Source organism: Pelobates fuscus, chromosome 4 (assembly GCF_036172605.1).
Source record: "Pelobates fuscus isolate aPelFus1 chromosome 4, aPelFus1.pri, whole genome shotgun sequence".
Lineage (NCBI taxonomy): Eukaryota > Metazoa > Chordata > Amphibia > Anura > Pelobatidae > Pelobates > Pelobates fuscus.
In genome coordinates, this window is record NC_086320.1 from 372398515 (window position 1) to 372470603 (window position 72089).

A 72089-nucleotide genomic window follows, 5' to 3' on the forward strand; every position below is an offset into this window, starting at 1 on the left:
TCATGTTTCACTGTCAGGAGGTTTAGATCTCAGCACAGTGTGCCCAAGATAGAATTTTATTATATCTATAAATTGTTACAACACAATACGAGTGCCCAAATTATGACCCTCTAGGTGTTGTGGGACCAGATTTTCCAGACTTATTTGCTAGTCATTGACTCTTGTCCAACAACACTATAAATTCTGTAGATTACAAACATGCATGCATCCTATAGATTTCTACAGGATATGATTACTCAGGGCTGATGTCAAGTGAAACAAATTTATATGGTCCATAATTCCCAGGAAAATATTTTTGAATCTCTAAATAATATCTTCACTGTTGACCTACTATTTAATTAACAACCTACCTGCCATCCTATCTAGATAATTATAGTGTAGCTCCAACTATCATGATAGGACACCACCTACTGTTGAGCTCTCTATCCCCTGCCAAACAGCGTATATGATTGTCATGGACCCGAAAAAGAATTGTTATAGGTAAGATTTTCACTAAGGGTCATACCTTCCATTTTTATAGTACATAGTACAGGTGCTGTCAGATATACATAGGTTAAAGTTGATTTTGTCACCCTCCTGTATGGCAGCCTCTGGCCTGTTTGTGTCATGGCTGCCTAGAAGTTGGGTACCACGTGTGTTCAAAATGGATAAAGGGAAGCCGAAGTCTTAGGTGAAGTTACTTGGGCAATGGGCAGTATAGGTTTGGGAGGACCCTGGACCTCTGTAAGGATGAAGATGGATGGGTGAGGGTAGGTATACATGGTCTTGTACAATGGTACATTTGTGGTTCACTATATGAATGTAACTATGAAGGTGATTGTGTATGTACCATCATTTCAGTGGTAAGGAAATATACTACCATTTCACATTATATGTATAAAATTATAGTGTAATAGATCGTAGATAGTCTCTATTTACATGTCAATACATATTTCCATTTGCTTCACAGATCAGGTTGCACACTCTAGCCTTCAAGATTTTTCATGACAATATAATTTCTTTGAGCAATATATTCATATTTTATTTATTTTTTGTTCGGTAATTCACATTGCACTCTGTGAAATCTGATTGAAGATTCATTATTCAACCGAGCGACAAAATTGCTTTACATCTTTTATTTCTGTAGACTGAAACAGAATGTTTGAGGGAAACTGAGGTTACAGAAGATTTATAAACTCACAACCATTTCAATTTTAAACCCTAGACAATGGGATTTCTTCTGGAGAAACCCAATTTCAGCCATTTGCATAGTGAATTAAATGGAAGCTCCAAGCACCATGACCAGTTCAATGATTTGAAGTGGTTATGATGTCTGGTGTCCGTATGTGCGGAATTGCGCTCAGAAACGCTGCTTACAGTGTGTTTATCTATTCTGCTGTCGGATATGTAACTATACTTCTGGACGTTTTATAGGGGCATCATTAGCCAACCTAGAACAAGAGTTCCTGGTCTGGCTAATGTCAATTCTGTGCATATTATATGTCTGTTGGAGGCAGCTGACACTCTTAGTCATTAAATGGCTGGTGGGGTCGATATCAGGTTTCTGAAGAAGCTGGATGTTGTCACTGGCCACAGTAGGACCCTTGACATCCAGAGGGGTCTTAGATAAGAGGGCAGACTGTGGCTAAGAGGTTTACACCATTACTGGGAAATGGGGCCAGGATAGTCTTGATTCTAGTGGTTATGATGTTGGAGTAACCCTTAAACTATATTTATCTGGACCTGTAATGATTTTTCCCAATCCTCACGGGTACTATTCCTGTCACTGGCAAAGAACTTCTGAAGTCAGGCTTAATGCTATTATTAAATTAATAAAATCTCAAACTAGGAATTCCGGACCAGCAAGTCTGACATAGATCGCAAGATATTTACTATGGTTAAAAAGGAGTGGTAGGCACACATACTATCCAATTTAAAGCTATTCAACAATAAGAACAGACGTATGAAAAAAATAATCACATAATATCCAGAGAAGTAAAACATGTTCCTTGACAATAGAGAATGTAACTGCTATAAACAGAATTTGAGGTAACAGAAGATTAAACAAGCATTGCTTATGCTTACTCCCCCACTCCCTTTTTGTTAGTTAAACTACATGCACATACTCACATTTACTTTCAGTTTGCACTTGGGTAGCACTATGCATTTATGAATGTTTGTTTTGAGTGTTCAGGGTTACTGGTTCAGGTAGGCATTAGCTCTGTGCGGTGCCGAGGTATATAGGGACAGTGAGAGATTTTAATTAAGGGGGTATTTCTAGTACCTTTATCTTTTGCAACCTCATGGTTCCCTCTCTGGCATTTTGGGACACAGTGTACAGGGGATGTTTGGATGAGTCTAGTTTAAGGATGCAGACCATCTACCTCTCCAGAGGTGGACACTACCCACCTCTTTTACCCCTGTTTTATTACTGTTTATATATTTTTTTAAGTGGACTATTATTTTTTGTTATCATTGAGAATAAAGTTTAATGTTTTTTTTTTGGCCACTTACAATACTTTGTGCTTCCTCCCAGTGTATCCTACAATTTTGGGTGACACTGGGATTTTTGTTCTCATTATCAGTACATGTGATAAGATATTTATATTTACTCATAGTGACATTCAAATACAGACATACACTCATATACACACACTCATACACACACAACACATAAAAATGCACACATTCATAAACACAGACTTACACGTGCACACACATTCATATAACATACACAAACTTCCACACCCATACACATCCATATACACAAACTCAGACTTACACACGCATACACAGACTTACACTTCCATATAACATACACAGACTTACACACATGTACACATCCATATACACACACACAGACTTACATACACATCCATATACACAAACACAGACTTACACACACATACACATCCATATACACAAACACAGACTTACACACACATACACATCCATATACACAAACACAGACTTACACACACATACAGGGAGTGCAGAATTATTAGGCAAATGAGTATTTTGACCACATCATCCTCTTTATGCATGTTGTCTTACTCCAAGCTGTATAGGCTCGAAAGCCTACTACCAATTAAGCATATTAGGTGATGTGCATCTCTGTAATGAGAAGGGGTGTGGTCTAATGACATCAACACCCTATATCAGGTGTGCATAATTATTAGGCAACTTCCTTTCCTTTGGCAAAATGGGTCAAAAGAAGGACTTGACAGGCTCAGAAAAGTCAAAAATAGTGAGATATCTTGCAGAGGGATGCATCACTCTTAAAATTGCAAAGCTTCTTAAGCGTGATCATCGAACAATCAAGCGTTTCATTCAAAATAGTCAACAGGGTCGCAAGAAGCGTGTGGAGAAACCAAGGCGCAAAATAACTGCCCATGAACTGAGAAAAGTCAAGCGTGCAGCTGCCAAGATGCCACTTGCCACCAGTTTGGCCATATTTCAGAGCTGCAACATCACTGGAGTGCCCAAAAGCACAAGGTGTGCAATACTCAGAGACATGGCCAAGGTAAGAAAGGCTGAAAGACGACCACCACTGAACAAGACACACAAGCTGAAACGTCAAGACTGGGCCAAGAAATATCTCAAGACTGATTTTTCTAAGGTTTTATGGACTGATGAAATGAGAGTGAGTCTTGATGGGCCAGATGGATGCATTGGTAAAGGGCAGAGAGCTCCAGTCCGACTCAGACGCCAGCAAGGTGGAGGTGGAGTACTGGTTTGGGCTGGTATCATCAAAGATGAGCTTGTGGGGCCTTTTCGGGTTGAGGATGGAGTCAAGCTCAACTCCCAGTCCTACTGCCAGTTTCTGGAAGACACCTTCTTCAAGCAGTGGTACAGGAAGAAGTCTGCATCCTTCAAGAAAAACATGATTTTCATGCAGGACAATGCTCCATCACACGCGTCCAAGTACTCCACAGCGTGGCTGGCAAGAAAGGGTATAAAAAAAGAAAATCTAATGACATGGCCTCCTTGTTCACCTGATCTAAACCCCATTGAGAACCTGTGGTCCATCATCAAATGTGAGATTTACAAGGAGGGAAAACAGTACACCTCTCTGAACAGTGTCTGGGAGGCTGTGGTTGCTGCTGCACGCAATGTTGATGGTGAACAGATCAAAACACTGACAGAATCCATGGATGGCAGGCTTTTGAGTGTCCTTGCAAAGAAAGGTGGCTATATTGGTCACTGATTTGTTTTTGTTATGTTTTTGAATGTCAGAAATGTATATTTGTGAATGTTGAGATGTTATATTGGTTTCACTGGTAAAAATAAATAATTGAAATGGGTATATATTTGTTTTTTGTTAAGTTGCCTAATAATTATGCACAGTAATAGTCACCTGCACACACAGATATCCCCCTAAAATAGCTATAACTAAAAACAAACTAAAAACTACTTCCAAAAATATTCAGCTTTGATATTAATGAGTTTTTTGGGTTCATTGAGAACATGGTTGTTGTTCAATAATAAAATTAATCCTCAAAAATACAACTTGCCTAATAATTCTGCACTCCCTGTACACATACACAGACACACACACACACACACACACACAGACTTACACACACATCCATATACACAGATTTACACACTTACACACACATATTCACAGGCTTAATTTTTACTCTATTTATTTATTTTTTAGTTCGACCGTGAGGTCCGCCCATTGAAAGGGAGCTGTAGTGTAGTGGGGGGAAGTGTTTTTTGTTGGTGGGATCGGTCACTATACTGGTTGTCCAGCTTCCTGCAGCTCTGTGTTGATCCTGGGACCGTAGTGACATCACATCCCAGTTTCAGCACCAGTACTGGGCGTGCGAGGGTGCTGGACACTATGTATTGCAATGGCACCTGTGAGGTGCTGGTAGGAGAATGTGCTTTGTCACCTAGGGCAGACTCCCCCACCACCCCTGGTTAGTATTTCATGTGTTCCTAATGTTCCTTGTTGAAATTAAACCATCTAAGCCAAAGTTGCCAAGTTGAAGGCTTGTCTTTAAAGGGACACTGTAGGCACCCAGACCACTTCAGCTCATTGAAGTGGTCTGGGTGCCAACTCCCATCACCCTTTGCCCTGCAAGTGTAATTATTGCAGCAATATTTACCTTGCAGGGTTAAGTCCTCCTCCAGTGGCTGTCTATCAGACAGCCACCAGAGGAACTTCCAGCTTCTTAGACAACTTTTAGTGGTCTAAACTACGCTGGACGTCCTCACGCTATGCACGAGGACCTCCAGCGTCGATGGAATCCCCATAGGAAAGCATTGAATAATGCTTTCCTATGGGGAAGTCTAATGCGCGCGCGGCCATTGTCGTGCATATGCATTAGGTCTCCCCATCCGGCGGATGTCAGCAGGGGAGGAGCGAGGAACATCTGCGCTGAATTCAGGTGGGATGGGGGCTGGAGGGAGGGGGGGGGCACTCCAGGATTCTCTAGTGCAAGGAAAATGGGTCTGTTTTCCTGGAACTGGAGAATCCCTTTAATTCTGCCTTTTTAGTTATATTTTGAAAGTCTGATTTCAAACTCAACCTGGCTATCAAACTTTAAATATATATGGTAATTGTTGAAGCTTATAGCGGTTATGTTTGTTCAGATACCAATTTCCTAAATGAATCAAGGTCTAAGCAATTATTTATCGAATAATGTACCAAGTCATACAAATAGTTCTAAACATATTATATGGCAATCAGGCTGTTTCATTGTGTTTTGCTTTGTATTCCAATGGTTTTACAGTTCATTATTTGTAGTTTATACCAATGGTAGGTGATCAACATTTGTATATTTGTAGAATTGGTAGAATTAGTGGGCTGACAATAAAAGACAACAGGTAGTCCTGTATTGTTTAATCTAAATAGAAGCTTTGAACAAATCCATCTACGTTCTTAACCCTAATAAATAATTATTTTTCTATCTTCAAAAATTCTCTGCTGTCACTTGTCCAGTCTTTCACCCAAATATATGTATAAGAAAACATGAAACAAAATGTAGCCCATGGAACAGCGCAGTCAGGGGAGTGGGCCTTGACAGAGCCAGGAGTAGGCAGGGGAGTAACCAGTTAAAGGGGTGTGGTTATTGGTAAATGGGGGTTGGACTATAGGAGTATATTAAGCGGCCATTTTATGACTAAGGGACATTTTAACTAAACTGACACTTACCTGGTAATTGTTTTTGGCAGGTCTGTGTTGGTTTTTTCTTTTGTCTTGCAGATCATGGCATCAATGGAAGAAATCCTGGAGGGAGTGAGAGCTGCTGTGCGGGATAGAGGATTGGCCTGGCTTCACGAGCAACTGGGGGCTCAGGGTCCCCCCCCTACAACCCCTGCGGCGGCTGCACGGCGTTCCATGAGGAGGGCGAGACCGCCCCAGCGGCTGAGCCCGGGCATGGAGCCCGAAGTCGGCAGACGGAGGAGCCCGTCAGCGGAGTCTGTTGGGGCCCTGGATGAGGTAGCGGGCCCCAGCGGAGTGGATGTACCGCGGCCGGCACCGTCGGTCCGACGCGGTGCTGGCCGGGCGCGGGCAGCAGCTAGGCCGAGGCCTACCACGCGGTGTGCGCCCCGCCGGGAGGCGGCAGGCGGGACGGTTGCGGCTGGAGCCAGGACCCAGAGCAGATCGGATGGTGGAAGCAGTGAGCGGTTGCGGCCCGGTGAGTCAGGGAATGGCGCTGGGGCTGGGCAGCGGGCGGGGGGCAGAGCGGAGGCCTCTAGTGATCAGGCGGTCCCCCTGATGGCAGGGGGAGCCCCTGGGCAAGGGGACACATCGGGGGCGGCCTCTAGTGGGGCCAGGTTCAGCACAAGGGACGCAGACGGCGGGTCCGCTCAGCCAGGTACATTGGGGCCGGCAGGGCCCGCGGCTTTAGCAGACAGGAAACGCCAGGATAGTCAGGCGGAATCCCCAGTTCGCAAGGCGGCCCAAAAGGGGCCAGGTTCAGCAAGTCGGGATAGCTCCCAGGACTCAGCTCAGGGCATGGAGGCAGGACGGGCTGGGAGAGAGCGGGAGGGCCGCAGGGGCGGCTCCCGGGGACCGAGGGGTCTCTCGCGGAGCCCTAGGCCGCATCGCAGCAGGGAGCAGCACGGCGTCAGTGCCAGGCATGACAGGAGGCAGGCTGACGGGTGGAGGGGTAGAGAGAGGAGCAGGTCTGCAAGCAGGTGTAGCAGAAGGAGATCGGCCTCAAGGGACCGGAGGTGGAGGCAGCGGCGCAGTGCGTCTGGGTCATCAGGCAGGAGCTCGCCAGGTCAGCGGCGCAGTGCTTACGGCCGGGAGGGCCAGGCAGGGAGACGGGATATGGTGCGGAACTACAGGCAGGAACATAAGGAGGTTGGGCGGGTATGTGATCATGTGGACACACTACCCAGGTGTCGTTCTCCTTGCAGGTCTCGCAGCAATACACCCGCGGTCCTGAGGCAGGGCCAGGCTGACAGGAGTCGGCGCCAATTGGATGCTCCGGAGCCAAGCATGGCGGACGGACGGGAAACGAACCCACAGCCTTCTGCGGCTTCGGGCTCAGGCGGTGAGTCTACTGTTACACCACACGCAGGAACACTATTGAATTGCTTAAAATCTTTCTTAGATTCATGGGCGGGTGGGGAAATGGCTTCACCTCAGTTTGGGAGAGTGTGGACGTGTGAGAAAGGCCAGGGGTTACAAGGTAGGGCCGTGGGCCCAACGCTGGATAGCGAAGTGGGGTTATCTGTGTCTGAAACTAGTAAGGAGTCGGGGGACAAGGGAGGTATTGGGGGCGAAATTACCGACGCTGCGCGGCAAAACGTGCACGTGTCTTTTTCGGGCCCATTAGGTTGTCATCTGAAAATGGACATCAAGGAGAAAATTTGGAAGGGTGAGTTTGTGGAGGTTTTTTCCTTACTCCCGCTGGAGGAGTTCTTAGACATGAAGGAGGAGGACAAGAAGGACGCAAAGAAGGAGGAGGAGGAGAAAAAGCGTAGGTATCGGAAGATTCCTAAAACGTTTGGGAACTGGCTGCGGGCCTTCTGTATCCTGGCCAGCGTGATAGGGGAAAAGTCGCCGGATAAATGCTCCCAATTGTTTTGCTACCTAGATGGGATTGGGGAAGCGTACCGGACCTATGGCGGGGTCGCCTGGTGGCGGTACGATGAGCAGTTTCGCCAGAGGTTAGCGGCGAATCCCAGCATGCGGTGGGATCAAATGGACCTTCCCCTCTGGATGCGGCTCATGATGGCGCAAAAGGCTGCGCCCTTTCAAGGGACGGCCGGTGCGGCCCCTGGGGGACCTGCATCGGCCGGGCAAAAGAAAGGCTTCTGTTGGCTCTTTAACGAGGGCCAATGTAAGTGGGGTGCGTCGTGCCGGTTTAAGCACGAGTGCTCAGGTTGTGGGGGTGCACACGGAGCCAGCCGGTGTTTTAAGCGAGGTAAGTCTGCACCAGGAGCGGGAGCCGTTGGAGCGTCGGCCCCCTCCGCTGCCGCGGGGGGCAACCCCGGTGAAAGTAGGCGAGATGCTGCCGTGGCTAAAACAGTACGGTAACCGTCAGGACGCTGAATTCTTATGGCACGGCTTTACGGAGGGTTTTTCAATACCGTTTCAGAGTAGGGATGTGGGGAGGTTATGCAGTAACCTCAAGTCGGTGGGTGAACACCCGGGAGTTGTGAGGGACAAGTTGCTGAAGGAGGTGCAACTGGGTAGGATGGCTGGGCCGTTCGAGGCTCCGCCGCTGCCTGACTTGAGGGTATCCCCGCTGGGGGTAGTCCCCAAGAAGGAGGCGGGTAAGTTTAGGTTGATTCATCATTTATCATTCCCAAAAGGGGCGTCAGTAAATGATGATATCGATGAGGCCCTGTGCTCCGTATCGTATGCATCATTCGACCATGCTGTCGAGTTGGTTCGGAGAACAGGGCGAGGGGCTTTGATGGCGAAGGTGGATGTGGAGGCAGCATTCAGGCTCCTTCCTATCCACCCAGATTGTCACCATTTGTTAGGGTGCCTCTTTGAGGGTAAGTTTTTCGTGGACCTGTGCCTACCCATGGGTTGCTCCATTTCATGTGCGTATTTTGAAAAGTTTAGCACGTTCCTGGAGTGGGTAGTGCGCAGGGAATCGGGCGGGGGTACGGTGGTCCATTACTTGGACGACTTTCTGTGTGTGGGCCCGGCTGGGTCCGACAGATGTGCCCAAATACTGCGGGTGTTCCAGAGGTTAGCCCAACAGTTTGGGATTCCTCTGGCCGAGGACAAGACAGTGGGCCCGACCGAGTGTCTGAGTTTTTTGGGGCTGGAAATCGACTCGGTTGTGGGGGAATGTAGGCTGCCGGAGGAGAAGTTGAGGGTGCTCCGCCAGCAGGTGCACGCGATAAAGGGCGCTAGGAAAGTTACGCTGCGGGGACTGCAGTCCTTGCTCGGCAGCCTTAATTTCGCTTGTAAGGTGATCCCTATGGGAAGAGTTTTTTGTAGATTACTGGCTAGGGCTACCTGTGGGGTCCGTCTGCCGAGTCATTACATCAGGGTGTCGGTGGGTATGAGAGAGGACTTGGACATATGGGACCGCTTCCTCACTGAGTTTAACGGACGGGTGTTTTTCAGGGATGTGATGAAGGCATCTGGCGAAGCCGGGCTGTTTACGGACGCCTCGGGGAGCGTTGGCTTTGGGGCTTACCTTGGGGGCAAGTGGTGTGCCGAGGTTTGGCCTGAGGTTTGGTCCGAGAGCCCCTTGATTCGGAACCTCGCCTTTTTGGAGCTTTTTCCAGTTGTGGTAGCGGTGTCACTATGGGGCGAGGAGCTCAGGGACAAGAAAGTTATCTTCCACTCTGATAATATGGCAGTGGTACAGGTAATTAACAGTCTATCGGCTTCGTCCCTGCCAGTGGTTAGGTTGTTGCGGCAGCTAGTGCTCTTGTGTATGTCTTGGAACATTGTCTTCCGGGCACGGCACGTGCCGGGCCTGCTGAATGTGGTCGCTGACGCTCTGTCTCGTTCACAGTGGGTGCGGTTCCGGGAAGCAGCGCCGGACGCACAAGCGACAGGGCAGGCATGCCCGGAGGAGATGTGGCGGCTCGGGACGTTGTGCTTGGGCGATACATAAGGAGCTCACTGGCGCCGGGGACTTGGACCGCTTATACTAAGGTTTGGTGTGAATGGGAGGAAATGTTGTCCCAGGCGGGAGCAGGCGATTCTGCAGCTGGTAGGTTGGACACGCTGTTGTGGCTTCTTTGCAGGTTGGTGGCAGGTGGGTCATCCCCTTCTAGGGTGGAGCGCTACATGTCTGCGTTAGCCTTCCTGCTCAAGTTTAACGGGTGGGAAGACCTGACCAAACATTTCTTGGTAAAGCAAACTTTGAAGGGTTTCAAGAAGGGCAGGAGGTCTGTGGATACGAGGAGGCCTGTGTCCTTTGCCACCCTTCAAGGGTTGGTGGGGTTGTTGAACGAAGTGTGTAGTTCGGCATTTGAAGTAACTGTGTTCTCTGTGGCTTTCGTGTGGGCTTTCTTTGGGGCTTTTCGTATTGGCGAATTGGTGAGCGCCAATAGGTCGGGGGCATCGGGCCTCCAGTATGAGGATGTGGCTATAGAACAGGACAAGGTCGTGATTTGGCTCCGGCGCTCGAAGACGGATGTCTTCGGAAAAGGTAAGAATGTCGTCCTGTCCTCACTACCAGGGTCCCCGGTGTGCCCGGTTGCGTGTGGGGACGAGTTTTTACGGGTTCGCCCGCAGGTTGGTGGTTGCTTCCTGATTCACGAGGATGGGAAGGCGCTGTCGCGCTTTCAGTTCTTGCGAGTCTTCCGCATGGGGTTGACGAGATTGGGCTTGCAGCCCGGACAATTTGGTACGCACTCCTTCCGTATCGGGGCTGCGACTGAGGCGGCGCGGCTCGGGCTGGGGGAGGAGCGGATCAAGCAGATTGGGAGATGGGAATCCATCAGGTTCCGTGCATATGTAAGGCCGGAAAGGTTGGTGTGAATGGAATGTTGTGGATGTGGGAAAAGGGTGCTCTGCCGGTTAACTGAATTTGTTTCCTTTCAGGCTTGGTCGCTTGGCTGGTGGGTCACTCGTTTGTCTACTGGGCGGAGAAGAGGGCCGCAGTTCGGAGACAAGGCACACAACTGGGTTTTCTTCTGGACACAGTGGACCTTCGGTGGTTTGGTTTTAGGGGTTTCAGTTGGCAGAGTATAAGTGGTGAAATTTTTGGGATGTTGTCCAAGGGGTTTGCCCCGGATATACTGTTGATTCACGGTGGGGGCAATGACTTAGGTTTGGTCCCCCAGAAGGTGTTGGTCAGGAGAATGAAGAGGGACCTGGATAGGGTGAGGGCTCTGGTCCCAGGAGTTACAATAGTTTGGTCTGAAATGGTGCCGCGGTTGAACTGGAGGCATGCCAGGGACCCGGCGGCTGTGGCACGTTGCCGTGGTAAAGTAAATAAGGCCATGTCTGTCTTTATTAGGAGACTAGGGGGGGTCCCAGTGAGGCACTTTGAATTGGAGGGCGGGTTGCCCGGTTATTTTAGGCGGGATGGTGTGCACCTGTCTGATGTGGGGTGTGATCTACTAAACTTAGGATTCCAGGAGGGTATTTCAAAAGCCCTATTTATGTGTGGTGGGGGTCGCTCGAGACATTAAGGGGTCAAGTCTCTTGCTATGGCGGGATAGGGCTTGGGTAATTGGAAGGTAGGAGGAGTATAAATTGGTTAGGCTGGATTAAACTGGAGTGTGAAATGGTTTGTGGGTTCGAGCTCATCGGTGGCTCCGAACCAGGTGGTGTAGGGGGGTCTCGGTACACCCCTACAGTTTAAAAAGTTATGGATATGGGGCCTCTTTGGTAGGCCATATGTTATGTGTTATTGGTTATTTATAATGTTATTTATTGTTATTGGCGGGGTCATTGCCGGGGGTAATTTATGTACGGTGGGGGGTGGAGGTATATTTACTTTTGTGGCAATGACCCCAATTTGTTACCTTGTTTATAATAATAAATAAAGCTGTGGACTTTTTTATTCCAACAGAAATACGGTGTCTGTAAGTTATTGGGGGGTTTGGGGTAAACAGCGCACCTGCCGAATAATCGACTGTGCGCATGTCATGTAGCCCATGGAACAGCGCAGTCAGGGGAGTGGGCCTTGACAGAGCCAGGAGTAGGCAGGGGAGTAACCAGTTAAAGGGGTGTGGTTATTGGTAAATGGGGGTTGGACTATAGGAGTATATTAAGCGGCCATTTTATGACTAAGGGACATTTTAACTAAACTGACACTTACCTGGTAATTGTCCCTCCCACCCTCCCTGTTGTTTTGGAGTTCCCGTTTGGTCACAGCGGCGGGATAGGGCTTGGGTAATTGGAAGGTAGGAGGAGTATAAATTGGTTAGGCTGGATTAAACTGGAGTGTGAAATGGTTTGTGGGTTCGAGCTCATCGGTGGCTCCGAACCAGGTGGTGTAGGGGGGTCTCGGTACACCCCTACAGTTTAAAAAGTTATGGATATGGGGCCTCTTTGGTAGGCCATATGTTATGTGTTATTGGTTATTTATAATGTTATTTATTGTTATTGGCGGGGTCATTGCCGGGGGTAATTTATGTACGGTGGGGGGTGGAGGTATATTTACTTTTGTGGCAATGACCCCAATTTGTTACCTTGTTTATAATAATAAATAAAGCTGTGGACTTTTTTATTCCAACAGAAATACGGTGTCTGTAAGTTATTGGGGGGTTTGGGGTAAACAGCGCACCTGCCGAATAATCGACTGTGCGCATGTCATGACTTTACACTATTATATTAGTAACAGTTCTGCTAATTTATTTGGCATATTGGAAGACAGTTACCTAATCTCCATATTGTTTGAAAAGAGATATGGGAAATAGTCAACTGCTAATCGTGGTTCAACATGTCCATTGTCAAGTCCACTTCTGTCTCAATGTCCATTCTCCAACTGGAGCCACAATCTCCATTTTAAAATGCATCTGTCAACAAATGGTACCTTCTCGTTTTTGGAAATTTTATTACATTTAACAAAATATAATGATATTTTTAATGATATAATGCTGTTCACTAGCACATCCTGGGCCAACATAGCCCTTAAAAAAAACAACTTTGACCACATTTTCACTACTCATTTTTTTTTAAAGTTTATCACATTTAATGAAATGTTATGATTTTTATTTTTTTTATTTTTTAATTATGTATATACGTTTTTTGAGAAAACAAATATTTTTTTAAATCTTGTTGAGCAGCCATGTTGGGTCAGACTCTATTGTTATCTGACCAATGGTTGCTCAGCCTAACTTGCCGGCTTCTGCAATTTCACACAGAACAATCGCAGAAAACCCCCAGTCTCCAAGGGGTTAATGAAAGGCCCCTTTATGTATATTCTATTTCTGCTGAAAAAAGAATTACCAAGCTATTGTTTATATAATTATCTAGCAATGCTGTTTGTTGTCCCATTGCATTGTGACTCACCTTCCGAGCTCAGACACTTAGGCAGTCACTGTAGAGATGGCACACTCTGTAATTACTATCACAAAGAATGCTCGCTAATGGCTACAATGCGCAGCCAGGACCAAACGAAAAGATTATAGATAGACAAAAGGTTATTACTGTGACGGACTCCCCGTAGGAAATGTCTTCCTTAAATACAGCTCATCTTCACAAGATTGCTTGTGTGCACAGGCCAGATCAAGCTGAAATGTGAATTACATATTTAAAGGCACTATCTGTCCTGCCATGGGGGAAGAAAATATGTAAACAATGTAGGAATAAATGTGTAGCGAGGTGATGATGGGGACGAGTTTTATACCCACTGGGTTGAATTTAGGAGTCACTGCCTTGAGTATAAAGCAGATTGCTGCTGTTTATTGAGCCTCAGATGGATCTGTGTTGCAAAGTAATCTCCACAGCACTCGATGTAATGTTGGAAAAATTGGAATTCTAAAATTCAGGTTGAAATAGTTAGGATGCCCACGTTTTGCAATTTAGCTCACCATATACAATACTCCCACAGTGACCCTATTTAGGAGGGACAGCCCTCATTTTGGGCCCAAATTCCTCTGTCCCTCTTTTCTAGGAGCTCCATATTGTTGGTGTGTCTGAATGTATAACAGAGCTCCACAGCAATAATACTCCCAGTAATGTGTCTGAGTGTATAACAGAGCTCCACAGCAATAATGCTCCCAGTAATGTGTCTGAGTGTATAACAGAGCTCCACAGCAATAACACTCCCAGTAATGTGTCTGAGTGTATAACAGAGCTCCACAGCAATAATACTACCAGTAATGTGTCTGAGTGTATAACAGAGCTCCACAGCAATAATACCCCCAGTAATGTGTCTGAGTGTATAACAGAGCCCCACAGTAATAATAATCTCAGTAATGTGTCTGCGTGTATAACAGAGCTCCACAGCAATAATACTCCCAGTACTGTGTCTGAGTGTATAAAAGAGCTCCCCAGCAATAATACTCCCAGTAATGTGTCTGAGTGTATAACAGAGCGCCACAGCAATAATACTCCCAGTAACGTGTCTGAGTGTATAACAGAGCGCCACAGCAATGATGCTCCCAGTAATGTGTCTGAGTGTATAACAGAGCTCCACGGCAATGATACTCCCAGTAATGTGTCTTAATGTATAACAGAGCTCCACAGCAATAATACTCCCAGTAATGTGTCTGAGTGTATAACAGAGCTCCACAGTAATAATACTCCCAGTAATGTGTCTAAATGTATAACAGAGCTCCACAGCAATAATACTCCCAGTAATGTGTCTGAGTGTATAACAGAGCTCCACAGTAATAATACTCCCAGTAATGTGTCTGAGTGTATAACAGAGCTCCACAGTAATAATACTCCCAGTAATGTGTCTAAATGTATAACAGAGCTCCACAGCAATAATACTCCCAGTAATGTGTCTGAGTGTATAACATAGCTCCACAGTAATAATACTCCCAGTAATGTGTCTGAGTGTATAACAGAGCTCCACAGTAATAATACTCCCAGTAATGTGTCTGAGTGTATAACAGAGCTCCACAGCAATAATACTCCCAGTAATGTGTCCGAGTGTATAATAGAGCTCCACAGCGATAATACTCCCAGTAATGTGTCTGAGTGTATAACAGAGCTCCACAGTAATAATACTCCCAGTAATGTGTCTGAGTGTATAAGAGAGCTCCACAGTAATAATACTCCCAGTAATGTATCTGAGTGTATAACAGAGCGCCACAGCAATAATACTCCCAGTAACGTGTCTGAGTGTATAACAGAGCTCCACAGCAATAATACCCCCAGTAATGTGTCTGAGTGTATAACAGAGCCCCACAGTAATAATAATCTCAGTAATGTGTCTGCGTGTATAACAGAGCTCCACAGCAATAATACTCCCAGTACTGTGTCTGAGTGTATAAAAGAGCTCCCCAGCAATAATACTCCCAGTAATGTGTCTGAGTGTATAACAGAGCGCCACAGCAATAATACTCCCAGTAACGTGTCTGAGTGTATAACAGAGCGCCACAGCAATGATGCTCCCAGTAATGTGTCTGAGTGTATAACAGAGCTCCACGGCAATGATACTCCCAGTAATGTGTCTTAATGTATAACAGAGCTCCACAGCAATAATACTCCCAGTAATGTGTCTGAGTGTATAACAGAGCTCCACAGTAATAATACTCCCAGTAATGTGTCTAAATGTATAACAGAGCTCCACAGCAATAATACTCCCAGTAATGTGTCTGAGTGTATAACAGAGCTCCACAGTAATAATACTCCCAGTAATGTGTCTGAGTGTATAACAGAGCTCCACAGTAATAATACTCCCAGTAATGTGTCTAAATGTATAACAGAGCTCCACAGCAATAATACTCCCAGTAATGTGTCTGAGTGTATAACATAGCTCCACAGTAATAATACTCCCAGTAATGTGTCTGAGTGTATAACAGAGCTCCACAGTAATAATACTCCCAGTAATGTGTCTGAGTGTATAACAGAGCTCCACAGCAATAATACTCCCAGTAATGTGTCCGAGTGTATAATAGAGCTCCACAGCGATAATACTCCCAGTAATGTGTCTGAGTGTATAACAGAGCTCCACAGTAATAATACTCCCAGTAATGTGTCTGAGTGTATAAGAGAGCTCCACAGTAATAATACTCCCAGTAATGTATCTGAGTGTATAACAGAGCGCCACAGCAATAATACTCCCAGTAACGTGTCTGAGTGTATAACAGAGCTCCACAGTAATAATACTCCCAGTAATGTGTCTGAGTGTATAAGAGAGCTCCACAGTAATAATACTCCCAGTAATGTATCTGAGTGTATAACAGAGCTCCACAGCAATAATACTCCCAGTAATGTGTCTGAGTGTATAACAGAGCTCCACAGCAATAATACTCCCAGTAATGTGTCTGACTGTATAACAGAGCTCCACAGCAATAATACTCCCAGTAATGTGTCTGAGTGTATAACAGAGCTCCACAGCAATAATACTCCCAGTAATGTTTCTGACTGTATAACAGAGCTCCACAGCAATAATACTCCCAGTAATGTGTCTGAGAGTATAACAGAGCTCCACAGCAATAATACTGCCGGTAATGTGTCTGAGTGTATAACAGAGCCCCACAGCAATGATACTCCCAGTAATGTGTCTGAGTGTATAACAGAGCTCCACAGCAATAATACTCCCAGTAATGTGTCTGAGTGTATAACAGAGCCCCACAGCAATAATACTCCCAGTAATGTGTCTGAGTGTATAACAGAGCTTCACAGCAATAATACTCCCAGTAATGTGTCTTTAAAATACATTAGAAATCAGTCTGTGTAAATAAGATCCATTGTTCTTTTGCTAAATTACATTTTAGTTGTATACATTATTATAAGTAAGTCATCTAAAATTTTCACAGCCTTGGCCTGGTCACACCCCCAGTCACACCATTCAAATTAAAGCGTCCCTTTTTGTCCATTTGAAATGTCTAGACTAGAGGTATACTATGTTTTTTTTAGTGAATAAGCCCTATGGATTCCTGCACTAATGTAGTAATTTGTTCTTTAGAATACCTCTGTTACCATGTTAACCTTACAGATACGTAGATTATGCTGGTACCCAGCATCATTTTGCCCATCTAGTGCCTTGTGCTCACATTTCTGTTAGTGACGGAGAATATGGGGTTATTGTTGGCACCGGATGAATAAAGATTAGATTAATGACCCTGGTATGTAATTAGAGCATATTTACTGATTTCCTTGCACAATACCACACACTGCTAACACAACATTGATGGAATGTTATGTTAATCTCATTGTTGCTGTGACAAGTAATACTGATACAAATGCTTACACTCAATTACATGTATTTAGGAAGAAGTTAAAACTACAACTGATACCCTAGCAGCTCATATATTAATTTAAGATATGTTTTTAAATGTAGTTTCACACTGTGTTTTACCACTGATCCTCTCTATATCATTTTCTACGGTGTTATTTCATGTTTTATCCTTATTTTCATACACCAGGAGACCGTACACAGGAGGCCACTCTGCAGATATTCCCATGTGTTGATTTTGCTCCAGACCTCTGTAGAAGGTGTAAATATTTACTGTATTCTTCCTTGTCCGGCAGGATCTGAGCACTGTATACGTATGTGCATTGTTCATAGGGAGAGGACGAGGATTAACGAAGACACACTGTGTAGGATGAAAGGAAGTCTGATGTAGCTGGACTCCCACAGTGAGTGCTTTGGTTTCCAGAATCAGGTACCTCCAGAGGGGGAAGCCTACGAAGACATATTGTCATAATGTGTAGAACCCTGACCAGTTCCTCCCCCTGCCTGTTTTTGCTGAAATGTCATGCAGAGCACTATCCTGGCCATTGGGCAATCAGCTTAGTGTACACTGATGAAGTTCCCACCATTTTTTTGTGTATAGAAAATATATACCAAATCTTTTAAAATTAAATTCAACATATCAACCATCCACAATTGTTGGTGAATTTCTTGTGGTGTGTACAGAGCAAAGCTGTTTTTTTTTTTTTTCAACTCTTTATTTAAATGTCGACTGGCACATTGCATCATGTTTCTTTTGGCCTACGCAGAGGCCCAATCAATAGGATCATCTTAAAAGTTGCAATACAGAAAGGAAGGGTATGTTAGTGCATAGAAAACACTTCTCAATTGGCTTGCGCAGAAGCCTTTCGGTCATATCTTTGTGTTGTGCCGAGTCCACATGTATTTAAATTTAAAGAGCAAAGCTGTTTTAACATAGCCTCAAATACTATGAGCCAAACTACTTTACCAGGGCATCTAGTTTTTGGGAATATCGATGTCCAAGTGGCAAACTGCTGTGGCTCCCAGGGCAGACTGCCACCATCACCTCTGTGTCCCTGTGCTGCCTAGAAGCATGGACCTCTCATGTGTTGCTTGGTGGATGTACTGGCCCTGATTTAAAGGCCCTGCTGTGACAGCTGCATCAATTTTGCGGCATGACCATGACATTGTGTCCCTTTCAGCGCACAATCAGGAAGTTGTGTCAATTTTGCCACATGGCCAGGAAGTTACAGCGGCTGTGTTAATTAACATGCATAATTCATTGCCAAACACAGAAATAATGTCAATGCATCTGATAGCTGCGAATGGGACTAAGGTTCCTCAGCCAAGATAACCCCAGGCAGGGGCAGTGCCGTGTATCACACATGGGCCCTTGGACAATCACTGCCTATAACACTCCTCAGCATCCCTAGCCCAGCAACCAGTCATTCTCTAGCTCAGGTGCTAAAAGTCCAGCGTTCTTTTATTGCTCTATTTGTCTCCTTGCCACATTACAACCTCCATCTGCCAACCTCCCTCTTGTATTGTACCTCTGGGTGTCTAACCCTTGCCAGCATCAATCTATTTATTTGGACTGACTCTGACTTCCTTTTAATCCATATTGGCTTTGGTGTTCTGTTTCCTGGTTCCTAGGATCTCTTTTTTCAATGTTGTGTTATACAGCTCTCATGGTACCGCAGACCTCATGGGAGTCTGTCCCCATGTCCAAGCCTTCATTGGAAGCGGTGATCTGCCTGTAATACGGTTCTAGCTCCACAACCTTGGGAGTAACCACATCGTGCATTACTCAAATCTCATCTTGGGGTGGAAGAGCAAGGGCTTACCAAATATATAGTGAGTAATGTGAGACAGATCCACACTGATGGCTGAACCCATGTCTTGAGTGCTTCAGAGGGCATGACTTCCCACACTCCATAAACAAATCCTGCATTTCTAATCATACCCTCTAATTAAAGGACCACTCCACACCCCAAACAGTTGGTGAAGTTCTATATTGGTGAGGAGTATCCTATTTTAAGCCGGGTTTATAAAAGTGCTGGTTTCTGAACGTCTCTTTCAGGAAAAAAGGGGAGGGCTTTCTAAGGCTGCAGTCATGAGTCTCTTGCAAGCTATTTTAAGGTACACCACCAATGAACATATACATGAAAAATCATCCATGTATTTATTAAGGGAATTTATTAAGGGAATATCTGCTAAACGATTTAAACTTTTTTTGACTATTGGGCAGTGGAATGTTCCTTTAACCCCTTAAGGACACACGACATGTGTGACACGTCATGATTCCCTTTTATTCCAGAAGTTTGGTCCTTAAGGGGTTAAGAAACTTTTGACTTCATGATAACTGAAACATTTTAATTAAGTTTGTGGACGCTGAACCATATTTGGGAAACATTCATTTTATTTAATGGGTTAAACCAAGCCCCGCGACCATTTCATTGATTTAAAGTGGTCATGGTGCCTGAGTTGGTATGTTCTTCGTTTCACTATAAATGCTGAGTTTAACCCCTTTAGCTTGGAACAAGAGTTCCGGGCTGGTTAATGTCATATCTCATATTAGATGTGTTGTCAGCACACACAGCATGCTGGTGGTAGGTATCTAATGGTGGCATGGTCCACCCCTTGGTGCCGTCCATGTCCCTTTCCTCATCCTGTCCTCCCCCTACATCAGCAAGGAGTAATGTCAGCCGGGGAGGTATAGTCAGAGGGGAAAACTTTACCTGCTGGAACAGAGAGAAATTGATATCTTGTTTTTTACGTTTTAGGGGAAGGGACCATGATAGGAAGGGTTACTCTAACGAAAACCACGGTGGCTTGGCTACAATCCCAGAGTGGGGTAAAAATGCAGTCCCATACATTATTATATCATTTAACCAGTGTATCTAGCTAACAGTAATCATTATTGCTGTGCGCTAACGAACCCGTAAGCTCCTTTATAGTTCTAATACTAACTATTTCTTCGCTTGATGTGGATCCTGTAAAGAAATTGCTGAGATTTTTTTTAATTTCCAAATTTCCTCCTTAATATTCACTTAGTGCACGTCTTTATACTTCTCTCTCCGGTGGAACCCAACAGCTTTACTTGACATTAGATAAAGAATAAGTGTTTGATGAAAATTACCGAGAATATTAACACTCTAGCCATACTGTTATACAATTTAATGTTCCTTAATGTAAATGCCAATGGAGAAAGTCTAATTATATTCTTTTATTACTCTAAAGTATTCTCGCTTGGTTACATAACTGGCTGAGCGGGAGTCTCTCCAGGGCCAGCAATTTTCCTTTTAAGCTTAGGAGGAAGAATTCTAATAGTTTAACCCATTTTTCTATTTGTTTGTCAGATATCATCTCATCACTGCAAACGATTGATACATCACTGATTAAAATGAATTCCTCTATTTCTGGACTTTGTACCTCTGGACTTAGCATGAGCCTATATACTGTGGAGTGTAATTTCCCACTGGGGACATTAAGTGAGACTATCATGAAAAAAAATAAAGCACGCAGCAAATATTAATATAAATGAATGTGAAAGGTGTAATGCTCATGGCTCATTAGGGTGAAAGATATAGGTGGTTTTGGTTAATTGCCTCCCTTTTGTGTGAGTTGCTGTGTTCCCCCCAGTGTGAGCTGTTGTGTTCCCCCCAGTGTGAGCTGTTTTGTTCCCCCCAGTGTGAGCTGCTGTGTTACCCCCAGTGTGAGCTGCTGTGTTCCCCCAGTGTCAGATGTTGTGTTTCCCCCACTGTGAGCTGCTGTGTTCCCCCAGTGTGAGCTGCTGTGTTCCCCCCAGTGTGAGCTGCTGTGTTCCCCCAGTGGGAGCTGCTGCGTTCCCCCAGTGTGAGCTGCTGTGTTCCTCCCAGTGTGAGCTGCTGTTTTCCCCCCAGTGTGAGCTGCTGTGTTCCCCCAGTGTGAGCTGCTGTGTTCCTCCCAGTGTGAGCTGCTGTGTTCCCCGCAGTGGGAGCTGCTGTGTTCCCACCAGTGTGAGCTGCTGTGTTCCCCTCCAGTGTGAGCTGCTGTGCTCCCCCCAGTGTGAGCTGTTTTGTTCCCTCCAGTGTGAACAGCTGTGCTCCCCCCAGTGTGAGCTGCTGTGTTCCCCCCAGTGTGAGCTGCTGTGTTCCCCCAGTGTGAGCTGCTGTGTTCCCACCAGTGTGAGCTGCTGTGTTCCCCCAGTGTGAGTTGCTGTGTTCCTCCCAGTGTGAGCTACTGTGTTCCTCCCAGAGTGAGCTGCTGTGTTCCCACCAGTGTGAGCTGCTGTGTTCCCCCCAGTGTGAGCTGCTGTGTTCCCCCCAGTGTGAGCTGCTGTGTTCCCCCCAGTGTGAGCTGCTGTGTTCCTCCCAGTGTGAGCTGCTGTGTTCCCCCCATTGTGAGCTGCTGTGTAACCCCCAGTGTGAGCTGGTGTGTTAGTTGAGTTTTTCTGGAGGGGAGAATAAAATCCCAATATATTTTACCAAAAAGGAAGTATTTTTATTACCATCTATAACTCTTAGTTTTTTCTATATAGGATGGTGGTTTGCTGTATATTTGGCACTTTGCACACATCACTTATTATTTATTATATTATTAATGTTAGCCAGCCCGGAACGCCAGTTCTAAACTGGCTGATGACCCTCCAATGATGCTGCTGGAGGCGGAGTTACAGCAGAGGGGATAGATCCCGTATGTCCAGCGTTTCATGGCAAAACACAGCACATATAGACTCTGGGCAACATGACCACTTGGAGTAACCTTAACCCCTTAAGGACACATGACGTGTGAGACACGTCATGATTCCCTTTTATTCCAGAAGTTTGGTCCTTAAGGGGTTAAACAACTCTATTGCAACATGCAATGCCCCATTTATATAACATCGCCTAAAACCATGACGTGGGTTCCCACAATGTTAATGCCTCTGCATTCAGTATTGACCATTTCATTTGTTCATTAATGAATTAAAATATCAGACGAAACTGATTTAAAAACTAAAGGTTGAGTTAGCTTGCCTCTTATTAGCTCAAATCTCTCAACATTGCAAACTGATTGTTTTACACACACGCACACACTCAAAAAGACGCAAGGCTTAGTGATTTTAATAAAAAATATGTTGAATCAAAATTTGCCATCGTGTTTGTTCCCATGAACAACCCATACACCCCCCCAAAAAACATACATACATCATAGTAAGACTACAACTCCTATAATGCCCTACCATCCACATGCTGGCAGAGAATTATAGGAGTTGTTTCCCACTGATATCACCTTCAGCTCTGTATATCATTAACCCAGGGGTCCCATCCACCACCCCATTTCCTCTTCACTCTGTTTGTTTGTTTTTTAATCCACTTAACTTTCCCTTTTTCCTTTGTTGATGTAAATGTTTCATGCAGCTGACAGAGAAGCATTGTTCTCCGTTATACTACTCCGAACCTCTGAGCTTCAAACATAAACAAATGTAACAAAGAATTCAAGCAAACATGGAAGCAGCAAAGACACACACAGAATCAGAACACACAAAGCTTACAGTAAATAATCTTTTCATGCTAATAAGCTACATGTAGTGCAGAACTGTTTTGTGTGTCCAGTCCTTTGTGTGCAAACTGGGGGAACCAGCCAGGATATTAACCTGTGTACAATGTTAGGAAGCCTTACAGTTAAAAAACACTTCTGAGGGGGCGGAGCCTGACTGGCTTCCTGAGTAGACGCACGATTGCTGAGCTCCTGCAGCCAAAACTGAAAAATCACCCAAAACTCGATGTTAAAGGCTCGCATCTACATGAGCTTGCCATACCTGAGATCAGTGAGCCTCACTGAACCTCTCGATACCTCTCGATTGAGAATCGGTGCACAGCAACCCGAGATGTTTAACCGCGGCCTGCAGGCACTGGATCTGGGGAGAGACGGACGCTTTCCCCGTCCTCTCGCTGGCGGCCCGGGAGACATGATACTTCCCCCCCCCCCATGGACCGGTGGGGGTTATCCCGGTCCAACCATGGGAGAAAGCCCTGCCATACTGCGGGCAGCCGACTGGACCACGCGGTCAGCCCGCAACAACTGGGCAAACTACAATGGCGGACGCCACGTGGATAACAAGCCACGGCACAGAGGAGCCTGATATCCTGAAGCGGCTAGAGCGCACCTTTGCAGCCTTTTGGGAAAAACTAGCTGACAAACTGGAACAGGCACAGCCCTGCAAGCCAAAAGTCGCCTTACCCGACGTAACATCACCCAGCTCCCGCCATCGACAAACTATCCCCAAGCGGAAAAGTGTTGGAAAATGGCGCCAGAGACAACGACTCCCCCAGCCTGCTCGCAACCCTGCTCGCACTCACAGAGCAAAAGGCGGGAACCCTCCTGAGAGACTGCCGTTACATCGGTGGTGATACAACAGAAGGCCCATCACCAAGAAGGCATCAGGTGGAACCCCTCCAACGACAGCTCCCACCTGCCGATCCACTGTGAGCTGGGTAAGCCTGCGGCAAGCATCAGGGCAGCAGGACACTGTACACCCACAGGCAGGCATCGGGTAAAGTGTCTGAACTGTACAAACTCTATGGCCACCCACGATAACTACGGACTATGGCATACACTCATACAAAAACGAATGCTATACTTGTTGTTTTCTTCCTGAGTTAGAAACTACTAATACTGCTTAAAAGTACAGCCTTACCAACATATATATGCTCCACTTGTGCCTATTATGCTCTAGCTAACATGTTGACACACTAGCGGAATGCATAGAAACCTATGGCCTGGGACTAAATCCCGTGTAACTTCACCCTGTCAAATAGAGTGCTAATCATTATTTTATGCAGGCCACGTCTATTACCTCTCTTCTTTGTAAAACGCTAAATGCTATAAACTGAGGAGACCTGCAGCAAACGTGGTATAACAACTTGTCTATCTTTAAAAAAAATTAAAAGTTGTGCCGAGACCAAACTGTCATACAATTGTACAACCGTGTCAAAATATACTTGCATGTGCTGTCGTGGCAGTGTAAGATGCATTGTTATTGTTTGCACAATTAAAAATAAAGACTTCTACTTTTCTTTTTGATATTTTTTTTCCACGTTTAGTTCTTTTTGTACTCACTAAATGTTTGTTGCACAGAAAATCCCACGCAGGAAAATAAATCATTCTCTCAGAACGTAATTATATATTCAGCTGGATACATCGTTATACCAGGAGTTTAGGGTTTCTCCTGACTGAGTAGAGACCAAAACAACATACAAAGGATAAAAATATTTTGTGATATTAAAGTATTAAAGATGAGAATAACTATTTATAATGCTTTTTTCATTTTACATTTTGTAACAGGAGGCTTTTTGTGCTTTCAGGTAGGATGCAATAAAGTGTCGGCTTGTGGGTAAACAAGAAATGGATGGTTACTTAATGAAGGGTGCTCAATGCTCAGATTTATGACATTTATAGCAGGGCCAGGCAACCTTCGGAAACACCAGATGTTGTGGACTACGTATTTCGCCAGCATTATGTCTGTAAAAGCATACTTTGAGATATGTAGACCACAATATCTGGAGCAGTGTTCATTTTGTCGAATAACAACTTTAGTCAAATTTAAGTCGACTAAAATTTTTGAGATTTAGTCGACTAAAACTAGATTAAAACTAAAACAATTCAGATGACTAAAATAAGACTAAAACTAAAATGGCTTTTAAATCAAAAGACTTCGACTAAATCTACATTGAAATTTGCCGCCAAAATTAACACTGCACCGTGGAGCTGTGAAAGGGGGAAAAAAAGACAGACCAGAGCTTGGGAAAGATACATCTAGAGGGGCTGGGGGACACAAAGAGACACAGAGGGGCTGGGGAAGAGGAAAAGGAGACAGATAGAGGCTTTAACTAAACCCATTCGATTTTAGTCGTGTTGAATAAAATCTACTGGAGAGTTAGACAACTAAAACTAGACTAAAACAATTCAAATGATTAAAATACGACTAAAACTAAAATGACTATCACTAAATATACATTGAAATTTGCCGCCAATATTAGCCCTGGACTGAAGTGCCTACGCCAGTCTTTAGAAACTAAACACTATATATCTGCCCAGAGTATGCGCATGCATCCCTGTTATCCTATTGTTCGCGATCATCCCATAATGCCTAGCATAGGATCACATGGCGGGCGTGGGCGGGTGCACGTTAGGTAAAATGGGAGACTTAGTTGAAAAGGATGAAAGCAAATTCATTTTTCCCCTTATTGTGTATGTATTCAGGAGTTCACACTAGCTCTGTCTGTAAATTAAACACTAGTACTTTCCCACTTCCTACAGTTGACCATGTTGTACATGTATTTGTTTTTAATGACAAATTGTCATACCTTTGGTTGGCCCACGTATTTGCCATGCCACTCCTCCTAATTTGGCTGATGGCAAACCTCCACAAACCTACCCTCTTCGTTCAGGTGGCAACAAATGTTGACCAGCCGATTTCCTGGATTCGGTCGATGTTAAATGCACTAGCGCAAAATTGGGTGTGCGCACTGACATGGAATGTACAATGGTGGACTAACAGACACGTATTTGTAACCAGACGAGTTGGACGCACAGGAACAGAGGGGTTGAGGGCCCTGCTCAATGAGCTTACGTTCTTGAGGGAGTGTGTTATAGTGACACTGTAACAGAGGGATTGAGGGCCCTGCTCAGTGAGTTTACATGTTAGAGGGAGTGGGGTATAGTGACACAGTAACAGAGGGATTGAGGGCCTGCTCAGTGAGTTTACATGTTAGAGGGAGTGGGGTATAGTGACACAGTAACAGAGGGATTGAGGGTCCTGCTCAGTGAGCTTACATGTTAGAGGGAGTGGGGTATAGTGACACAGTAACAGAGGGATTGAGGGCCCTGCTCAGCGAGTTTACATGTTAGAGGGAGTGGGGTATAGTGACACAGTAACAGAGGGATTGAGACCCTGCTCAGTGAGCTTACATGCTAGAGGGAGTGGGGTATAGTGACACAGTAACATAGGGATTGAGGGCCTGCTCAGTGAGTTTACATGTTAGAGGGAGTGGGGTATAGTGACACAGTAACAGAGGGATTGAGGGCCCTGCTCAGTGAATTTACATGTTAGAGGGAGTGGGGTATAGTGACACAGTAACAGAGGGATTGAGGGCCTGCTCAGTGAGCTTACATGCTAGAGGGAGTGGGGTATAGTGACACAGTAACAGAGGGGTTGAGGGCCTGCTCAGTGAGCTTACATGTTAGAGGGAGTGGGGTATAGTGACACAGTAACATAGGGATTGAGGCCCTGCTCAGTGAGTTTACATGTTAGAGGGAGTGGGGTATAGTGACACAGTAACAGAGGGATTGAGGGCCTGCTCAGTGAGTTTACATGTTAGAGGGAGTGGGGTATAGTGACACAGTAACAGAGGGATTGAGGGCCTGCTCAGTGAGCTTACATGTTAGAGGGAGTGGGGTATAGTGACAGTAACAGAGGGATTGAGGGCCCTGCTCAGTGAGTTTACATGTTAGAGGGAGTGGGGTATAGTGACAGTAACAGAGGGATTGAGGGCCCTGCTCAGTGAGCTTACATGCTAGAGGGAGTGGGGTATAGTGACACAGTAACAGAGGAGTTGAGGGCCTGCTCAGTGAGTTTACATGCTAGAGGGAGTGGGGTAATGTGACACAAAAGGTAAGTGTAGGGTAGAAAGGTAGGTTGCTAGGATAGTGTTCACTGAGGGCTTAGTGTTTTGTTTTGATGACCGTTTAAGGAGAGGAATCAGGGTGTGGGGAGGGAAAGCTGTTCATAGTTTAATTGATACGCGTTCCTGAAGAAGTGTGTTTTCAAAGATTTTTTGAGGAGTGGAGACTGGGTGAAAGTCTAACAGAGAGGGGAAGGGCGGTCCATATTAATCTCTATTTAAAGCCACAGTAAAGCCCAAAGATATGTGCGCAAAACATCTAACACCAATAAACTATAATTACTCCTTATTTCTCCTCAACCAATCAGTGCATATGTGACTATTTAAACCTTTCTCTGACATCACTTACTTTCCCGGTCATGGTCTTAATAGCCCAAGAGTGCATTATAGTATTCAGTGTCTTTTCTGATTTTGACCCTGTGATTTTAACTACTCTTATCTCTGGAATCCCTGACTTTGTGTTCTTGTTTATCCTACATTCTTTTTTTTTTTTTTTTTTTTATTCTTTATTTTTGTGTGCAGATCTTAATAAACAGCTCGCTTAGCCACAATAGCCACAGCAAGAACATTGGATACACATGGATGTGGCATATCAACAAAAGCACAATTTTTTACATTGAAACATGCAGTATCAGGTGTACTATTGTACAGTGTTGTGTGGTATCAGTCTGCCTAGGTGTGATAGGGTGGTTGTGTTGGCTTCTAAGTTCCTAGGCTGGGAACTGAGTGTGATAGTGTTGAAGCATAATTACCTTCCGGGAGTGGAGTGAGCAGGTGTGGGCGGTGTGCTCGAGGGGTATCTTGGTTATGACACCTGATCGGCTTCCTCCCCGGAGCTTGATTGTTATGAGGGTAAGGTTGTGTCATGCTTACATCGAGTCAAGGGGGCATTTGCATAGTGGGCGAGGATAAGGCCCGGCTTGTATATTGTGTCAACCTATGCATGCAGGCTTTCGGCTCCTGACCAAGGGGGCCGCGGGGGGGGGGGGTTATTTTGCCACTTACTGTGGTCTCTGTTCTAGACGGTATGTTCGTGTGGAGCCGGAATCTTATGGAGCCCGGGTGGGTAGGCGTATGGTGCATGTAAAGTTAGGCAGATAAGGTGTAGTGAGGTGCAGTAATAGAAGTAATAAGAGTCCCATCTGTGATCTTCATATCTTCATTCTGGGTTGGCCGATTCTTGCTGGCTTGCTATTCTAGGGACGAAAGGCGTTATGGAGGCCGGATCCCACCTCCGCTCTCCTGGTGCGGCTGTGGTGTCTTGAGTGTCTTGGGGCGAAAGTCCCAGCGTCTCCAGAAAGGTTGCCACCTCTGACATGGATGGCAAAGTATATATTGTCCCGTCTTTAGTAACCGCTAGTGAGCCATTCCCTCCCCAGCGGTAGCTCAGTCCCGCGGTTCACAGCAGTGTCGTAACTGGGGTGTACGATTTGCGGTGCAATAGTGTGGACCTTGTCAAATCTTGGAAGAAGGTCAGGGTTGAGTTTTCGAAGGTGAGTGGTGTTTTGCCTTTCAGCCCTGACAATATTTGCATCTTGTCAGGTAGGGAACTGCAGCGCAGGATGACATCTCTCCCTGTGGTGGTCCGGTGATGTGGAGGGTTTGGGAGGCGGTAAACGCTTTCTATTGTCATCTTCTTGGTCACTGTGTGTGACAGGATTGTGGCTAGCTGTCAGGGTACCTGTGGTCTCTACCTCCGAAAGAGGTAGAGACTTAGCTGTTCCTCCATGCAGACGGTCTGATGGCTCCCTTCCCCGCGGTCTATCCGGTCATGCTAGGCCGGCCGCGAGGGAGTGACTGCCTTTTACAGCATCTAGGCAGGAAGTAGTCATCAGGACACTCCCCCGGAACGACCTGTCAGTCAATTGCTGCAGGACCAATCAGGACGCCTCGGAGGCGTGGTTACTGCTCTGAACAGGGTATTTAACAGAGCTTCTTTCATTAGCTCATTGCCCTGTCGTGGTTCTAGCTTGTTCTAGTCACTCAGTGCTTGTGTATTCTATTATCCCTTTTGGTTTTGACCCGGCTTGTTTACCTTACTCTGCTTATCTCTGTTACCCTTGATTCGGCTTGTCTCTCGCTTACCTGTCTTCTGTTACCCTCGACCTCGGCTTGTCTTTGACCATTCTATACTGTACTACTTACGTTAGTCCGGCCATTCTAAGGTCCGGTATACGTATCTGGCTACTGTTTGTACTCTGCGTGTTGGATCCCTGTCCCGATCCTGACATTACGACAGGGCCAATGGATCCTGCAAGTACAAACAGTCAGCTGGCTGCTCCTGATCCTAGGTTTGAAGCCATGGATCACAGAATGGATCAGATGGCGCTTGCGCTACAGGCTCTATTAGCTGGTGCCAATAACCCACCAGAGGAGATACGTAATACCCCTGTTTCTCCTGTCGGTTCAGGTCTAGAGGTAGCCACAGTGGGTGCTTCTTCTCACATTACCCCCCCAGTACGCTATGGTGGGGCTCCTGAGAAGTGTCGTGGTTTTTTAAACCAAATTAGTATCCACTTTGAATGGCAACCTCGCTCTTATCCTACAGATAGGGCAAAAGTAGGATTTATTATCACCCTACTCATTGAGAAAGCTCTGAGATGGGCCAACCCACTATGGGAGAACGATAATCCATTAGTTTATAACTATAACGCATTTGTAGCTGCTTTTAGAAGAACATTTGACCCTCCAGGTAGAAAGGTTAATGCAGCCAGATTACTGTTGCGCCTGAGACAGGAGAACCAAACACTGGTGGATTATGCACTAGAGTTCAGGTCTCTGGCGGCAGAAATCAAGTGGAATGAGCAGGCGTATATGGATGTATTTTTGAATGGCCTATCTGATGTAATCCTTGATGAGGTTGCTACCAGAGAACTCCCTGAGAATTTAGAGGATTTAATTTCGTTCATCTCTCGTATAGATGAACGTCTAAGAGAGAGACAGAACACTCGAGAGAGGAACCAGAGACCTTCTTTTAGGTTAGCTCCCGCTGTTCCAAGTCCTGACTCCACGATATCTTTGCTTACTGAACCTATGCAGATAGGGTATACCCGCCTCTCTGAGGAGGAAAGACAGCACAGGAGAGGAGAGGGTTTGTGTATGTATTGTGGAGCCAAGGGTCATTTACTCTCGAACTGTTCTAACCGCCCGGGAAACGCTCGCACCTAAGTCTCTCTAGAGGACAGGCCTTGGGTGTTTCTATTTTGTCCTCTACTCCTGATTATAAAGATCACAGGCTTCTGCTACCAGTTTCCTTAACTTGGGGGAAGGAAGTAGTAAGGGCTATGGCATTGATAGATTCCGGTGCTGCTGAGAATTTTATCGACCAAGCCTTTGCTAGTAAGAACAATTTCCCATCCCAGCTAAGGGAGACACCTTTGGCCGTTGAGGCCATAGATGGTAGACCACTACTAGACCCTGTTATCTTTCGTGAGACCATACCCATTAATTTAAATGTTGGTATCCTACACGTGGAGAATTTATCTCTTCTGCTCATTTCGTCTCCTTCCGTTCCCATAGTTCTGGGGTACCCATGGTTGAAAAAACATAACCCTATTATCGATTGGGAGTTAGGAGAGATACTCTTGTGGGGCCAGGGCTGCCAGGATCGGTGTTTGTGCAAGGTTTCTCCATTAGCTAATATTAACATACCGGAGAGTCCTACTCAGTGTCAGGGTACCTGAGGTCTCTACCTCTGAGAGAGGTAGAGACTTAGAAGTTTATCCGTCCGGACGGCATGTCTCCTCGGTCCCTCGCGGTTCACTCGGTCTTGCTAACGCCGGCCGCGAGGGAGTCACTTCCTTTTATAACAGGAGGACCGGAGGTAGACGTCATGACGCCAACCCGGAACGTCCTGTCACTCAAATCTCGGGAGACGAATCAGGACTCGCCGGAGGCGTGTCTTCTCTCCCTAGCCAGGATACTTAACAGTGGCTCTCTCATTCACTCATTGCCCTGTCGTGGTTCTAGTCCGCCTAGTCACACAGTGCTTTGTTATTCTCTTGTCTTTTGGTTCCGACCCGGCTTTGGTATTTACTCTCCTGTCTTTCTGTTATCCTTGACCCGGCTTGTCTCTCGCTTACCTGTCTTCTCGTTCCCTCGACCTCGGCTTGTCTCTGACCATTCTATCGTAGTTATACGTTAAGTCCGGCCATTCTAAGGACCGGTATACGTATCAGCTACTCTTTGTACTCTGCGTGTTGGATCCCTGACCCGATCCTGACATTACGACAGGGCCATGGATCCTGCAGGTACAAATTGTCAGCTTGGTTCTCCTGATCCTAGGTTTGACGCCATGGATCATAGGATGGATCAGATGGCTCTAGCACTACAGGCGCTGCTGTCTCGTCCTATTAATCCACCTGAGGAGATGCGTAATATGTCTGCTTCTTCTGTGGGTTCAGGGCTAGAGGTAGCTACTGTAGGTGCTTCTTCCCGAGTTACCCCACCTGTACGTTATGCTGGTTCCCCTGAGATGTGTCGTGGCTTTTTGAACCAGATCAGTATTCATTTCGAGCTACAGCCCCGTTCATACCCTACGGATAGGGCAAAAGTGGGATTTATTATTACCTTACTCATTGAGAAAGCTCTGAGATGGGCTAATCCGTTGTGGGAGAATGATAATCCATTAGTCTATAACTATAATTCCTTTGTAGCTGCTTTTAAAAGAACTTTTGATCCTCCTGGCAGGAGGGTCAATGCAGCCAGATTACTGTTGCGCCTTAGACAAGACAACCAAACACTTGTGGATTACGCACTAGAGTTCAGGTCTTTGGCGGCAGAGGTAAAATGGAATGAACAGGCCTATATAGACGTATTCTTAAATGGTTTATCTGATGTAATACTTGATGAGGTAGCAACAAGAGAGCTTCCCGAGAATCTGGAGGACTTAATTTCTTTTATCTCTCGTATTGACGAACGTCTAAGGGAGAGACAGAATACTCGAGATAGAACCGGTAAATCTTCCTTTAGACTAGCACCATCATTTCAAAGTTCTGAAACCAAAAATCCACAGGTTTCAGAATCTATGCAGCTAGGCCTTACTCGTCTCTCAGAGGAGGAGAGACAGTACAGGAGAAGGGAGGGACTGTGTATGTATTGTGGGTCCAGAGGTCATGTACGTTTGAGCTGTCCCAGTCGTCCGGGAAACGCTCGCACCTAAGTTTCTCTAGAGGGCAGACCTTGGGTGTTTCGATTTTGTCCTCTACTCATAACTACAAAGAACATAGACTCCTATTACCGGTCTCTTTAACTTGGGAGAAGGGAACTTTAGAGACTATGGCATTGATAGACTCCGGCGCTGCTGAGAGTTTTATCGACCAAAAGTTTCTCAACAAACACACTATCCCTTCCCAGTTAAGGAAGACACCCTTAGCTGTTGAAGCCATTGATGGTAGACCTTTAGTTGAGCCTGTGATTTTCCGGGAGACCACACCTCTTTACTTAACTACTGGTATTCTACACAAGGAGGAAATATCCCTACTACTCATTTCATCTCCTTCTGTTCCCATAGTCCTGGGATACTCCTGGCTTAAAAGACACAACCCCGTTATAGATTGGAGATCAGGGGAAATAGTTTCGTGGGGTCAGGATTGTCAAGAGAATTGTTTAAAGAAAGTGTCACCTCTTTGTAGTGTCAACTCACTTAATAACGCTACCGACTCTACCAAAGTACAGATACCGTCTTTGTATCAAGATTTAAAGGCAGTATTTGACAAAGGAAAGGCTGATACCTTGCCACCACATAGGCCTTTTGATTGCAAAATTTATTTACTTTCTGGTACCATGCCCCCCAGGGGTCATGTGTACCCTTTGTCTACGAATGAAAACTTAGTTCTAGAGGAGTACATTCGTGAAAACCTAGACAAGGGGTTCATTAGAAGATCCTCCTCGCCTGCTGGGGCTGGATTTTTTTTTGTTAAAAAGAAGGATGGTTCTTTAAGACCCTGCATTGACTACCGAGGTCTTAACAAGATAACCATCAGAAATGTATATCCGATCCCCTTGATCACCGAGCTTTTTGATCGATTAAAAAGTTCTAAAATTTTCACTAAGTTAGACCTTAGAGGTGCTTATAATTTGGTGAGAATCCACGACGGTGACGAGTGGAAAACTGCATTCAATACTCGTTATGGGCACTATGAGTATACTGTAATGCCTTTTGGTCTCTGCAATGCCCCGGCGGTATTTCAGGACCTTATTAATGAGGTTCTTAGGGAGTTTCAAGATGACTGTGTGATTGTATACCTTGATGATATACTTATACATTCCAGGGATATTGAAACTCACCACGGACAAGTCAGAAGGGTTTTACTTAAACTTCTTCAGCATGGCTTATACTGCAAACTAGAGAAATGCAGCTTTGACCAATCCCAAACTACCTTTCTTGGCTATGTAATTTCTGGGGAGGGGTTTGAAATGGATCCAGAGAAGCTCCAATCCATATTGGATTGGCCTTTACCTAAGGGACTCAAGGCTATCCAGAGATTTATTGGTTTCTCCAATTACTACAGACGTTTCATTAAGGGTTACTCCTCTATCATTGCTCCCATCACCAATATGACCAAACAAGGGGCTGATACTAAGAATTGGTCTACTGAAGCACTTCTGGCTTTTAGGACACTCAAGGAGCTGTTTGCTTCCGCACCAATTTTAGTTCACCCTGATACTACACTACCTTTCCTACTCGAAGTTGACGCTTCTGAGACTGGTATAGGTGCTGTTCTGTCCCAAAGGTTGGGTGTAGATAAGCCTTTACATCCTTGTGGATACTTTTCCAAAAAATTGTCAGGTACTGAAAGCAGATATGGCATTGGTGACAGGGAACTACTAGCGGTTATAATGGCCTTGAAGGAGTGGAGACATTTATTGGAGGGTACTTTGCATCCTGTTACTATTTTGACAGATCATAAAAACTTATCCTATATTGGAGAGGCTAAACATCTATCATCTAGACAGGCTCGTTGGTCCATATTCCTCACTCACTTCAACTACGTACTCACATATAGGCCAGGTTCCAAGAATTCTAAAGCCGACGCCTTATCTCGCCAATATGAACCTGCTGCCGTATCTGAACCGGTTTTGTCCTCTATAGTACCCAGGTGTAACATTATCGCTAACACTACTCTCAAAGTCCATTCTCCGCTTCTTGATCAGATAAGGAGCTTGCAGCATCTGGCACCTAGACTGACTCCGGCTTCCAGACTTTTCGTTCCTCCTGAACTCCAATTGGAGCTCTTACAGTGTCTTCACGAGAGTAAGGTGGCTGGTCATCCGGGGGTTCGCAAGACGTATTCTTTGATCTCCAAGGATTTCTGGTGGCCTTCGTTACGGAGGGATATTAAGGATTTTATCGGAGTTTGTGTGGTCTGTACTAAAACTAAACTACCGCATTCACTTCCGTGTGGCCTTTTACAACCTCTGGAAATTCCTGACAAACCTTGGTCCTGTGTGGCAATGGACTTTATTGTGGATTTGCCTGTTTCTAAAAAGCACACGGTTATCCTCACCGTAGTCGATAGATTTACCAAGATGGCACATTTCGTACCTTTGCCTAAACTCCCGACTTCTCCTGAATTGGCGGAAATCTTTGCTAAAGAGATTTTTCGCTTGCATGGGATTCCCTCGGAGATCACTTCTGATAGAGGCTCCCAATTTGTTTCACGTTTTTGGAGGTCGTTCTGTTCTCAATTAGGCATCAAATTGAATTTTTCGTCCGCCTATCATCCTCAGTCTAACGGAGCTGCCGAACGAACCAACCAGAAGATTGAGCAATACTTACGTTGTTTTGTTTCCGAACACCAGGACGATTGGGTCGGTTTGATTCCTTGGGCGGAGTTTGCGCATAACAATCTCGTTTGTGACTCTACGCATTCAAGCCCCTTCTTCATGAACTATGGCTTTCATCCATCTATTCTTCCCTCGGTTTCTCCTTCCCAAGGAGTGCCGTCGGTCGATGTACATGTGGCCAATTTGAGGAAGTTGTGGGATCAGACTCGACAGATTCTTCTACACAATTCTGTACTGGTTAAGAAACATGCTGACAAACGTAGAAGGGCGGCTCCGAATTTTGTTCCAGGCGATAGAGTTTGGTTGAGTACTAGGAATATTCGTCTTAAAGTTCCTTCCATGAAATTCGCTCCTCGTTATATTGGTCCCTACAGGATCTTGACTCGAATTAACCCAGTGGCGTATCGTTTAGCCCTCCCTGCTACTTTACGCATCCCGAACTCCTTTCACGTGTCATTGCTGAAACCTCTAATCTGTAACAGATTCTCCTCCACAATCGCCCCTCCGCGCCCTGTTCGGGTGGAGGGTCAGGAGGAGTATGAGGTTAACTCCATTATTGATTCTCGTGTCTCCCGGGGGAGAGTACAATATTTAGTTGACTGGAAGGGATATGGTCCTGAGGAGAGGAGTTGGGTACCACAAGAGGATGTTCATGCTCCTCGCCTTCGCAGGGCATTTCACTCCCGCTTTCCATCTCGCCCCGGCTCCTTCCGCCCGGTGGGCGTATCTGAGAGGGGGGGTACTGTCAGGGTACCTGAGGTCTCTACCTCTGAGAGAGGTAGAGACTTAGAAGTTTATCCGTCCGGACGGCATGTCTCCTCGGTCCCTCGCGGTTGACTCGGTCTTGCTAACGCCGGCCGCGAGGGAGTCACTTCCTTTTATAACAGGAGGACCGGAGGTAGACGTCATGACGCCAACCCGGAACGTCCTGTCACTCAAATCTCGGGAGACGAATCAGGACTCGCCGGAGGCGTGTCTTCTCTCCCTAGCCAGGATACTTAACAGTGGCTCTCTCATTCACTCATTGCCCTGTCGTGGTTCTAGTCCGCCTAGTCACACAGTGCTTTGTTATTCTCTTGTCTTTTGGTTCCGACCCGGCTTTGGTATTTACTCTCCTGTCTTTCTGTTATCCTTGACCCGGCTTGTCTCTCGCTTACCTGTCTTCTCGTTCCCTCGACCTCGGCTTGTCTCTGACCATTCTATCGTAGTTATACGTTAAGTCCGGCCATTCTAAGGACCGGTATATGTATCAGCTACTCTTTGTACTCTGCGTGTTGGATCCCTGACCCGATCCTGACACTCAGTCCACAGAAAGACAAATACCAGACCTTTACCTAGACTTAAGGGCAGTGTTTGACAAGAAGAATGCCGATTCTTTGCCTCCACACAGGTCATTTGACTGTAAGATTAAGCTTCTACCCGGCACTATGCCTCCGAGGGGCCATGTATATCCTTTGTCTGTTCAGGAAAACTCGGTTCTAGAGGAGTATATTCGGGAGAATTTAGAAAAGGGATTCATCAGGAGGTCTTCTTCTCCGGCCGGGGCTGGGTTCTTTTTCATTAAGAAGAAGGATGGCACGCTGAGACCTTGTATCGATTACCGAGGCTTGAATAAAATAACTGTCAGAAATGCCTATCCTATCCCACTGATTACCGAGTTATTTGATCGTCTTAAGGGCTCCAAAATCTTCACCAAGTTAGATCTCAGAGGGGCTTACAATTTGGTGAGAATCCAGCAAGGTCGCGAGTGGATGAGGGCATTCAATACCCGGTATGGCCATTACGAATACACTGTGATGCCATTTGGACTATGCAATGCTCCTGCAGTATTTCAAGATTTGATTAATGAGGTACTTAGGGAGTTTCAGCATGATTGTGTTATCGTTTACCTGGACGACATACTAATACACTCTAAGGAGATTGAGACTCACCATAGACAGGTCAGAAAGGTATTACACAAGCTGCTGCAACATGGTCTATATTGCAAATTGGAGAAGTGCAGTTTTGATCAGTCTCAGGTAGACTTTCTTGGATACGTGATTTCTGGGGAAGGTTTTAAAATGGATCCTGTAAAACTTCAATCTATTTTAGACTGGCCCTTGCCCAAAGGACTCAAGGCTATCCAAAGGTTTATTGGTTTTTCCAACTACTATAGGCGCTTCATTAAAGGATACTCCTCTATCATTGCGCCTATTACCAATATGACCAAACAAGGGGCTGATACTAAGTTCTGGTCTAAGGAGGCTCTGGGTGCTTTCAAGACTCTCAAGGAACTTTTTGCCTCGGCTCCCATTCTAGTCCATCCTGATACGACTCTGCCTTTCTTGCTCGAGGTCGATGCCTCTGAGACAGCAGTTGGGGCTGTTCTGTCTCAAAGGTTAGGGGTGGATAAACCGTTACACCCTTGTGGTTTCTTCTCTAAGAAATTTTCTGGGCCTGAGAGCAGATATGACATCGGGGAAAGGGAACTGTTAGCAGTCATTAAAGCCTTAAAGGAGTGGAGACATTTGTTGGAGGGGACCCTACACCCTATTACGATTTTGACGGACCACAAAAACTTGTCCTATATTGGGGAGGCTAAGCGCTTATCCTCTAGACAAGCTCGTTGGTCCTTATTCCTGACTCACTTCAATTATGTACTGACTTACAGACCTGGTTCTAAAAACTCTAAAGCCGATGCATTATCTCGCCAATATGAACCTTCTACTGTACCTGAACCAGTTCTTTCTTCTATAGTTCCGAAATGCAATATCATTGCTAATACGAATCTCAGGATTCATTCTCCATTATTGGCCGAGATCATTAAGTTGCAACATCTAGCACCTAAACAGACTCCTGCGGCCCGTCATTTCGTTCCTCCTGCTCTTCAACTGGAACTTTTACAGTGTTTACATAATAGCAAGATGGCGGGACATCCTGGTATTCGCAAGACTTACGCGTTGATCTCTAAGGACTTCTGGTGGCCTGCTTTACGGAGGGATATTGAGGAGTTCATCGCTGCATGTGAAGTTTGTACTAAAACCAAACAACCCCATACGCTTCCATGTGGATTCCTGCAACCCTTGGAGGTTCCAGAAAGACCATGGTCCTGTTTGGCCATGGACTTTATTGTCGATCTACCTATCTCTAAAAGACAGACTGTTATCCTCACCGTGGTTGACAGGTTTACTAAGATGGCACACTTCATTCCCCTGCCTAAACTCCCGTCTTCTCCCGAATTGGCAGAGATATTCGCTAAGGAGATTTTTCGCCTACATGGGATACCCTCTCAAATTGTATCGGACAGAGGCTCCCAATTTGTTTCCCGCTTTTGGAGGTCCTTCTGCTCTCAACTTGGTATTAAATTAAACTTTTCTTCTGCCTATCATCCTCAGTCTAACGGAGCTGCTGAACGTACCAACCAGAAAATTGAACAATATTTACGATGCTTTGTTTCTGAACACCAGGATGATTGGGTCGGTTTGATTCCTTGGGCGGAGTTTGCACACAACAATCTCGTTTGCGATTCTACTCATTCAAGCCCCTTCTTCATGAATTATGGTTTTCATCCGTCTATTCTTCCTTCGGATTCTCCTTCCCAGGGGGTACCGTCGGTTGATGTTCATGTTGCCAATTTGAGGAAGTTGTGGGATCAAACTCGACAAATCCTTGTGCACAACTCTATGTTGGTCAAGAAACACGCTGATAAACGTAGAAGGGCGGCTCCGGTCTTTGTTCCTGGTGATAGGGTATGGCTGAGCACGAGGAACATCCGTTTAAAAGTGCCCTCCATGAAGTTCGCTCCTCGTTATATTGGACCCTACAGGGTGCTGACCCGTATCAATCCAGTTGCGTATCGTTTAGCTCTTCCTAATACCTTACGCATCCCGAACTCATTTCACGTTTCATTGCTGAAACCACTCATATGTAACAGATTTTCCTCCACAATAGCCCCACCTCGCTCCGTTCAGGTGGAGGGTCAGGAGGAGTATGAGGTTAACTCTATTATTGATTCTCGAATCTCCCGGGGGAGAGTACAATATCTGGTTGATTGGAAGGGATATGGTCCTGAGGAGAGGAGTTGGGTACCTCAGGAGGATGTTCATGCTCCCCGTCTCCGCAGGGCGTATCACTCTCGCTTCCCATCTCGTCCCGGTTCATTCCGCCCGGTGGGCGTATCTGAGAGGGGGGGTACTGTCAGGGTACCTGTGGTCTCTACCTCCGAAAGAGGTAGAGACTTAGCTGTTCCTCCATGCAGACGGTCTGATGGCTCCCTTCCCCGCGGTCTATCCGGTCATGCTAGGCCGGCCGCGAGGGAGTGACCGCCTTTTACAGCATCTAGGCAGGAAGTAGTCATCAGGACACTCCCCCGGAACGACCTGTCAGTCAATTGCTGCAGGACCAATCAGGACGCCTCGGAGGCGTGGTTACTGCTCTGAACAGGGTATTTAACAGAGCTTCTTTCATTAGCTCATTGCCCTGTCGTGGTTCTAGCTTGTTCTAGTCACTCAGTGCTTGTGTATTCTATTATCCCTTTTGGTTTTGACCCGGCTTGTTTACCTTACTCTGCTTATCTCTGTTACCCTTGATTCGGCTTGTCTCTCGCTTACCTGTCTTCTGTTACCCTCGACCTCGGCTTGTCTTTGACCATTCTATACTGTACTACTTACGTTAGTCCGGCCATTCTAAGGTCCGGTATACGTATCTGGCTACTGTTTGTACTCTGCGTGTTGGATCCCTGTCCCGATCCTGACACTAGCATTCTTCTGGTATAATGGGGTAATTCCTCTGCTGTGACCAGTGCGGGGATACCCCTGATTTTAATGTGGGTACGCCTCTGTCGGTCTTCCATATTGGAAAGCCTAATTGTCGTAGCTTGTTGCTGCGCTTGTAGCGTTTTTATAGAATCCGCCATCGCATGGAGCTGGGTCTGTACCTCAGTTAGGGCTGTTTCGTTATTTCTGACCCTCTCCGACACTACCCTGACTTCCTTTTTGAGTACGGCTGAGTCGGCCGCCAGCATTTTATGGATTTCGGCAAGCATTAGTTTTAAATCCTTTTTGGTGGTCGGTGCAGCGTCGTCGGGAGAGTCGGGGGACTCGGTCGCGGATGTTGGTGAGTATTGCGGGCTCTCGGGCTCCTGGTGTTGGAGCGACCGATTCTGCCCCGTGTCTGGGTGTTCGGTGGTGGTGGGCCTAGTTTGCACCGGCCGCTGGAGCATGGCTCCTATATCTCTGCCCTCCGCTGGGGTGTGCGGTTTTTGGGAGCGCCTGCCCATGCTCGGAGTGTAGGTCGGCTGTGGGGTGTTGCAGCGCTGGTAGTTGCGATGCCTCCTAGGAAACTCCCAAGGTCTTGCAGCGTGTGGTAGGCCCCAGTTTTATATTTCCGTCGTGCCGTCTTCGGTGGTTGAAAGAAAGGCATCGATCGGTTCGCCTTCCCGTCTGGCACCGGTTGTGCTAGTATGGTGTTTGGATTGGGCTCGGTTCGGATGATATCCGCAGGATTGTAATTTGTTTTTGGGAGCTTAGAGAAATGGCGTCTAGTCAGGTTGCTTGGTAAGCCCCGCCCCCGTTTATCCTACATTCTACCTGTCTTGTTCACAGTTATCCATGTTTTCTCTCCAAACTACATTCTATACGTCTTGGCTTAAGCCCGGCCACTCTCAGGTGCGGTGTTAATAGAGTATCTGTTGCCTCCTGCTTGTGTGTTGTGGTAGTACCTTGACACAAATTCACTTTAAGAGATTTACCAAATTAAGTGGGAATTGTAGAGAGTTTCCAGATTGAAAAATACTCCAACTCTGGTATTTTTCTGGTTAGGCTATTTATGCAGACAATTCAGAATTCGCTTGTCAATTCTGCAGAATTAACTTCAGATTGTAGTAATCTGAAATCGCAAATGGCAAATGTTTGGAAAATACAGCTAATTTGGACAATTCTTCTAAGCTAACTTTTGTCGCAGTTCGAGTATTTCATGATAAATTATACCACTTGGATTTTATCTTGCTACAATTTGGAGTTTATTGAAGTAACCCCAAGACCCTTCATTCTCTAACAGAGAACATTAAGCCTTAACAGGGCCGCCATCAGGGCATGACAACCGCAACGGTTGTCATGGGCCCGGCGGTCCTGGGGGGCCCGGACTGCTCAGGTCGTCCGGGCCCCACATTCAGTGGGAACATACCGGGTCGCAGGGGGTCCTGCGACCCCGGTATGTACCCACTGGGCCAGCCTCTTCTCCTGGGGGGCCCAGCAGCCGGTCACCTCAGGGCCCCCCAGAGGCTGACCCTGCTGACAACCGGCGGGCGCGCGAGGGAGCACTCTCCTCTGAGTGCTTCCTCTTCAGCTCCCTCGCGCACCGTACTGATGTCGGAGCCGGAAGATGACGTCATCTTCCGGCTCCGGCATCAGTACGCGGCGCGCGAGGGAGCTGAAGAGGAAGCACTCAGCCAGGGAGAGTGCTCCCTCGCGCGCCCGCCGGGTGTCAGGACATTTGAGTGAGGGGGGGGAGGGAGGACATTTGAGTGAGGGGGGGGAGGGAGGACATTTGAGTGAGGGGGGGGGAGGGAGGACATTTGAGTGAGGGGGGGGGAGGGAGGACATTTGAGTGAGGGGGGGGAGGGAGGACATTTGAGTGAGGGGGGGGGAGGGAGGACATTTGAGTGAGGGGGGAGTGAGGACATTTGAGTGAGGGGGGGGAGGGAGGACATTTGAGTGAGGGGGGGGAGGGAGGACATTTGAGTGAGGGGGGGAGGGAGGACATTTGAGTGAGGGGGGGGAGGGAGGACATTTGAGTGAGGGGGGAGGGAGGACATTTGAGTGAGGGGGGGAGGACATTTGAGGGGGGAGGACATTTGAGTGAGGGTGGAGGGAGGACATTTGAGTGGGGGGGAGGGAGGACATTTGAGGTGGGGGAGGGAGGACATTTGAGGTGGGGGAGGGAGGACATTTGAGTGAGGGGGGAGGGAGGACATTTGAGTGAGGGGGGAGAGGGAGGGAGGACATTTGAGTGAGGGGGGAGGGAGGACATTTGAGTGAGGGGGGAGGGAGGACATTTGAGTGAGGGGGGGAGGGAGGACATTTGAGTGAGGGGGGAGGGAGGACATTTGAGTGAGGGGGGAGAGGGAGGGAGGACATTTGAGTGAGGGGGGAGGGAGGACATTTGAGTGAGGGGGGAGGGAGGATATTTGAGTGAGGGGGGGAGGGAGGACATTTGAGTGAGGGGGGGAGGACATTTGAGGGGGGAGGACATTTGAGTGAGGGTGGAGGGAGGACATTTGAGTGGGGGGGAGGGAGGACATTTGAGGTGGGGGAGGGAGGACATTTGAGGTGGGGGAGGGAGGACATTTGAGTGAGGGGGGAGGGAGGACATTTGAGTGAGGGGGGAGAGGGAGGGAGGACATTTGAGTGAGGGGGGAGGGAGGACATTTGAGTGAGGGGGGAGGGAGGACATTTGAGTGAGGGGGGGAGGGAGGACATTTGAGTGAGGGGGGAGGACATTTGAGGGGGGAGGACATTTGAGTGAGGGTGGAGGGAGGACATTTGAGTGGGGGGAGGGAGGACATTTGAGGTGGGGGAGGGAGGACATTTGAGTGAGGGGGGAGGGAGGACATTTGAGTGAGTGGGGGGGGAGAGGGAGGGAGGACATTTGAGTGAGTGGGGGGGAGAGGGAGGGAGGACATTTGAGTGAGTGGGGAGGGAGAGGGAGGGAGGACATTTGAGTGAGGGGGGGAGTGGGAGGGAGGACATTTGAGTGGGGGTGGGGGGAGAGGGAGGGAGGAAATTTGTATGAGTGGGGGAGAGGGAGGGAAGGGAGGAAATTTGAGGGAGTGGGGGGGAGAGGAAGGGAGGACATTTGAGGGGGGAGGAAGGAAATTTGAGGGAGGGGGGAGAGGAAGGAAATTTGAGGGAGGGGGAGAGGAAGGAAATTTGAGGGGGGAGGGAGGAAGGAAATTTGAGGGGGGAGGGAGGAAGGAAATTTGAGGGGGGAGGGAGGAAGGAAATTGGAGGGGGAGAGGAAGGAAATTGGAGGGGGAGAGGAAGGAAATTGGAGGGGGGAGAAGGAAGGAAATGAGAGGGAGGGGGAGAAGAAGGAAATTGGAGGGGGGGGAGAAGGCAATGAGAGGGAGGGGGAGAAGAAGGAAATTGACGGGGGTATGGGGAGAGATTGACATCCATCACACACACACAATGCACCCCTTGCACACAGAAAAACACACAATGCATTACACATAGACACACATACACAAGCAATGCATCCCTTACACACAGCAACAAACAATGCACCCCTTCCACACACTCAGTGCATCCCTTACAGACACACACACACTGCATCCCATACATACACAAACTCACCTTGCAGCCCTTACACATACAAACACAGATTCACACAATGCATTCCTTACACACATCAGGACACCCCCCCCCCCTGTGTAAAGGGCCCTCAAAAAATTGAGCTGTTTCCCATTCTCCCAGAACATTGATTTTTGTGACCACAGTTACAAACCGCCTCCAGAGAGCCTGTTCTACACCAGACCAGTGGAGCCAGACGGCAGCTGAAGCCCATCATCATCCTCATCTGGTTGTAAGTAGGCAATCTAGTATATTATTCGTGGCACTAATCTCTAATTTACCTCACATTAAAGGGACACTATAGTCCCCAGAACCACTGCAGCTTAATGTAGTGGTTCTGGTGTCTATAGCCTGTCCTTGCAGGCCTTTTAATGTAAACACGGCGGCACTGCAGCACTGTGTTAGTTAACATGGCAGATCATATGGGTGGCGCACTGTGATGTCACATGGGGGGGCGGCAAACTTTACTTTTGCCTAGGGCGGCAAAAATCCTTGCACCGGCCCTGCAGACACTGCATGCCTGTGGGCGGACTCGGGGGGGGGGGGGACTCGGGTGCAGGCGCCGGGGGGCCCAGACCTTGAGCTGTGTCAGGGGCCCCAAAATTTCTGATGGCAGCCCTGAGCCTTAATTTATGCATCCGTGTAGAAAATATATAGCAATGAGACCCTCGGCAGTAATCAGGGTTAAATGAACAAGACATGGATTTTAAACTACCAGCATTGTAATATTTGTCAATCATTACTGAGTATTCACTCATTAACCATGCTGTGTAATTATTTAGTTATAAAGATATTGCGTGGTTTGCAGAAACCATTAACTGGGAAATGTCTGAATAAGTTAGTCACGCTTCGTCGACCAGTCACCGGGATGCCGCTCATAATGTGAAATGCGACATTACTTAAAGGACTTTGTTCAAGTGTGGCCTTATGTTTTACCTTACCTCTAACTAGTATTAGTTCTCTCTGACTTTGAGATTTAAATAAAATAAATCCACACTTACATTATCCCTCATTGACAACTACGGTAATCTGAACATTAAGTCCACTAATGGCCTTTCAGCCTTTTGTTGTCCTAAGTTAATAAATGGAGTGCCACTAATTTAGGGATTAACAACATCTACACCTCAGTATTTACTTGGAAACGAGCATAAAGCTATGGGTACCTGACCTATTAAATACTGTGATATCATTAATATAACCAAAGTATATTACAACTGCATGACACGATACCTTCAACTTATCGTCTTTTAAATATTTATTTTGCTACTAGATTTTCTAGCAAATGTATAGATTGGAATATAATATTTTACCCTGAATGCATCATGCATCTCTGTGATATATGATGTATTAAATGTATCGTGACAGGTTCACTTTAAGAGAGAGGTATACCTGTGACTTTTCATGTTTCTTTAGATCATCCCACCAACTGTTCCCGCTAATGTAATATATAATGTGGGTTCTATGTAACAAAGGAATTGAACCTATTTCTGGAATGGGAAACGCAGCTTTGAGATCCGAGCAATTTCTCTTTAATAGCTGTGAATTAAAATGAATGCCATGCTGCTTATCGCAGAGCCAAATGAAGAAGTAGCTTTTAATCTGCGTGATACTGAATGGAAACAATACAATGGTTACTGTAGCAGAAAAATGGAACTGATTGTGGGGAGGAGCAGGCTGCGCGGCACGGCTATGCAAGATGAAATCTGGGTAGAACAGCTCGAATACCCAGTATTAATTAGACACTTTCCAAATGAGATTGCATTTTGTTTAATCTTTGCTAATAATTGTTACACTATCAGAACGTGTTCTATTAGTGATTTCTGCAGAAGACGGCAAGTGACGGCACGGTGAAAGATAAAGAGGTCCATCATTATCTCATTTCAGAGGTTAGACATGTTTAGTAAAAACACAGTGCTCCCCATAACCATTTTTGTAAGCAAACCAGCAATGAAACATATTTTCGTAGCTTATATAGTAAATACAAAGGTGCTTAACGAAAACCCTGTCCCATGGTTGTCTTATTCTACTTAGTTTTAATTATGTAATTGCAGGACAGCTAAGAATAAAGGAGAACACTGTTTTGCGTTGCTCGATGGAGAAGAAAGGTTTATTTTAGAGCAGTGTCTTGGAAAAGCTGTTACTAGACGAGTATAAGGTAAGGTCAGCCCTGTGCTCTATGTTTAATCTTTAACGTATACAGTTAGTATTTGATCTACTTTGACTAAGGTCAGGGCCCACGTCCCACCAAGGATGGTTTTCCCACCAAGGATGGTTATCCGGATTCTGGAACCTTACAAGCAAGCGTATGCCTTAGCCAGAAGTAACAAAGTCAAGTTTCATCATACACTAAGTATTTTTCAGGGTATTTGTTGGACTGATATAATGTGCAAACTAAAACAATTCATATTTAAAGGGACGTTTCAGGCTCCAACACAACTTACGTTTATTTGATATTTATTTACTCTTAGTTTTGCCGACTTATTCTGTCGCTTTAATTACTTATCTTTAAAAAAAATGTTTTGTTCAGCATAACTTGATCCCTTAGCCATGTTCACCCTTTTCACTTGATGCGTTCCTGGCTGGCCTCTGTCTCTCCATGAAAGCAGAGTGAGCTGAGCTGCTGGGAGAAAAGGAAGCTGAAGGAAAGGAAGAGTCTGTTGTTTGTTTGTTTTTTAATTCTATTCATAGTGTTGGTTAAAATCCTAAAGAGACACTGATGTGGAATTATTAAAAATTATCATTGTACTTGTATTGAATTATTGTACTAACTCCATTTTAACCTTATATTGTGACAATCCTCCATTTTGTCCTCCTAACCTGACTTCTTCAAATCCTCCATTTTGTCCTCATGACTTAACTTGTTCATTTTAAAACTACATTACGTGACTGAACTTCTCAACCCAATTAATATAGTAGACAAAGACTGTGTTTTCCTACAAGGACAAATGCCAGGAGGTGCTGGGTACTCCTTAAGACTTGCTGGCTACTCCTTAGAACTTGTAAGATAGTATAGTTTGAAGGCCACAGAACACAGTAGTAATGAAATGTTCTATTCATAAGAGACCTTGCACCTGGACATGAAGTCTGATATTATTGACCGTGTACAATGACGCTTAGGACCCCCTTATCCCCCCCGTGTCCAGAATAATCCCACCTCTGATGGGTGGGCACGGGACTAACCTCTTAATTTTATGAACCAATAGGTAAGACACTAACCCCGTCACTTAACAATTAATCCAATTGATGATGTTTATTTGCTGATATTCTAATAATCAATGATGACGCAAAATGCCTCTTAAAAGGGCCTGCGCGCCCGCTTTTACTTCACTTGCCAATAAACTTTCTCGAAGTTATTTTAACCTGAACCTCGTGTGTCAGACTTAATTACTTCAGCGTATATACGCAATTTAATTTTATTGATTTGGACAGGAACAGATAGACTTTGAACATTTTGGTTTACTCTCAAAAAGTACCATAACAACTTGGCGCCCAACGTGGGGCATCGGGCTATGTCCGGCCGGTGAGCCGTCCTAAGGAAGACAAGGGTGGACGGAGGAATCCAGGGGGAAGGAAGGGAGATTGATCACCTCCAGATACACGGTAGAGACTTCTGCAGAGCCACCGGTACGTTCCGGCCCCTTTGATTGACCCGTCCACGTGTCTGTGACTGCTTCCCGGGAGGACATCAAAGACAGGTAATATCTTGCCCGGTGTCTCGTTACTCACTTGTTTACCTGCATTTTAGTCTATCTGTTGCCTGGGTGTGTTTGAATTGTGTTTGAATTGTTTGCCTGTTTCCCCATTTTGAGATAAAGGGGGGGTGGACCTGCAGGGGATTTGCCTGGGGTTCTGTCTTGCTTGTTTTCCCCTTTTTGGGATAAAGGGGGGTGGACCTGAGGGGACTTGCCTGGGTCTTCAGTGTGTCTGTCTATCTGTTTGTACTTTACCCCCTTTTGGGATAAAGGGGGGTTGACCCGTGGATGTGTTCCTGGGGGGTCTTCTGTTGCCTGTTTTACCTCTTTTAGGAACCACGGTGCTGTGGTTGTAAGGAAAAAGGGGGGTTGACCCGTGGATGTGTTCCTGGGGGGTCTTCTTTGCCTGTTTACTTCTTTTAGGAGCCTCGTGGCTGTGGCTGTAAGGAAAAAGAAGTTTGTGGAACTGTGGGATCTGTGTAGAATCATAGTTTCCTGTGATCCAAGTTTGTGTCACTTTGATAGCCTAGCTAGCTTCACTGTGCGCGTTCGGACTATCCAGCTCTAGTTGAGTTGGGGACGTCCTGACCCGGACCATCCAGCTCTAGTTGAGTTGGGGACGTCCTGACCCGGACCCTTCGGCTCTAGTTGAGCTGAAGGTCCACTGATTATTTAATTGTGGTAGGAGACTTAGCCTTGTGGCAGGGGACTTTGTTTCCTGGGGGAATTCAGGCAGGTATTGCTTGTTTTTCGCATCACGTGGTAGTGAGACTTATAAAGTGGGTTTTATAGGGGCACTACGGGAGTGAGGATAGACGTGGCCACATTCTTGTGGACTGCAGAGTAGAGAGAGGCTGACGGAACTCGGACCGGTGTCAGTTGTTTTCCGTGGCCGCTGGTAGTGAGACTTATGAAAGTCGTTCTCCGAGCGGGGACACTACGAGGTTGAGAAAGGTGACTTTGGAGTAAGCACATGTAGAAGGAAAGGGATTATTGTTGATTTTATTTGAACTGTAATGCATGCACTGTATTTCAATTGTATTGTTGTCTTGTCTGTTTTATTAGGAGTCTCATGAACTCCTGTGTCTGTCTCTAAGGATTTTTCCTTGCCTTTCATCTTTTCTAAACTTCCTATATTATTATACTATCCACTCCCATTTCTCTTGAAAGAGAAGTGATTGGTCACACACTTCTCACCTCGCTCCAATCCGTGTCTACCACCCCGGGTAGGCGGATTCAGTGACTAGTCTACGTTTTGGGAAGACGCACCTGAGAAAGTCCCACGATTCTCGGGTGGCAGTCGAGCATTGTAGACGTTCTTGTTCAGTTTTCCTTCTCTCTCCCTATATCTAGGACGCTGGTATAGGGGTAAAGGGATTATGGGACAGGATTTAAGCAAGCCCAGTAAGGGCTGGTTAGCATGTGATTTAGTCGAAGACAGAGAAGGTGAGGAAATGGTTAAAGGTGTTGAAAAGATTGCGAAAGTATGTAGAATTGCTGTACCGACATGTGGAAGATTGCAACCGGAAAGTTGGCGTAGGTTACTGACAGAAAAGAAAGGCAAACTTACAGATAATGGTTTATTAAAGACTGCTGAAGCATGGTACAGAGTAGCGAAGGCTATTCAGTTAGAAGGTTGGGTTGAGGAAGAGATAAATCACAAAGGTGTGAAATTGTTTGTGTATCATAATAATTGTGTTGCTGGGGTCTACCCTCAGCCAGCGCCCAAAACCGGCGCCCAGGGAATGTCTATCCCCAAGGTTCAGTCAGCCATAAGTGATAGCCAGCTGACTATGTTCCCCACTCCCAATCCTCCTAACACCCATCCCATTACCTCCCCTGTCTGCCCGGTCCTGAATTCCGATGGATCTTTCTTTTCCCCTTCCCCATCTTTGACATTCCCATCATCCTCATCCATCCCTACGCTACCTGCTATACCTTCCCCTAACATTTCATCTGCCATTCCTTCCCTACAATCCCTCTCCATTAATGATCCCCTCCCCTCTGCATCCGCCCAGCTAACCACCTCTTCCACCCTCACCCCGGCTCCTCCCTCTACACCCACCCCTACCAATCCCTCTCCGTCCCCTCCCACCTCCGCCCCAGTCCAATACCCCACCTCCTTTCCCTCCCCAGCCTGGCCCTACCCCTTCCCATATCCCATGGCCCTGCCCTATCCCGGATATCCACTACCCCTTCCCCAAGCCACTCCCCAGGTTCCGGTTATGCCCAGTCCGGCACAGGTTGCTCCAGGTGTGCCCACATCTAACATGGCCGCCACTCCTTCCCTTAACCCTAATGTAACACCTTTTCCGGCCACCAATATGGCGGCCCCCAGTTCGGCCCTGATGCCGGTAATTCCCGGTGACTACCTATCCCCAGGTTATGACTCGCTAGCCACCCCTGCATCTGGGGCTCGTTCCCAACCACCGATCCTTTCACCTCATGCGGGCCCTGCACCGCGCAAAAGAGCCAATATCATAGAATTCGATGATGACGAGATGGACAGGGTGTCCCATGTCTCATCGGAGCTTGCCGCGGGAGCCCCAACTCATCGTTCTATCGATGACCCCTTTGGCCACAAGGGTCGGGGAGAACAGGCCCCTCCTAAATATGTTGCTTTCAATCCCACTCAAGCTAGTGCTCTAATGAAATCACTCCCTGACCCAGAAAAACAGCCTATGCCCTTCTACCGAGGGATAGTTCAAATTCAAAAGACTTATTCCGCTGCATGGCGTGATCTACTGAGCATTTGTGCTATAAAAGCAGGGGATGCATATTGGCCAAGTATGGCCCGACACCTCAGTACAGATCTGCTCAGCAGTGATGTTGATTACCCCTCTGGAGTAACTTTTTGCACCCAATTAAGAGAATGGGCTAAGGACAAACTTGCGGATCAGGCTGCTGGCCTTACTGATGTTATTCAAGATAAAGGAGAATCAGTGGAAAGGTTTCATGCAAGACTGTATCAAATGTTCACAGATTTGGGGTTTGATCTTACAGACAAGATTCATTCACAAATGCTGTCAGGTGCGTTTGTCCAAGGTGTTAAAGACTCTATACGCAAGGGAATCATTGCTGCACGTCCTGAATACAAGGTTGTTCCCTTGGATACCCTGCTTTTAGTTGCTAGAGGTCTGGAATCTGTTCAGACCCCAAGAAGACCCAATCCAGCTCCACTCATGGTGGCCCGCGCTACCCCCATCACCTCTGGCACCAAGGGTGTCAAGTTAGAGGATGTAACTTGTTTTAATTGTGGGGCTCAGGGACACTACAGAAGTGATTGTCCGGAACCTAAAAAGGAACCTGGGGCACCCAGAAAGTTCTCTAAGCCTGCCCCAGGCCCCAAGACCGAGAAAAAGATTCCAATTATTGAAGAACCAGATGATTAGGAAACTGGCAAGCCTGTGTCTGTAACCCCTGTAATGGCAGCGTCTACAGGGGATAAGGGAGGGCCACTTGCCACAGTGACTTTGCCCATTGAAGACCATCCTACTACATTTCTAGTTGACACAGGTGCAGCCCGTAGTGTTCTACGAGAACAAGACCTGCCAGACCCATCCTTCCTGTCCAGTATTGATGTCTCTTGTGTTGGAGTGGATGGCCAGCCAAGACGTAGCCCTTTAACAACTCCACTACGAGTTGGCTCTAGCCTGCTTGCTCGCTTTGTAGTATCCTCCACATGCCCCATTAACCTGTTAGGTGCTGATGTTCTCTCACGCCTGCAAGCATCCATCACCTTTACCCCGGATGGGCAGGTAGAAATGTTTACACCTCTATCTGTATCAGACACTTCAGCCCTGTGCTCCTTGCCTCTGATGCTACATTTAGAAAAGCCCCACGAGGAAGCAGCAGAATTAAGGTCTAACTTCCCAGAGGAGTTAAAAACACAAGTGCCCGCCAAGTTATGGTCCTCAGGCCCAGAGGACATAGGTCACCTAAATGTTCCCCCTGTGGTGGTAAAACTTGTTTCAGGAGCTAAACTACCAAGAAAACCACAATATCCATTAAAACCAGCACAGTCTGCTGCAATTTCTGTCCACATCAAGGCACTCTTGGAGAAGGGTGCCCTTGTCAAATGTAAATCTGAATGCAACACCCCGTTATTTCCTGTGAAAAAGAAAACTCCAAAGGGTGAGCCAGAAAAGTACAGGATGGTCCAGGATCTCCGTGCTGTTAATGAAGCTACCGTCCTGGACACCCCTCTTGTACCAAATCCTCATACTCTGCTCTCTGGAGTCCCACCATCTGCAAAATTCTTCACAGTTATTGACCTGGCCAATGCCTTTTTCAGTGTCCCACTGGACCCATCCTGTCAATACCTGTTTGCTTTCACTCATGAGATGCAGCAGTATACCTGGACTGTCATGCCCCAAGGGGCACAAAATTCTCCAAGTCAATTTGCAAAGGCCATGGGCACCATCCTTGACCCATGGCAAGCTGACCACCCAGAAGTTGTCCTGCTTCAGTATGTGGATGATCTACTGCTGTGTGGAGATGATATGCCCACTACTGAAAGGTGTTCACTTAGTCTTCTTTCCTATTTGGCAGAACAGGGATGTAAAGCTTCACTCATCAAGCTACAATTCTGTCAGTCTTCAGTGATCTTCCTTGGACATTGTCTATCTCAAGGTACCAGACATCTTACTCGGGACCGGGTGAGAGCTGTGCTGGACATTCCGCCTCCAAGGACTTCAAAGTCTCTTCATGCCTTCCTAGGCCTCATTTCCTACTGCAGAGCATGGATCCCGGAAGCCTCTCTGCTTATGCAACCTCTCTATGATGCTCTTAAGTCCGACCCCTTCGGTCTGACCAATGAAGCTCTGGACAATTTTAATGCCCTCAAACGTGCCATTGCTTCTGCTCCTGCCTTGGGCCTACCTGATTACTCCAAACCTTTCAAATTATTTGTCTCTGAACGACAAGGCCATGCAACAGGAGTTCTCACCCAAACTAATGACCTAAGAGGCCGCCAGAGACCTATTGGATATTTCTCGTGTCAACTGGACATTGTGGCCAGAGGGACTCCTTCCTGTCTCAGGGCTGTGTTTGCTGCGAGAGAACTCATAGAAAGAACCTCAGACCTGGTCCTTGGTCACCCTCTGGTTGTTTTGGCCCCTCATGACATCTCTGCCATCATCAACCAAGTCCAGCTCAAGCACGTGTCTCCAGCCAGACACCTGCGCTTACAGTGTCATCTTCTTTTGCCTGACAACATTTCCATCCAAAGATGTCAAGTGCTTAATCCGTCCACTCTTCTTCCACTCCCTGAGGGGGGTATCTATTATGGATTTATCACAGATGAAACCTACATCTACCTGCTCTGTGGATGTATCAAGAAAGTCATGCATCCACACTTGTCATTTCATGAAGATGAGACACCTCTTTGTGTAAGCCCGGATTACGCCTTCTGCACCATGTGGTACAAACCGAACATTACTCCTGAACCTTGCTATGAAGATGAGCTTTACCACCGGACCGATGTAAAGCTCACTGCACAAGACTTCTATTGTGACTCTGAAGGCAATAGCATGGTCTTGATCCAGCTACCTCAACAACTTAACTACCTTTACCGTCATTGGGATACTGCTATCCCACATATTCCTGTTACCAAGTTGAAGACAAGGTCATGGAATGATCTTGGGCCCATGGCAAAACTATGGGCCACCATGAATGAAGAACAGCTACAGGAAAATGGTATTGTCAAATACCCAACAACTGACCTTCTAGAAGCATGGCCACGCCACTTCCTGGAAAAGGAATTTCAAGATCTGGTCATAAAGAATGATTATGACCCAGAAACACCTCACGACTGTTTTGAACAGATGAAAATGGAAACAGTGCACTTACCAACTGTGCATGAGAACCCATTACCAGATCCGGATTTTACCCTGTTTGTGGACGGATCGAGATATGCCGATGAAGGAGGAACATATCACACAGGATATGCCGTAACCACAACAGATGAAGTTATTAAATCATCATCCTTACCGCCAACAATGTCTGCACAAGAAGCTGAATTACAGGCTCTGACTTCAGCATGCAAAATTTCCGAAGGAAAACGTGCCAACATCTATACAGATTCAAGATATGCTCTGGGTGTGGCACATGACTTCGGCCTAATTTGGAAGACTAGAGGATTTCTTACCACCGCCGGTACACCAGTCAAACACAGCACTGCAATCAAGGAGCTAATGGATGCCCTCCTACTCCCCAAAGAAGTGGCCGTTTTGAAAATTAAGGCCCACGGGAAATTGGATACAGATGAAGCAAGGGGCAACCATTTGGCTGATCAAGCTGCTAAGTTAGCGGCCAGGGATCTGCAGGAAGTGGATGAAGAAGTGTCCGGACAAGAAGAAGAAGAAGAAGAAGTCCCTATTTTTGCTTTACAAACCCCTCCTTTTTGGGACAACACCCAGACTAGGTTGTTATTATCCGCAGCAGTTGCAACTCCAATCAGATGTTTTAGTAGACTATGTAACTGAACTTGCAAATGTCCTAAACAAAATACATGCCCAAGTTTTCTCTTCAATTCCAGATCCCGAATTGGATACAGGTTCCCATAACCTACTCCCCGGAGATTGGGTCCTGGTTAAGAAGTTTGTGCGGAAAAATACCCTAGAACCGAGATTTGACGGTCCATTCCAAGTTCTCCTGATTACCGCAACCTCCGTCAAATTGGCCGGTAGGCCAAATTGGATCCACGCTTCCCACTGCAAGAAATCTCCTGCCCCAGAGGAAGCGAATATCGCACAAACATGTATCTCTGGTACATCTTCTCCTTAATTAGCCTTATGAAGGCCCAGCAAGTAGCCATTACCAAAGACATTAGTGGGTACACCTTCTGGTATAATTCATCATGCACCCAGGTGGCTACTTATACCTTTGACTACTGTGATATTGTAGAATGCCCATTTCCCACACCACAAATCCAGAGCATCTATAGAGATATCCCTCATTCGAAAGACCCATATGTTTGTGTAGTTGACAAGCAATGGGGGCACAATTGTGACCATTGGGGGGCGGCGGGGTGGAATGCCGGGCCTGCCTGGGGTTACAAACCAAAAAGTGCCATAGCTAAAGTAGATGATCATGGTAGATCGCTTCTCCAGAGAATGACTTTAAGAAAGCCTGGGGGGAGCACACCAATGAAATTAATCCTTAACATTGAGCACCCAAGCCCAACAGATGCAGACCAGTATGTGATGGGAATGTATTGGAAAAGGGGTTCCTACCAGAAATTAGGGCATTTCTACCTCAAAGATATGTGCAACTCTTCTGAGTGGCAAGGGGCCACCCATATGGTCCCTAACCCATTAAAACCTCATATCCAGACCTTTCAGGACATGATGGCCATTGCTAACCCCACTTTTGAAGATACCATGGCCGCTGAAACAGGTTTTAATGATGTAAATTTATGGTTAGAATGGATGAAATATAATGCTAATAAGCATAATAGAACCGCATGTTATGTGTGTGGCGGTGCCCGGCCTCACCTGGGTACCGTACCTTTAATCCTACCCGTAGATATAGAAGAATGTGTTTTAAGCCTTTTTGCCTATCACTATAATTTTAACAGGTCCATATGTATTGCATGGACAAAGGAGTATCCTCTTCTAGCCAAAGACGTCAAACCCCCTGATGGTATTACCGTATATAAAGGTAATTACACTTGCTATGCCATGTACGATGGTATTGGTAAATTTGTAGGTAACTTTTCCAAAGGTTATTGTGCTACATACAGAACTGTCCCTGTACGCTTGCTGCAACATCACACTAGGTCACTAGGAGACATTTACTGGTTGTGTGGGGATTTACAGCTAAGATCCAGAATGGACACGGAATGGTGGGGGGAGTGTACTTTGACTAAGGCCATTATGCCTATACACATTATTTCTGACACACACCTCAACACCCATGAGTCCAGCCACACTAAGGTTAAACGTGACGCCCCAGTGAAAGGAAGTTTTGATCCTCATGTGTATATCGATGCCATTGGAGTGCCCAGGGGGGTACCCAATGAGTTTAAAGCAAGGGATGAAGTTGCCGCAGGATTTGAATCAATTTTTACCATAGTTACCGCAAACAAGAATTTAAATTGGATAAATTACATTTATTATAACCAACAGCGTTTTGTTAATTACACCAGAGACGCCCTCCAGGGGTTGGCCGAACAGTTGCAGGCCACATCCCAAATGACTTTCCAGAATAGAATGGCCCTAGATATGATCTTAGCCGAAAAAGGAGGGGTTTGTAAAATTTTGCCCGACACCATGACATGTTGTACCTACATCCCAGAAAACACAGGCCCTAATGGTAAAGTCACACTAGCCATAGAAAAATTAAATGACTTGTCTGAAGAGTTAAAAAGGAATTCTGGGATAAAAGATCCCTGGGAAAGATGGTTTGGTTGGATGACAGGATGGCAAAAGGCTTTAATGCAGATTGGTATGGCTATACTAATTTTTCTTTTTATTTTTGCTCTTCTCTTTTGTTGTGTCCTCCCATGTCTGAGAAAATCCCTCATGAAGACTGTTGACCAAGCAGCACCCACTTTGACCCATCTCGAAGTTGATGACCAAGAATTCCAAGACATCAACTCACCCTGTCTGCCGCTGCAAACATTCCCTTTTGTTGATAAAGTGCAGGAATTCTAGGAAGGGACTAGCTCAGGGACAGCATCTGTCAGTGAATGGTAAAGGCCCCGTGCGGAGAAGTGGTGGGTTAGCTGCCATGGGACACCCATGGGTGTGAAGTGTTCGAGAGCCATACTGATGGATGAGTTAGCCTATTAGGGTCAGTTCTAGGGACAGACTTGCACTTTGCATTAACACCTTGCTAGCGGCCACGGGGTTTCTGTGCCTTTGGGTTAACACGTCTTCTGATACTAACATAATAAAGTTTTATCTCTTAGAATCTAACATTTCATAGGGGGGACTGATGTGGAATTATTAAAAATTATCATTGTACTTGTATTGAATTATTGTACTAACTCCATTTTAACCTTATATTGTGACAATCCTCCATTTTGTCCTCCTAACCTGACTTCTTCAAATCCTCCATTTTGTCCTCATGACTTAACTTGTTCATTTTAAAACTACATTACGTGACTGAACTTCTCAACCCAATTAATATAGTAGACAAAGACTGTGTTTTCCTACAAGGACAAATGCCAGGAGGTGCTGGGTACTCCTTAAGACTTGCTGGCTACTCCTTAGAACTTGTAAGATAGTATAGTTTGAAGGCCACAGAACACAGTAGTAATGAAATGTTCTATTCATAAGAGACCTTGCACCTGGACATGAAGTCTGATATTATTGACCGTGTACAATGACGCTTAGGACCCCCTTATCCCCCCCGTGTCCAGAATAATCCCACCTCTGATGGGTGGGCACGGGACTAACCTCTTAATTTTATGAACCAATAGGTAAGACACTAACCCCGTCACTTAACAATTAATCCAATTGATGATGTTTATTTGCTGATATTCTAATAATCAATGATGACGCAAAATGCCTCTTAAAAGGGCCTGCGCGCCCGCTTTTACTTCACTTGCCAATAAACTTTCTCGAAGTTATTTTAACCTGAACCTCGTGTGTCAGACTTAATTACTTCAGCGTATATACGCAATTTAATTTTATTGATTTGGACAGGAACAGATAGACTTTGAACATTTTGGTTTACTCTCAAAAAGTACCATAACAACACTACAGTCATCAAAACAGCTTAATGTTGTCGTTTTGGTGTATAGATCATGTCCCTGCAGTCTCTGTCATTAAGGAGTTGAATTGCTTTATTTATACAGCTCTAGTCAAGCCTCCCTGCATGTGACTTACACAACCTTCCTAAACACTTCCTGTAAAGAGAGATCTAATGTTTACACTTCCTTCATTGCACATTCTGTTTAATTTAGAAAATCTTATCTTTGATCTATTAATAGCCTTCTAGACCATACAGGAATGGGAAAACAGAATGGCTAAAGTTCAATTTACAGAGCAAGAGACAAAAACGTCTAAAGTAAGACAACATCTGATTGAAATTAAGCCTTTTTTCATGCAGGCTGTATGAGTCACATCCAGGGGAAGTTTGACTAGGTCTGCATAAACAGAAACAAAAGTGATTTAACTCTTAAATGGCGCAAGATTGAGCAGTGAAGGGGCATGATTTATACAACAAAACTGCTTGATTAAGATAAAGTTGTTTTGAACATGTCTGCTACTGGAAACCAAGGAGCTGACAATCTTCAGGCCTCCTAACTTCGAGTGTGCTTTTTATCCTTCTAAGCATTAACAGCAGTTTAAATAGAGTACCAGAGTGGTCCTGCTAGTGATAGATGTCATGTGAATTGTGTAAAGATGTCAGAGTGCAGGCAGGCACTCCCATTGTGTCAGGGTACCTGAGGTCTCTACCTCTGGGAGAGGTAGAGACTTAGACGTCTATCCATCCGGACGGTCTGTTTCCCATGTTCCTCGCGGTCCACCCGGTCACATAAACGCCGGCCGCGAGGGAGTCACTTCCTTTTGTAGCATGACGTCCGGAAGTCGACGTCATGACGCCAACCCGGAACGACCTGTCACTCAATTGTTTGGAGACTAATCAGGACTCGTCGGAGGCGTGTCGGAGGCAGTGCTTCTCTCATTTGCTCATTGCCCTGTCGTGGTTCTAGCCTGCCTAGTCACACAGTGCTCTGGTATTTTCAGTTATCCCTTTGGTTCCGACCCGGCTTGTTTGTCTTACTCTGTTTACCTCTGTTATCCTTGACCCGGCTTGTTCCTCGCTTACCTGTCCTCTCGTTCCCTCGACCTCGGCTTGTCTCTGACCATTCTCTATATTCTCCGTACGTTAGTCCGGCCATTCTAAGGTCCGGTATACGTATCCTGTCCTGTTTGTACTCTGCGTGTTGGATCCCTGTCCCGATCCTGACATTACGACAGGGCCAATGGATCCTGCAAGTACAAACAGTCAGCTTGGCCTCTCTGATCCTAGGTTCGAAGCCATGGAACACAGAATGGATCAAATGGCACTAGCGCTACAGGCGTTATTATCTCGTGCCAATAATCCACCAGAGGAGACACGTACTACTTCTATCTCCCCTGTAAGTTCTGGCCTAGAGGTAGCCACTGTAGGTGCCTCCTCCCGCATTACCCCACCAGTACGTTATGGTGGTTCACCTGAGAAGTGTCGTGGTTTTTTAAACCAGATTAGTATCCACTTTGAATTGCAACCTCGTTCCTATCCTACAGATAGGGCAAAGGTTGGATTTATTATCACCTTACTCATTGAGAAAGCTCTGAGATGGGCCAACCCACTATGGGAGTGTCAGGGTACCTGAGGTCTCTACCTCCGAGAGAGGCAGAGACTTAGACGTCTATCCATCCGGACGGGCTGTTTCCTCTGTTCCTCGCGGTCCTCCCGGTCACGTAAACGCCGGCCGCGAGGGAGTCACTTCCTTTTGTAGCAGGACGTCCGGAAACCGACGTCATGACGCCAGCCCGGAATGACCTGTCACTCAATCCTTTAGAGACTAATCAGATCTCGTCGGAGGCGTGTCTCTCCCTCCGAGCCAGGGTATTTAAACTTGCTTCTCCCATTTGCTCATTGCCCTGTCGTGGTTCTAGCCTGTCTAGTCACACAGTGCTCTGGTATTTTCTGTTATCCCTTTGGTTCCGACCCGGCTTGTTTGACTTACTCTGTTTACCTCTGTTATCCTTGACCCGGCTTGTTCCTCGCTTACCTGTCCTCTCGTTCCCTCGACCTCGGCTTGTCTCTGACCATTCTCTATACTCTCCGTACGTTAGTCCGGCCATTCTAAGGTCCGGTATACGTATCCTGTCCTGTTTGTACTCTGCGTGTTGGATCCCTGTCCCGATCCTGACATTACGACAGGGCCAATGGATCCTGCGAGTACAAACAGTCAGCTTGGTCCTTCCGATCCTAGGTTCGAAGCCATGGAGCACAGAATGGATCAGATGGCGGTAGCACTACAGGCATTATTGTCTCGTGCTAATAACCCGCCAGAGGAGACACGTACTACTTCTATTTCTCCTGTGAGCTCAGGCTTAGAGGTAGCCACTGTAGGTGCCTCATCCCGTATTACACCACCAGTACGTTATGGTGGTTCACCTGAGAAGTGTCGTGGTTTCCTTAACCAGATCAGTATCCACTTTGAATTACAACCTCGCTGCTATCCTACAGATAGGGCAAAGGTTGGATTTATTATCACCTTACTCATTGAGAAAGCTCTGAGATGGGCCAACCCACTATGGGAGAACGATAACCCATTAGTATATAACTATAATGCCTTTGTAGCTGCCTTTAGAAGAACTTTTGACCCCCCTGGTAGAAAGGTCAATGCAGCCAGATTACTGTTGCGCCTGAGACAGGAGAACCGAACTCTCGTGGATTATGCACTAGAGTTCAGGTCTCTGGCGTCAGAAGTTAAGTGGAATGAGCAGGCTTATATAGACGTATTTTTGAACGGGCTATCAGACGTAATCCTTGATGAGGTTGCCACTAGAGAACTCCCTGAAAATTTGGAGGATTTAATTTCGTTCATTTCTCGTATTGATGAGCGTTTAAGAGAGAGACAAAACACTCGAGAGAGGAACCTTAGACCTTCCTTTAAATTAGCTCCCGCATTTCAAAGTCCTGATTCCACTACCTCACTGTTTCCTGAACCTATGCAGATAGGCAATACTCGCCTCTCAGAAGAAGAGAGACAGTACAGGAGAAGAGAGGGATTATGCATGTATTGTGGAGTCAGAGGTCACTTACGCCTGAATTGTCCTAATCGTTCGGGAAACGCTGGCACCTAAGTTTCTCTAGAGGACAGGCCTTGGGTGTTTCTATTTTGTCCTCTACTCATAATTATAAAGATCACAGGCTTCTGCTACCAGTTTCTTTAACTTGGGAGAAGGGAGTACTAAAGACTATGGCTTTGATAGATTCCGGAGCTGCTGAGAATTTTATCGACCAAGCCTTTGCTACTAAACACACTGTTCCTTCCCAGTTAAGGGATACACCCTTGGCCGTTGAGGCCATAGATGGTAGACCTTTACTTGAGCCTGTTATCTCCCGTGAGACTATACCCGTTAATTTAACTGTTGGTATCTTACACGAAGAGAACTTATCACTTATGCTCATTTCGTCCCCTTCGGTCCCCATAGTTCTGGGGTACCCATGGTTAAAAAGACATAACCCTATTATCGATTGGGAGTTAGGGGAGATACTCTCATGGGGTCAGGGCTGCCAGGAGAAGTGTTTACGCAGGGTTTCCCCATTGGCTGTAATAAACACACCGGGTAGTTCCACTCAGTCTACAGAGGGACAGATACCGTTCATCTACCAGGACTTAAAAGCAGTATTCGACAAGAAGAATGCCGATACCTTACCTCCACACAGGTCATTTGATTGTAAAATTAAGCTTTTACCTGGTACTATGCCTCCGAGGGGCAATGTATATCCTCTATCCACTCAAGAGAACTCTGTTCTAGAGGAATATATTCGTGAGAATCTAGAAAAAGGATTCATTAGGAGATCCTCTTCCCCCGCCGGGGCTGGTTTTTTTTTCGTTAAAAAGAAGGATGGCACTTTGAGACCTTGTATTGATTACCGAGGGTTGAATAAGATAACCATCAGAAATGCCTATCCCATTCCTTTGATTACCGAGCTGTTTGATCGTTTAAAGGGCTCTAAAATTTTCACCAAGTTAGATCTCAGAGGGGCGTATAACTTGGTGAGAATCCAGGATGGACACGAGTGGATGACAGCGTTCAATACCCGTTATGGTCACTATGAATACACGGTTATGCCATTTGGTCTTTGTAATGCTCCGGCAGTCTTTCAGGATTTGATTAATGAAGTTCTTAGGGAGTTTCAACATGATTGTGTCATTGTATACCTGGATGACATACTTATACACTCTAGGGAGATTGAGACCCACCACAGACAAGTCAGAAAAGTATTGCTCAAACTTCTGCAACATGGCCTATACTGTAAATTGGAGAAATGCAGTTTTGACCAGTCTCAGATAGACTTTCTTGGGTACGTGATTTCTGGGGAAGGCTTTAAGATGGATCCTGACAAACTCCAATCTATTTTAGATTGGCCATTACCTAAGGGACTCAAGGCTATTCAGAGGTTTATTGGTTTCTCTAATTATTATAGGCGCTTTATTAAGGGATACTCTTCTATTATTGCGCCTATTACCAATATGACCAAACAAGGGGCTAATACTAAGACCTGGTCTACTGAGGCTCTTGTTGCTTTCAAGACACTCAAGGAACTTTTTGCCTCTGCCCCAATATTGGTTCATCCTGATACGACTCTGCCGTTCCTACTCGAGGTTGATGCCTCTGAGACGGGAGTAGGGGCTGTTCTGTCACAAAGGTTAGGGGTGGACAAACCGTTACACCCGTGTGGGTTTTTCTCTAAGAAACTATCTGGTCCTGAAAGCAGATATGACATCGGTGACAGGGAACTGTTAGCGGTCATCATGGCTCTTAAGGAGTGGAGGCATTTATTAGAGGGGACCTTACATCCTGTTACTATTTTAACGGATCACAAGAACTTGTCCTATATTGGGGAGGCTAAACGCCTATCCGCCAGGCAGGCTCGTTGGTCCTTATTCCTGACTCACTTCAATTATGTGCTTACTTATAGACCTGGTTCTAAGAACTCCAAAGCCGATGCTTTATCTCGCCAATATGAACCGTCCACTATAGTTGAGCCAGTTCTTTCCTCGATAGTTCCTAAATGTAAGATCATCGCTAACACGAATCTCAGGATTCATTCTCCGTTGCTTGCCGAGATCATGGAGTTACAACATCTGGCTCCTGAACAGACTCCTGGGGATAGACACTTCGTTCCTCCTGCTCTCCAACTGGAAGTGTTGCGGTGTTTCCACAACAGCAAGGTAGCTGGGCATCCTGGCATTCGCAAGACGTATGCTTTAATCTCCAAAGATTTCTGGTGGCCTGCTTTGCGTAAGGATATTAAAGATTTCATCAATACTTGTGAGGTCTGTACTAAGACTAAGCAACCTCATACGCTTCCATGTGGATTTCTGCATCCCTTAGAGGTTCCAGAGAAACCATGGTCCTGTTTAGCTATGGACTTCATTGTCGATTTGCCTATCTCTAAAAAACAGACTGTTATCCTCACCGTGGTTGACAGATTCACCAAGATGGCTCACTTTGTTCCTCTGCCTAAACTCCCGTCTTCACCCGAATTGGCGGAGATATTCGCTAGGGAGATTTTTCGTTTACATGGCATACCCTCCCAAATTGTATCTGACAGAGGTCCCCAATTTGTTTCCCGTTTTTGGAGGTCCTTCTGCTCTCAACTGGGTATCAAATTGAATTTCTCTTCTGCCTATCATCCTCAGTCTAACGGAGCTGCTGAACGCACCAACCAAAAAATTGAACAATATTTACGTTGTTTTGTTTCTGAACACCAGGACGATTGGGTTGGTTTGATTCCTTGGGCGGAGTTTGCACACAACAATCTTGTTTGTGATTCTACTCATTCAAGCCCCTTCTTCATGAATTATGGCTTTCATCCATCTATTCTTCCCTCGGCCTCCCCTTCCCAAGGGATACCGTCGGTTGATGTTCATGTTGCCAATTTGAGGAAGTTGTGGGATCAGACTCGACAAATTCTTCTGCACAATTCTATGCTGGTTAAGAAACACGCCGATAAACGTAGAGGGCGGCTCCGGTGTTTGTTCCAGGTGATAGAGTATGGTTGAGTACAAGAAACATCCGTCTAAAAGTACCTTCCATGAAATTCGCTCCTCGTTATATTGGACCTTACAGGGTGCTGACTCGGATTAACCCTGTTGCGTATCGTCTAGCTCTTCCTACTGCCTTACGCATCCCTAACTCGTTTCATGTTTCATTGCTGAAACCTCTAGTCTGCAACCGATTTTCCTCCACGACGTCCTCTCCTCGCTCTGTTCAGGTGGAGGGTCAGGAGGAGTATGAGGTTAACTCTATTATCGATTCTTGAATCTCCCGGGGGAGAGTACAATATCTGGTCGATTGGAAGGGATATGGTCCTGAGGAGAGGAGTTGGGTACCTCAAGAGGATGTTCATGCTCCTCGTCTCCGCAGGGCGTTTCACTCCCGCTTCCCATCTCGTCCCGGTTCCTTCCGCCCGGTGGGCGTATCTGAGAGGGGGGGTACTGTCAGGGTACCTGAGGTCTCTACCTCCGAGAGAGGCAGAGACTTAGACGTCTATCCATCCGGACGGGCTGTTTCCTCTGTTCCTCGCGGTCCTCCCGGTCACGTAAACGCCGGCCGCGAGGGAGTCACTTCCTTTTGTAGCAGGACGTCCGGAAACCGACGTCATGACGCCAGCCCGGAATGACCTGTCACTCAATCCTTTAGAGACTAATCAGATCTCGTCGGAGGCGTGTCTCTCCCTCCGAGCCAGGGTATTTAAACTTGCTTCTCCCATTTGCTCATTGCCTTGTCGTGGTTCTAGCCTGTCTAGTCACACAGTGCTCTGGTATTTTCTGTTATCCCTTTGGTTCCGACCCGGCTTGTTTGACTTACTCTGTTTACCTCTGTTATCCTTGACCCGGCTTGTTCCTCGCTTACCTGTCCTCTCGTTCCCTCGACCTCGGCTTGTCTCTGACCATTCTCTATACTCTCCGTACGTTAGTCCGGCCATTCTAAGGTCCGGTATACGTATCCTGTACCTGTTTGTACTCTGCGTGTTGGATCCCTGTCCCGATCCTGACAGGGAGAACGATAACCCGTTAGTATATAATTATAATGCCTTTGTAGCTGCCTTTAGAAGAACTTTTGACCCCCCTGGTAGAAAGGTCAATGCAGCCAGATTACTGTTGCGCCTGAGACAGGAGAACTGAACACTTGTGGATTATGCACTAGAGTTCAGGTCTCTGGCGTCAGAAGTTAAGTGGAATGAGCAGGCTTATATAGATGTATTTTTGAACGGGCTATCAGACGTAATCCTTGATGAGGTTGCTACTAGAGAACTCCCTGAAAATTTGGAGGATTTAATTTCGTTCATTTCTCGTATTGATGAGCGTTTAAGAGAGAGACAAAACACTCGAGAGAGGAACCTTAGACCTTCCTTTAAATTAGCTCCCGCATTTCAAAGTCCTGATTCCACTACCTCACTGTTTCCTGAACCTATGCAGATAGGCAATACTCGCCTCTCAGAAGAAGAGAGACAGTACAGGAGAAGAGAGGGATTATGCATGTATTGTGGAGTCAGAGGTCACTTACGCCTGAATTGTCCTAATCGCTCGGGAAACGCTCGCACCTAAGTTTCTCTAGAGGACAGGCCTTGGGTGTTTCTATTTTGTCCTCTACTCATAATTATAAAGATCACAGGCTTCTGCTACCAGTTTCTTTAACTTGGGAGAAGGGAGTACTAAAGACTATGGCTTTGATAGATTCCGGAGCTGCTGAGAATTTTATCGACCAAGCCTTTGCTACTAAACACACTATCCCATCCCAGTTAAGGGATACACCCTTGGCCGTTGAGGCCATAGATGGTAGACCTTTACTTGAGCCTGTTATCTCCCGTGAGACCATACCCGTTAACTTAACTGTTGGTATCTTACACGAGGAAGAGTTATCACTTATGCTCATTTCGTCCCCTTCTGTCCCCATAGTCCTGGGGTACCCTTGGTTAAAAAGACATAACCCTATTATCGATTGGGAGTTAGGAGAGATACTCTCATGGGGTCAGGGCTGCCAGGAGAGGTGTTTACGCAGGGTTTCTCCATTGGCTGTAATAAACACACCAGGTACTTCCACTCAGTCTACAGAGAGACAGATACCGTCTCTCTACCAGGACTTAAAAGCAGTATTCGACAAGAAAAAGGCTGATACCTTACCTCCACACAGGTCATTTGATTGTAAAATTAAGCTTCTACCTGGTACTATGCCTCCGAGGGGCAATGTATATCCTCTATCCACTCAAGAGAACTCAGTTCTAGAGGAATATATTCGTGAGAATCTAGAAAAAGGATTCATTAGGAGATCCTCTTCCCCCGCCGGGGCTGGTTTTTTTTTCGTTAAAATGAAGGATGGCACTTTGAGACCTTGTATTGATTACCGAGGGTTGAATAAGATAACCATCAGAAATGCCTATCCGATTCCTTTGATTACCGAGCTGTTTGATCGTTTAAAGGGCTCTAAAATTTTCACCAAGTTAGATCTCAGAGGGGCGTATAACTTGGTGAGAATCCAGCATGGACACGAGTGGATGACAGCGTTCAATACCCGTTATGGTCACTATGAATACACGGTTATGCCATTTGGTCTTTGTAATGCTCCGGCAGTATTTCAGGATTTGATTAATGAAGTTCTTAGGGAGTTTCAACATGATTGTGTTATTGTATACCTGGATGACATACTTATACACTCTAGGGACATTGAGACCCACCACAGACAAGTCAGAAAGGTATTGCACAAACTTCTGCAACATGGCTTATACTGTAAATTGGAGAAATGCAGTTTTGACCAGTCTCAGATAGACTTTCTTGGTTACGTGATTTCTGGGGAGGGCTTTAAGATGGATCCTGACAAACTCCAATCTATTTTAGATTGGCCATTGCCAAAGGGACTCAAGGCGATTCAGAGGTTTATTGGTTTCTCTAATTATTATAGGCGCTTTATTAAGGGATACTCTTCTATTATTGCGCCTATTACCAATATGACCAAACAAGGGGCTGATACTAAGACCTGGTCTACTGAGGCCCTTGTTGCTTTCAAGACTCTCAAGGAACTTTTTGCTTCTGCCCCAATTTTAGTCCATCCTGATACGACTCTGCCATTCCTACTCGAGGTCGATGCCTCTGAGACGGGAGTAGGTGCTGTTCTGTCACAAAGGTTAGGGGTGGACAAACCGTTACACCCTTGTGGTTTTTTCTCTAAGAAACTATCTGGTCCTGAAAGCAGATATGACATCGGTGACAGGGAACTGTTAGCAGTCATTATGGCCCTAAAGGAGTGGAGACATTTATTAGAAGGGACCTTACATCATGTTACGATTCTAACGGACCACAAGAACTTGTCCTATATTGGGGAGGCTAAGCGCCTATCCGCCAGGCAAGCTCGTTGGTCCTTATTCCTGACTCACTTCAATTATGTGCTTACTTATAGACCTGGTTCTAAGAACTCTAAAGCCGATGCTTTATCTCGCCAATATGAACCGTCCACTATAGCTGAGCCAGTTCTTTCCTCGATAGTTCCTAAATGTAATATCATCGCTAACACGAATCTCAGGATTCATTCTCCGTTGCTTGCTGAGATCATGAAGTTACAACATCTAGCTCCTAAACAGACTCCTGGGGATAGACACTTCGTTCCTCCTGCTCTCCAACTGGAAGTGTTAAGGTGTTTCCACAACAGCAAGGTAGCTGGGCATCCTGGCATTCGCAAGACGTATGCTTTAATCTCCAAAGATTTCTGGTGGCCTGCTGTACGTAAGGATGTTAAGGATTTCATCGATACGTGTGAGGTCTGTACTAAGACTAAGCAACCTCATACGCTCCCATGTGGATTTCTGCATCCCTTAGAGGTTCCAGAGAAGCCATGGTCCTGTTTAGCTATGGACTTCATTGTCGATTTACCTATCTCTAAAAAACAGACTGTTATCCTCACCGTGGTTGACAGATTCACCAAGATGGCTCACTTCGTTCCTCTGCCTAAACTCCCGTCTTCCCCCGAATTGGCAGAGATATTCGCAAGGGAGATTTTTCGTTTACATGGGATACCCTCCCAAATTGTGTCTGACAGGGGTTCCCAATTTGTTTCCCATTTTTGGAGATCCTTCTGCTCTCAACTGGGTATCAAATTGAATTTCTCTTCTGCCTATCATCCTCAGTCTAACGGAGCTGCTGAACGCACCAACCAAAAGATTGAACAATATTTACGTTGTTTTGTTTCTGAACACCAGGACGATTGGGTTGGTTTGATTCCTTGGGCGGAGTTTGCACACAACAATCTCGTTTGTGATTCTACTCATTCAAGCCCCTTCTTCATGAATTATGGCTTTCACCCATCTATTCTTCCCTCGGCTTCTCCTTCCCAAGGGTTACCGTTGGTTGATGTTCATGTTGCCAATTTGAGGAAGTTGTGGGATCAGACTCGACAAATTCTTCTGCACAATTCTATGCTGGTTAAGAAACACGCTGATAAACGTAGAAGGTTGAGTACAAGAAACATTTGTTTAAAAGTGCCTTCCATGAAGTTCGCTCCTCGTTATATTGGACCTTACAGGGTGCTGACTCGAATTAACCCAGTTGCGTATCGTCTAGCTCTTCCATCTGCCTTACGCATCCCTAACTCATTTCATGTTTCATTGCTGAAACCACTAGTCTGTAACAGATTTTCCTCCACAGTCTCCTCCCCTCGCCCTGTTCAGGTGGAGGGTCAGGAGGAGTATGAGGTTAACGCTATCATCGATTCTCGAATCTCCCGGGGGAGAGTGCAATATCTGGTCGATTGGAAGGGATATGGTCCTGAGGAGAGGAGTTGGGTGCCTCAAGAGGATGTTCATGCTCCTCGTCTCCGCAGGGCGTTTCACTTCCGCTTCCCATCTCGTCCCGGTTCATTCCGCCCGGTGGGCGTATCTGAGAGGGGGGGTACTGTCAGGGTACCTGAGGTCTCTACCTCTGGGAGAGGTAGAGACTTAGACGTCTATCCATCCGGACGGTCTGTTTCCCATGTTCCTCGCGGTCCACCCGGTCACATAAACGCCGGCCGCGAGGGAGTCACTTCCTTTTGTAGCATGACGTCCGGAAGTCGACGTCATGACGCCAACCCGGAACGACCTGTCACTCAATTGTTTGGAGACTAATCAGGACTCGTCGGAGGCGTGTCTACCCTTCTGAGCCAGGGTATTTAACAGTGCTTCTCTCATTTGCTCATTGCCCTGTCGTGGTTCTAGCCTGCCTAGTCACACAGTGCTCTGGTATTTTCAGTTATCCCTTTGGTTCCGACCCGGCTTGTTTGTCTTACTCTGTTTACCTCTGTTATCCTTGACCCGGCTTGTTCCTCGCTTACCTGTCCTCTCGTTCCCTCGACCTCGGCTTGTCTCTGACCATTCTCTATATTCTCCGTACGTTAGTCCGGCCATTCTAAGGTCCGGTATACGTATCCTGTCCTGTTTGTACTCTGCGTGTTGGATCCCTGTCCCGATCCTGACACATTGGTATTGAAAGTGCAAAGAACAGTGATGATAGGGTTAACTGTTCTGTACTGTTTCTCACAGCCTGACACAATGATTCTCACAGAGAATCTGATTGGTCTTTAGCCTGCTTGTAGGTAGTTGAAAATTTGGCAGGAAACAACGGCATAGTAACCATAACCAAGGGGCTGTTGTCTGAAGAAAAGGAATGATAAAATATATTTATATAAAACTTGAAGAAAAAAATCACTTTATTAAACCTGGGAGTTGCCAGTATTCTCCATACATTGTGGTTGGTGAACCGAACTAACTAAACAACTAGACACAAACTAAAATCTGACATACATGGACAACTACTCCCAAACATATAAAGAGAAATAGATATAGGGTGCATGAGTATACACTGGATGAAGATGCCTGAAATTTAAAATGATATACCTGAGACAACATTACTTAGCTGAGAATACATAACAAAATGTAGAATTTTTGGAATGTCCACGTTAACGCTGCACACAGTCCATCACATGCCCCCCCAGCTGCTTCCTGGAGTAATTTCTGGACTCAATGCAGCTAGCTTAAAAACTAACAGGGCCATTCACTCATAAATCTGCTATTGTAGCCTCAGTTTTGCTATTTAGAATTTCACTTGTTAGAATTTCAAGTTTAGTGAGTAACCTTAAATGATGGCAAACCGTGGCATTTCAGATGTTTGTGATCCACATTTCTTCAGTTGCCAACCCAACCTTCGTGATGAGTAACAAAGCCTTCAGATATGTACCAGGCCAAGACTAGCTTTCACTGGTCTGGAACCATTCCTATACTTTGTAACTGACCGAGCCTACATGTAACCATGGCATCTCATCCAATTAACTTCAATGAAAGCAAAATAAAATGCAACAGTGCATGTAGATAGCAACGTTAACCTATTACCTGGATACAACTTAAAGGAACACCACAAATAGGTAACAAATGCCTGCATTATTTTAACTTAGACATTTGGAGGAGATGGGAGGTTAAAGACTTAATGATATTAAATGTCCGCTTTCTCCTGAAGCTACAAGTGTGGAGTGCGGCTGATATCAGTAAATAGCTTTTAGACACGTTAGCGGTAAAATAAAAAAAGTAAAAAATGAAAACAAAACAAGCTCTTCATCTCCATTCTTTGGCAGAATAATTTCAGTAATAGAAAACTAAAAATAATATGTTTCTATACCTGGATAAATACATCACTGAACGTATGTTGATAAATCATATGGCTGATTGCAGGCTAAGAAAACAAAATAACAGATATATTACTGTATTATAATGTTCCGACTGACTGTTAACATGTGGATCTATCTGTCTGTTTGTCCGTCCATCTTTTAATCCATCCCTCTTTTTATTAGTTTTAATAAATTACCTGTCTAGGAATCTCGGGGAAATAATAGTGACAAAGTTACAAAATACATATATATGTAAGAAATGAGGAACATATTTTTTTTAGCAGAACAGGCGCTGCCATTAATTTGACCAAAATTAGAATTTTAGCGCAGGTAACTTTTTTTCTTTGGTTTTTACTATATGTATTGGGGCTGATGTGTATTACTGTTGTTGCTGCCGCCTAGGAGTAGTGGGAGTTTGAGTGCAGGACTCGGTTTTTTTTTGTACTGCTGGCTCTTAGTTGGGTTTTGCATCCAGTTATCAGCTCAGTTGGAGGAGTGCGGCTCCTGTTTATTTATTAAAGAGAGAGAAATAAAGACAGAGAAGGGCAGAGAGACAGACAGACAGAGAGGGAGACGAGAGTCATTTCAAATGACGTAACGTTGATGGAATAAAACATTTCTGGTGTGTGGATGCTCTCCTTGAAAAGCAATGTGCGCTGACAGGTATCAATTTCTGCTTCATGTTTGCACACTTACTGTGCTTTTGTCAAGGTAAATTACGTGTCACATATTTGTCAGTTTATGGTTAAATGAACTCAATTATGAAAAGAATAAAACATTCTGCATGCTTAGGAAACTAAAGCATTGGGTAGGGATTGGTAACTTTGGAAACTTCAACTTCTGTGGACTGCATTTCCCAAGATGCTCAGCCAAACAGAAGACAAGAAGCAAAATAAGGACCTAGTCCTATATCCTAACTATGGCCCCGATGTAATATTGTTGGATAAGCTTGTCAAATGATTTCATATTTTTTGCTAAACTTTTTTTTTTTATTCAAAATGTGAAAAATATATATATATATATATATATGTAAATATCTAAAAAATATTCCAAAATTATTATATATTTTATAATATTAAATGATTCTAAAAGTGTATCCAAAATATTGGCATTTGAAAAGCTTGTCCAACAACATTAAACCGAGGCCCATATCAGATACCTCATTGAAATGACGGACTGGGTTCTTTAAATATACACTTGGCTATTTAAAACAAGATAAGTCTGGATCAAAAATCAAGTGTAAAAGTCAGAAATATGCAGTAATCCAATGCGTTTCACCCGTCGCGATTTCTTCAGAGAAACGCGGTGGCACGGCAGGATTTAGAATATTGACTACCTCTCCTTCCGAAATCCAGACTTGTCTCCCCCATTAGGGTATCTCTGGGGTATGTTTCTACATTGCGCATTTCGGTTATTTCGTAATTTGGGTATATTTCGGCTCAGGTTCAACAGCCCAAACTTTCCCGAATTACAGTTTGGTCCGAAGCAAATCTCCAAGTCTATTAGATATGTACGACTCATCAATTTACTCCCATCTGTTGAGAGACCCATTTCCCAGTGCCACTTAGCATTACCAGACAGGCTTACCATGCTTTGCCATATACTTTTACAGGACAAAGGGAAGCACATGCCTTACTGCAATATGTAGCATTCATATGCTGCAAGAGGGAAATGAATGCACTCTGAGATTCCTCGTTCAACAAATTGATTTAATTTCTGAATTATATAAACTGCACAGTAAGGAACGGTACTGTACATGTTACCTATCACCAGAAGGGCATGTGTCCAGAAAAATGCAGTATATTGGGTAATAAATAAGTTGCCCCAAAAAAGGTCTCTGTAGGAGGCACAATTATTGCATCGATGTGACTACACGACAAAGTGATTTATTCGCTAAAATGTGTATTGGTGAAAAGGGAGAAGAAAACGGCAAACTGTAACACAAAAAGAAGAAATACCAAAATGTTGTACAATATACTGACTTTAAATAAAAAAAAGAAAAAGAAAAGAAGAATTACTGTCTGAGAGTTTTTTTACAAACAGGTATATGTATTACCTAATTCTTAGCAATTTACTGTTTAGCAAATTATTCCTCAGTCCATGTTCCTGGTCACATTGTACATGACGGTCTTTACTCACCAAATTGCAGTAAATTAAAAGCCAAAAACAGGTGATTGGGAAAATGTCTTACTCCCAGCTAGAATCACAACTTGGCTATTTTAGTCTAAATTAAGTAATTTCATTTTTAATTCACTACAGTTTGGTGTCTAATGAATCAACCTTGCCAGGTTTATAGGATAAAAGAAAAACATGAATAATATTTTATGTTCAATAAATAGTATTTTTTTTTATTATAATGTGTGGGTTAGAAATATCTATATATTTAGCTACTTGCTAACAGTACAGCCAAAACAAACTATTCAAGTTTAATAAATGGAATGTTCTGTTTATCTACCTGTGATATAGCTGGGCCTTTTGAACCGTCCAGTACAGTACATGACACTATGGATGTGTTGACCAGTCGCCTTGACGAGAAAGCAGAGTTAAATATTAGGAGGAAAAAGCTGCGTAGTTGCTACATTTGGCAGGCGGCGATAGGCACAGTAATGTATTTTTGGAACAAGTGACCGTTCTGGGCTTTGGAGTTGTATATTTTGATACTGTTTACGTAAAAAAAAATCAGGGAACATGGGATAACGGCAGAGAAATTGAGCGCTTGGTTTCCACTGGCCTGAGATCAGCAGGAACTTGGCAAAGAGACGCGTTTTTTTCATTTGTGAAGCCATGATAACAGAAAAATCCATCTTCCCATGAAACAGTTTTAAAGTGCGTGAATGTGGAAAAGGCATTGAATGTTTGTTTAACATTGATCACTCCGCGACTTGAAACACTTAATTAACTGTGGAACATCTGGCTACATGTATAATTGAATAGGAATGTGGAATAATTAGCACAGGAACAGAAAAATTAAGGGATTTAAAAAAAAGAATGTTGAGAATGCCACAGAGTTCCAAAACTCCAACATGACATCTAGCGAAGGAGTGTC